Raw genomic sequence first — 72,089 nt, forward strand, 5'->3', positions numbered from 1 at the left:
AAATTTTCTGCAAATTATTGAACGTCTGTTATCACAAAACCTTGCGCGTACACTTGAAAATGACATAATGTAACAAACAGCAACTGTCTTCTATTCTACCAAGGCAATTTTTTTCCTCATTTGGGCTCCCCGTTCGTCGTATTTCCCCTGTATTTTTCTTCCGTGCAGAGGTTGTTATTACACCGATAGCCCAGTTTCCTGAATGATATTTTCTTCAAAATAAAAGAGACCGTATTTTTTCAAAACCAAACTGGCTTTGCCGACGTGAAGTTTCAGTGAGATATTCGTTGTTATTCGTAGGAATTTCCATAACATTACCGCCAGTTGTGAACGGGTCGCAATGTAAGACTTCCGAACGGGAACTACAAAAAAACGTGGTTTTAAACAAACGCAGGAGCGTCTCTCACCGAAGTGGCGATTGACCTTTCCATACCCAGAGATTAATGAGAAATCAGGAGACGGCAAAGCCGTTTTATAAAACATCCCGACGAAAAGGCTATGAGTAACCTAATGTTCTTGAAGCAACTTTGAGAATTAACATAATACGAGCTTAAATGTTTTGTAGTACTACTTTACTTACGCTTGTTGCTTTTGTTTTGTTTGAATGCCTCTTTTCCCTAGTCGCAGTTATACAAGTAATATCTGTATCGTCTTCTGTGATTGTAACGAAAGTCTTATTTAAAAGAAACGCTTTTCACTTTATTTTAAAGTATCTCCAATGCTCAGATTTCTTTTGTTTCCTGGTGTCTTCTAGAATAGGTGTTCAACTTTTAGTACCCTGCACTTCACTGACACTGAATATATTTTCATTTCCGTGTTGCGTAGATCCATTTACAATTCCTGTCTTGAAGCAAAGTGAAAAGCGAATGGCCTAAATAAGACTTTTATTACAGTAGCAAAAGACGGTGTGTACTGGTGTGGACGGTGTGTACTGGTAATGTACTTGTGATTAACAATAGAATGAAACGAAACGCACTGAAGTTGGTGTTACATCACCGAAACATGTTTGGGCAAACTGAGCAAAAAATGGATTATATTTCCTTCAGGCAGTATCTTCGGTGTATGGTTAATGCGAATAAATTTAGCGATAAAGTGGAGAAAAATATTTACCCATGTTGCTAAGTAAATCATCCTTTCCTGTCGATCGTATTGTGAGATGCCAGTGAGTTGCCAACGTTCTTAAAACATAGGACACTCGTATCAGAAGCAGAGCGCTCGTATTCAAACATGTGCATCCCCTCGTTCTAATTTTATTTTTAACACCTGCGGAATACTATATGTAAGGTGTGGGAAGTGTGGAGCAGTAAGACTGAAGGAAGAAAACCCTACTGTGCTGTGCAACAGTGCTCTTGAAAACTGGCTGAGCATCTGTCAGATTAAGAAGGACTTGGAGAGGAGTGTCTACCAGAAAATGCAGTCTAACTGACAGAAAGAGAAGAGGAAAGAAAATTATTTATTCTGGTAAGAAAAAGGCCATCAGCGGTCCAGCCGAACGGTGCAGCCCAGCGCCCCAGCATGCATGGATCTGCTGAAGGTAAAATATCTTGTCTCTTTCGGACTTGGGGACCACTTTATCTGATCTTTTCCAAGTTGACCAACAATTACCGTCGGATCTGAACCGTGATATAGATTAGCATTTTCCGAATGCGCGAAGCTTTGCCAGAGGTGAAAATTCCATTAAAGTTAAATTAATTAGATCTGAATTTGTTAATCTTTTACTCAGTAAGGTAAACGCAGGTTAGCATGTTTAGAACAAATGTTATTTACAAAACATTAGCGCCTACTTCTAAGCGTCAACTATCCAGAAAATACTATTTCTCGTGTTTAAGTTCTTGATATGATTCGGTAGTTGGTGTGCAGAAAGCTAGCTAATGATTGCACACTTCTGTGTCCATGTTGAGCGCGCAACTGGTGTTGTGATATCTATCGCACAATGTGTTTTGGGCCGAGAGTCTCATCTCGGATCGAATTAGCTGTTAAATTCTGATACTGATATTTATGATTAAACAGAGTTCCATTTTGTGTTATTATATTACCTCATCAAAGTAACGGCTATGGCTGATCTTACACTTGGTATTGTACTAACCTCCACCAAGGTGGAATATTTTCGAAACTCTAGTTAATCTAACGATTAACTATTTTTTGAAGACAGATCCACTTGGGTACAATGCACAAAACAAATTATTCTGAATCTTCCGGATATTTACTCTGTCGATTTGTAATAATATAACTTGTAAAACCATATTTTTTTTAAAATTATTAATGTTACGGTTTTCCTTTGTATCAGAAATTATATTTTTAATGAAAAATACTAACTACAGAAATATTCAGGAAGAGAAGTTATAGTGATGAATCATTTTGTCTGATTTGAAATGTGATTTTGTGCAGGTGTAAATTTTTATTGTACTATTAGTGCAAAATATCTCTGTGTGTATTCTGATTAATGGAAGACTAACTGTATACGGAACTTGGTGTGATGGCATTCAGACACTACGCCATCATGCAAACATAATCGATCGTCATTTTTAAATGTTAAAGTGTAATTGTTGCACGAAATTGTGAGCTACGATCACTACGTTTATTTGCAACGCAAATTGCAATGGGACGAATGTGAAATTCGGAAAACGGTACTTGCTGTTCCAGTTTATATGTGAGGCCAGAACTGATTTTGATAGTTCGATCGAATAGTGGTTTTCCGTGAATACGTTGTTTTGCGCGAACGGTGTTTGTAAATCAGCTGCAACGATTTCCTTAACACGATAAAGTGAAGTTATAAGAACTTCCGTAATCTGTTTTGTTTGATAAAGAGAGATAATGAATTCCATAGGGGAACTTGTATAAGAATATTGAAGGAAAGATGTTTACAATAATCTTATCCACGCCAGTTAATGCGCGCGGAACTGCTTTACTACACTCACCTCTATCACTGACGGCACTGAAGATGTATTAACCGATAACGGTGGAACATTATTATACGCTGAAGTTCTGGAAACTTGGAATGTCTAGACAACTTAATAAAGATAAAAAACACTTTCCTTACCCTGTGCAAAGAACTGGCGATTATTTTATCATCAGATAATCATTCACTAAAAGTGAGTGTGCGTATAGCAATTTATAATAAAATTGCAATTTGGAATGTTTAGAAAACTTGATGACGAGAAAAGACACTTTCTAACCCTGCACATAGAATTAGAGATTATTTTGTCAACAGCTATTGATTCTGTGGCGTGTTTTTGCCACTGAATGCGAGAGTGGGTACAGTAGTTTAGCAATTAGCCGGCTACTCAGAATATAGGTTGTTGCCAAGCAGTTGATCATCATCATATCATCGATCTCTAACACAAAGAAAAAAATACGCTTCTCGCCAACGAGTAACTTACTCGTCAATTCAGTACTTCTTTTTCTTTACTTCACATGAAATCGCTTCGCCCACAGTAACCAACATTTTAACAATCCGACAACGTAAGCACGGCTCAAATACTGTGGAGGGTTTATATGAAACCGAAAACGGATTGTGAGAGCTGGAGGCCAGAAATACATTTCCAGAATAGGCAACCGAAAGGGGAACTGAGAAATCGGCTTAAGAATACCGGTTCCGGAACCCATGCAAGTGTAGTGAAAGAGAGATTTCATTACTGAGTTTACAATGACGTTACTTTCTGAAACATTGTACTGTGTGTTAGGATTGCTGAGCCTTCTGGTCTGGCCCGTGTTACGGGGAACGCGACCCCACGAAGACGTCTGTGCGCGGCTGCGTGTTCTTCCATACACCCGCAGACTGCTTAAACAGCGGCGCAGGGAAGGCGAGCTACTGGGGCAGTAGGCGTAATTGTCCGGGACCAGTGCGGACGGCGTTACGTGCAAACCGGCTGCCGGGGAGACGGGGAGCCTTCATTAAGGAGGCGCTGTCACCGTCACTAACAACACGGGCCGGGGAAAAGGAGAGGCCGAGTAATTAGCTTCGTTAACCAGTCCTGAATCACAAAGCCGGACGAGAGCGGCAGAAGCGAGGCTCGGGGAATTAACACCGCCGCGAGTCGTTACGCAATAGAATATTCCAGTGTGTCACGCAGACCAGAATTTTATTCTGTTCGCGATTCAGATTCATTACACAGTAGGCTAGAGGCAACACTTTGGAGATGGATGAGACTCGAGCTACAGGTGAACAAAATCAACAACATATATAGCATTACATTACAGAGACTTTTGAGGTGGAGTTAGGATTTGTACTGTAAATGGAATTCTGCTATCTTAAATTCAGAGGGAACACAAAGACAGAAATTTGCTGAGAGCGACAGCAGAGGAAGCTGTGGCAAAAAAGGACTGTACTGAGATACTCACTGGCGCCATGTAGTATTCAAATCATTGAAATGGATATCGAAGAGGTATGTCAGAACATACCAGGCAAGCAATAGGCACTTTACCTACTTCTCAAAATACCGTGCTAGTAGTAACAATATGAAAGGCTGAAGAATATGTCACCAACGACTAACATGATAAATTAAAGTTCTGCTGAGTTTTAAGGAAGAACAAGACAGAATATTGAAAGAAACGAATTCAGTTACACTTTCTCTTAACCGCTGTGTTTGTATCTGGATGAAATTTTCCTTTTCCTCCAAAGAAAATTATCGTGTACACACGTCATATCTTTACATATTTCTATTGGTAGTTTTAGTAAAAAACATTTTTCAAGATAAGTTTTTTGTGAGGTGCCAAAGCCACAATGCGGTTAAAAGGCAATTAATTAGCACTGAAACCAATTAATGTCTAAATGGTAAGTATTTAAACAATTTCTGGACCTCTCACTGGAAGAACACCGACCGCCAGGAGAGATCAACGGCTTCGTTTCCGTCCTTGGGGCCTTCAAGTTCATAATAGTAAAAGATGCAGAACTGCTACGATCATGAACACGATGTGAAAGAAACATCAAGTGTCGGATGTAATGTTGTTGAATGATTGCAAGATTCACAGCAAAAGATCTGTCAGCATAACGATACTGTAACGTAGATATTCACTATTACTTTATCCTTCTCGCTTCACGTAAATAATGAAGTAATTTACGGTAGTGTTCATCATTGCTTAATTATTATTGGGAAGTTATCACTAAAGTAGCATCTTATTATTTTATCCAAAGTGTAGTATTATATGAAAGTTAATCATGGACAGCCAAAATGAAAGAGAAAACATACTTTTTGATACTTCTGGAATGAGGTTGTGGGAAAAGATGGTTGAAGTGAAATGGATTAATGAAATAAATAATGAAGCAATACTTCTTAGAAAAAAAGGGGGAGGAAAACATGAGACTGGAGGAAGCATCAGTGTTGCGACATGTATTGTGAATTAAGTTGTCTGTAAGGAAGAGTCGCCGAAGGGAAGATTGCAGGGAGGAGAGAAAGGTAAATGCTTGGAATGCTGGACGACAGTTAAAACAGAAGTTAGCAGAAGATTAGCGGAGAGGTACAGGGAAGCGGAATGTGGTTAACGTCCAGGCGGTAATGGAAGGAGTGAGCCCGAAATGATGGTTTTACGTGGAGAATGAGGAACCGATCACGATTTAAGGCGTTTGAACGGCGTGATTGCTCGATGGTGCGTTTGTCGGTGTCGAAACGGGATGCCGATTTTTGCACGGACAGGTTGGAGACCAGGCAAAGAACGCATTTATATCTGACGCAGAGGAAGTAGTTGACACGTTATGCGTAAAACTGGCTCCGAAAACCGGGCTGCACTTCTGAAGATACAGCTGCTTCTAACTCACATTTTTCTTGTTAACTTGGTAACGGTTATACGTCCTGCCGAACGAGTCTGCTGTCAATGAAATCCGTAAGTGTAATCGCGGGACCTGGACATCAGAATTAGAAGAGGGTGTGCAGGAAGCTGGTGAGTTGGGCGTTGTTCAGATGTGCACGGCGTTTAGGAGGCCGGAGAGTGTGTCCTCCTGTGTCCTGCTTCAGTGGCGGGGTCAAGCAGGGACCCGGCGCTGCCCCCCGTCACCCGACACCAAACACCCGAGACGGCCACGCAGCGCCTCACACCTGTTGCTGTCAGCCACGCCGTCCCAACACTCGCCAGCGGAGGCGACAACAAAGAGGGCTGTACCGAGCGAAGCTGGCCAGCTTCCTCTGCAAGGCCGAAAGCGAAACGGAAGCGTTGGAAAACAAGGCGAAAGCTATAGTCTAACAGGGAGATTCCAAAAAACTGTTCCCAGAGACGACACAAAATGCATGTTCCTGTCTTAACATACGCTTCTCCGCGAAAGACTCGTGAAGGGTACAGGGGTGTGGCTAAAATGAGCTGGTGTCGCTAACCCTTTGTCGCGCACAGAGAGTAGATTTGCAAGATTAAGTTAGGGGAAGAGCTTAAAAAATTAAAGGAAAATACTGCATCTGCATCTTAGAGAGATGGTAAACCACAGGGAGCAAGTTGGGACGCATCAACGCAATTAAAAGGAAACACAGGTAGTCCTACAGAGAAACAGAAGTGCGTCGCGGATCGCTCGCGAATGACTGGCAAAGTATCCTGAATCTTGGGAAGGAAGATTTGAGTCGAATCGCATTTCAAGCCTTTGCACAGTGTTGCGTTGGCAAATGAATCGAGCTGCCATCGTGAAAATTTACTGGACAGTCGGTGTGGATATGACACTCAGGAGATCCTTGAAAACTATGATAATGCGTATCTGCTAACCCATGGGTAATAAGTACGGCCTATTACGTGAAAAGCCCCAAATGGTAGATCATTCTGAAGGGAACTGACTGCCTAATTTTGTGGACCAACGACATTAAAGGAATTTTTCAGTAGGTGATGCTGCACGGGCTGTAAACATAGGTGATATATGTTTTTCGTAGTTGATGATCTGCTACGATTGGAATTGGATGCAGAAATAGAGCCATATTAGCGGAGAGTGACTCTCAACTGAAACAAATACTCGTGTTTGCTGTACATCTGATTACACAAGGCAACGATAATAGTTTACCTATAACACGTCTTATTCACAACGAAACAAGTAGAACACTGATTTTGTAAATCCATGTAAGTTAATTTTTATTTTTCCTCTGACTGGCTTTGTTCAAATAACTACCGTTTTGACCACTGTCTTATTCTCTTTCGCTACCGTAGGTCTCGTGCTAGTGCGATGCTTGAAATGATGATCTACTGAGCACTGTTTTACTTCTTTAACAGAATGGGGACTCTCCGTTACCATATAACAATATCGTATATGTCGTTTATACAACAGCTCGCTTCTAGAAAGATCAGTAACCAAAGACAGGAACGCTGCACCAGTCACACCAATACCTAAGAAAGGAAACAGGAGTAATCCGCTGAATTACAGACCCATTTATTAACGTCGATTTGCAGTAGGATTTTGGAACATATACTACTCTCAATCTTCATGAATCACCTCGAAGAAAACGATTGGCAAATAGGCACCACGGATTATAGAGTTATCGTTCTTGTGAAACGCAACTAGCTCTTCATTCTCACAAAGTAATGAGTGCTATCGACAGTGGACGTAAAATTGATTCCACATTTTTAGATTTCCAGAAGGCTTTTGACACTTGTCGCCACAAGCGACTGTAGTTAAACTGGGCGCTTATGCAGTATGGTCTCAGTTGTGTGACAGGATTCGTGATTTCCAGTCAAAAAGGTCACAGTTCGTAATAACTGAGAGAAAGTCATCGAGTAAAACAGGAGTAATATCTGGCGTTCGCCAAGGAAGTTTTACAGGCCCTCTGTTGCTCTTGATCTACATAAACGATTTGTGAGACAATCTGAGAAGTCCTCTTAGATTGTTTGCGAATGATGCTGTCATCTACGGACATGTTAAGTCGTCAGATAATCAAAATGAACTTCAAAACGAATTAGACGAGCTATCTGTTTGGTGCAAAATTTGGCAACTGAATCTAAATCATGAAAAGTGTTAAGTCTTCCAGCTGAGCAGTAAAAAGAAACCGATAAATTTGAGATACACGATAAATCACACAAATTTAAAGGCTGTTAATTCAACTAAATTCTTAGGGATTACAATGACAAATAACGTAAATTAGAATGATCATTAGCTAATGTTGTAGCGACAGCAAACCAAAGGCTGCGTTTTATTGGCAGAATACTTAGAAAATTTAACAGGTCTACTAAAGAGACTGCATAATACCCTTGTCCACCGTCTTCTGGAGTACTGCTGTGCCGTGTAAGTTCCACATCAGATAGAATTGACGGAAGATATCGAAAAAGTTCAAAGAAGGGCAGCTCGTTTTATATTATCGTGAAATAGGAGAGAGAAAGAGTGCCACGGATATGATACAAGAATTAGGGTGGGAGTCTTTAAAATAAAGGTGTTTTTAGTTGTGAGAGGACCTTCTGATGAAAGTTTGATCGCAAAATTTGTCTTCAGAATATGTAAATATTTTGTTGGCGGCCATCTACTTAAAATGGTTCAAATGACTGTGAGCACTATGGAACTTAACTGCTGTGGTCATCAGTGCCTTAGAACTTAAAAACTACTTTAACCTAAGTAACCTAACGACATCACACACATCCATGTCCGAGGCAGGATTCGAACCTACAACCGTGGCGGTCGCGCTGTTGCGGACTGTAGCGCCTAGAACCGCTCGGCCACTCCGGCCGGCCCCACCTACTTAGAGAGAAATGATAAAATAAGAGAAGTCAGAGCTCGCACGGGAATGTTTAAGAGTTCGTTTTTCTCGCGCCATATTCCAAAGTGGAACGCTAGAGAAGTAGCGTTAAGGTGGTTCGATGAACCCTCTGCCAGGCACTTAATTGTGAGTTGCAGAGTAATCATGCAGACATAGATGTAGATGCTCGTAAATCATATAAAATTTGTTCTGTGTGCTTGTGCTCTTTTAATTGACTTCGTCACAGTTCCGAGGTAAGGATCGGGAACAAACATAGTGTCCTCTACGTTGGCAACACATGCGGTTGCCAATATAAACCGCGGAATCTGCTACAGTTTCCAGTATTTCCCCCCGAATCTTTTGCAGAGCCCCAAAACCAGATGGCAACTGTGGGGAGCAGCTACACATTCAGACGAATAACGAGCCGTGTAAAGTGGAAAACTGGTAGGACCATATGGAAACAACGGTTCCAATGCCGCCACACTGGTGACATTTAGCAGAAGCTGTTCTGCGAGTCAGACAGACCTCGTTTGCAGTGGGAAGACGAGGGAGTGGCAGACGCAGCAGGTGGGACCGGCGCCACGTGCGTCTACACGTTGCGGGGTGTCGGCGTTCGGACGGTCCCGCCTTAAGCCGCGGCAGGTAGGCACACGGTGCGGTGAGCCCGGCGGCCGGTGGAGCCAGCCGGCGGCCGGCCATTGTCCGCAGGGTCTGGCAGCGGCGGCGCGGCCGGCCGCCGCTTTGCATACCGCGGAGGCTCCGCTGTCATAATAAGCGCTGTTTACAGGAGCCCGGCGCTCCGCGGAATGAAAGAACAGCTCCCGGCTGATACCCATCGCCTCGCAGCTAAGTTATTCTCTCAGCTCGCCAAAGGCGCGGCACAGAAATCCTAAAGCCATAGAATAACTGTAAGTGTGATGCAGTCGTCACTAATAAAATGAGAACTGTTGCAAAGTGACCAGTCTTATTCGTAATGCACGAGGTGACGTACACGAGGAAAAATAATTTTTTTTAAAGTGGCCCACACTGAGCCACAAGTAAAAGATAATTTCCGCCAAGTTCCCGCGGCAACAAATGGCAGTGGAACTAAACATAAAATCGAGAAATGTGGATGAACTTTATTGTGATCCTATGGGCCTGTATAAACCAGGAGGAAAGAGTACCTAGAAAGAAAATGTGGACACGTTGCAGTAGTAGGAGCTGTCGGTCGCTATTTCCGCTAAGAGCGCAGCACATGAAATTGTACACTCTGTCATTGTCGGCATGGTGTGGCTCACAAGTTGTCATACCATTTCTCTGAGCTTTTACTGCATATATTTCTAGCGCTGCTGGTCCCGGCGGAGGTTCGAGTCCTCCCTCGGGCATGCGTGTGTGTGTTTGTCCTTAGGATAACTTAGGTTAAGTAGTGTGTAAGCTTATCGTCTGATGACCTTAGCAGTTAAGTCCCATAAGATTTCACACACATTTGAACAATCTAGCGCTCGCTCCTGTCAATAAGGATTTAGATATGTCATGTTAGGCGTCCGTGGGAGAATAAACATATCTATCTCGAGGTTCTTCAATGTCTCGCTAAATTGTCCGTCTTTTTTGTTTGTTTTGAAACCGAATAAGTCTAGCACAAGAAAAATAACAGCTGTTCTTTATTTATTATGCACAGCAGCAAGCGGTCATTGCCAAATGTTTCTGATTTAGGCTCAACGTGTGTTTATAAATCAGTGATTTGCCTCACTAACTTATCTGTAATATGATATTGTTTTACATACGTCGCTGTTATCTATTTGCAAGAAGTATTCGATAAGAACTGCGGCTATGTCCAGTTAAATTAGCCTCCAGTGAACATTGGCACCTAGCTCTTAATGTTCAGAAATTTTTGGTTCAAATGGCTCTGAGCACTATGGGATTTAACATCTGTGGTCATAAGTCCCCTAGAACTTAGAACTACTTAAACCTAACTAACCTAAGGACATCACACACATGCATGCCCGAGGCAGGATTCGAACCTGCGAACGTAGCGGTCACGTGGTTCCAGACTAAAGCGCCTAGAACCGTCAGCAATTTTTACTTAACGCTTTATAGAGTATAAAATCATTGACTTCGCTTTAGAAATTTGACCAAAAATCTTTCCACAGCCACTTAGTACTATGAGACGTTACTCACTGGGGAAATACATTGACTGCAAATATTCCTGTTGACGTACCACGTAAGTTACACTGTGACACGTATTTGTAACCCAAGCTCTATTTCCGACAACACTGTCTCTCTTTTAAGATCGTTCATTTTTGTGTATCCTAATGCAGAAACTACGTGTGAGTAGTAGAGCAGCTGATTTCGACTCATGTGTTTTGAAGGCAGAAGCATGTAAAGCTGTCTGAGGATGAATTTTGAAAATTCGAAATTAGTACAGACGTATTTTTAGTTTGTATTTTATAAAAAAAGCAACATGGAATGAAACTGAATTTAGTCTGGTTGCTGCCTTATATTCTACAAAAATGTTGATTTTTGACAAAATAGCCATTTGAGCTCTTTATTATATAGCTGGTTTTGAGCTATCAGTGTCACAGTTTGAAATGGTTCATAAACCAGTCATCTTGTAGCAGAAAACGTCACAGTCGAACAACTATGTAATACACTCAAAAAATCTCTGTACACGCTTTTCTTAGAGGTAAATATCCATTTTAGCTATGAGGTAAGTAGTTTACGATGCAATTGAAAATAGGGCATCAGGGTCTTATAACCGGTAATATAATAAGTGCAAAGTGGTGAGAAGAGATGTTTGATCAAAGCCGTGTAATATACCAGACACAGACTAGCAAACTGCCTCTCCAAAGTAAACTAATTGTTGTTTTCACAACACCATTAATGAGGCAGATCTGTTATCGGGACGTCAGCTGGACTCAGTTATCTGTGACGTTATGAAGGTGATCGACGTCACAGACTCAGTCATTCGTAAAGACAGCACCGAGTTTCGAATCTCGTGTAGGAGACTGGGAAACAACAATACTTCTTTGAAAGGGGTCGCTTACGAAACGGTTGTACGAACTGTACTAAAATACTATTCAGATACGTGGGCGGCATATCGGATCCGAATACAAACCAGCAAATGTCGAGCTCATACCCAGAATACTCCCGGACGTGTTTGAATCGAAGGGTAGTGTGACTGACAGTAGATTATGAATTGGTAGGTATTCGACTAAACACACGCTAATTTTGGAAAAAATGTACTCAGAAAATGGCAAGAAGTGGTTTCCAAGCCTGCTATGAATATTTTCCAGGTCTCTGTTTACGGTGCCTGTAGTGGCTGTGAAGTTGGAAGCACAGTAATAGCCGCTCGCAGAGAGGCATCTAAGTGATTGTTCACCCAACGTCCTAGCTATGAACTCAAGGGAAAAAAATACCTTACGAGTTTCATGTGGCACACTAAACAGTAACATCTGACTTTACTGTAGTCATTTGCAGCATTTGATGTAGATATAGGGACAACAATGTGATACATGTGGAAACAAGCCTTAGTTTCTGCTTTGTTGGAAGAAGTGAGGAGAATTATAACGCGAGTTTTGGTAAATACTGACAGAATAAAATCTTTTGGAGAGACAAAAAAGTCCACGAAAGATTAACAGACAATTTTTAAGGAATTTTGTAGCATTTGATTAAGCTCATGCCTTGTGAAGACATCATGTTTCTGCTGACAGAATAAAAAAGAACATTTCTCCGCTACTATACCAAAATAAAGATGCAGTCATACAATTTGGTTTCAGAACTTCCGTACAATAAGCCCTGGGATAAGCAACTTTAGGTATGCTTAACATTTTAAATGGATTTTTTTACAATCTGCACCTCCAAGAAAACTTGTTTCATATTTGTAACGTATAGAGGTAATACTGAGCTCGGTTTTTACTCCCACACACAGTGCCCATCTACTTAGACGAACCATTCACCTACAACGAATTGCAGTGGGATGTTCTGATAGGTGCATGTTATGAACAGAGGCGACAGATGTCCACCGTCGGTACATCTGAAAGTGATTCTGTAACACGTACGACGAAGTGCACAAATTTTTCATTTTGTGAATAAAATGGAAGTGCGGGAAAGGAATAGCAGCAATAGACCAGGTGTCCCTGACAGCAATATTGACGAATTTGACATGGGGTTGAAGGTAACAATATTTTTCCGATAAGTAGCCGGTAGGACATTAATGCTTACGGAAAGAGAAACACAAACTCTTTCGGTTAATGACCTCTTCCAGCGATATCGGAAGGACGAAATTTACTCTGTTTACAAAATATTGGCGTCACATATTTTTCTTGTTTGTACACTTACAATATAAAAGTTTATCGATGGACGGTGTTATTTGATCACATATTTAGGTGTCATTCATATGTTTTCAATGATGTCATTCCTAATGTACATCTCGAAAGTTTGCTACTGCTGAGGCATCATAATTCTGTACATTTTGCGCTGCAGTGCATTTCCCGATCTGTCCCAAAAGAGTATAGACATCTTTTTCTGAAGCCATGAGGTTATGAAGCCAATAATAAAAAATGAAATTAATTTTCACTCTAAATATTTCAGTTTGAGACACGTCTACGCAGCTAGCCACTGCGAGAGATCACACTATCTTTTGCAAACTGCAGCACAGTATTCGGAAAAAGAGCGAACACGATAACCGATAACAAGTCACTGGGTAATTTCACACTAATCGACCAGAGCTTTCGAAAACAGTTTGGTTCTCAGCGTTTCTATAGCGCGCTCCCAGAACTCTTGGAATGGAGCTGCTACAGCCACAGTGACCAGACCGTAAAAAAAATTCCCCTTTGTCCCTCTAGCGTCATTACTTAAGAAAGTATTTTTGCCAGGACGTGGAGCAAGCGTAGGGAAATCTAAAAAGCAGTGGGCGGCAGTTCAGTGACACGGGTTTGTTGCCTTGTCACGCATCGCAGGCTCCAGCTAGAAAGTCAGCCCGTGACTCACCGCCGCTAAGTACGGACCTGTGATTTCTACGCGCAACTAGCTAACCCCAAACAGACTAAGTTTTCAAGTGGACTCTGCGGCTGAGATGGCGAAGCGTTTCACTGTTAACTGCATACTATCGGTATCATATAACACTGGCTAGGTTTCAGTCCAGCACATCAAAACACAAGCATAGAAGGTAAATTAGTATTGTTATTCGTCTTCCTTGACAACCTACCGCTAGACCACATAAATACTTTCAACGACAGCAATAACTGTCAAGGAAGATAATTCTATGCTGTTGTTATATAAAAACAAATATCGCTTCCGGTTTTGAACAAAAGATATGAGCTTCATTATAACTTGACACGAGCTATCCCGAATCATCCTGTTAAGCGTATGATCACCACAACGGTTTCGTAAATAATCACTTTTTGTAGCGCACACGTGTGGTATCGGTTTTTATAACAGCAATTATACTAGCCGTTGACAGTAATTGCCCGGAACCTCTGCTCCTGTCAGGGCTGGAGTGGCACGCTGCGGTTACGCTTTCTAGCCGGCGTGGGGCCCGGGCGGAGACCGCAAGCGCTGCCCTGGGCCACCGCTATTTTTAGCCTGCACCATTCTGGCGGCGGCTAACCTTCGCGCCTCGGAGAGCGGGGCAAACCGGTGTTCTGTCAAGTGCATCTCGGCGTGGTCTTCAGTGGAGCACGCAATGCGATACTCTGCGCGGTCTCGCCTAGGGTCGGCCAGGCGGATAAGATAATGGGCGGGCAGCGCTGATGCGCTAAGTGTTGCTGTTCCGACCGCGCGTCGGAGTCTCCACTGCGGAGCGGCGACCACCTGTAGCTACGAGTTCGGCTCTAAGAGGGTCTGCACCGACGCTTGCTAAAGATGGGTCACATGGTTGGAAACACGTATTATGTACATATACCGCGGATGATTTCTCAGTACAATTATGAGCGAAGCCTCTTGCGTTTGACAAATATTTGCACAGTGAGAAAGTCAGACGAAATTCGACTCGACAAGGTCTGCAAAGACAGGTAGTACATTAATTGGAAAATCTCACTCGTAGGTCAAGGTTGGCGTCGGCACTCAGGTTCATAAGATACATGTAATGTGAAAAAAAAAATGAATCACCTGTGTGACAAATCCAGATCAAAGATCGCACAAAACTGACGGCTTTAGGCACAACAAACGCTCCACTTAGCAGGATGCATCACTGAGAAGAACGCTCCAGCCAGAGCTACGAACCACTGGGAAGACACACAGACGCAGATCGCGGTGACCACCCGCAACAGCACGATCCACACACAACACTCGAAGAGCGTGCGTCTCCGCAAACACTGTCAAAGAACTTACCTTTTCGGAAAAGCGCCGAGCCGCCGTGGATGAGGCACTGGGTCGGCGGTTTGGTCGTCACGGTGGTTATCACTGAGAGCTGGGCGCGGCGAGACGCTCCGAGTCACATGAGGTGCGACGCGACGCGAGCGAGTAGTTTTTCCGGTTGCCCGAGCGCGCGCGCGCGCACTGTACAGAACTACACACGCGACTGCTGGAGCGTAGTGGCGCGGCGTGGCGCACCTGGGCCGCACCGCCGCCCCCACCGCCTCGCGCGCCTCCCTTCCCCCGCGGCCCTCGGCCTCCCATTGGCCGACACCTGCCACTGGCCCCGCCCCCCCGCGGCCGCCGCCGCCCACACACCCACACAGCCGCCGCCGAGCCGCCGGGAGGACGCGCCGCGGCAATACGCAAAAACCTCCGGCCCGGACACCTGTTGCACCGCGGCGCCGCGGCGGCAGGCGTCGGTTCCGTCGGCGACGCCGGCCGAGCTCGCGAGTGCGGTCCTGCGTAGGCAGCCGGTGCCGGCCGTCCGAGGGCGCTCCGCGGGCAGAGGTCGCCGGGCTTCCAACTGCCACCTCGCGCCGTCCGTTTTCCGCCGTCCCGCTATCGGTAGCTCTGCATAGTTACCCCAGTTGTAAGCGACGCGGTTGAGAACAATCTGCAAACCACGCACTGTGATACGTAGCGCGCTATCGGTAACTGTGTGATTTCTTAAACTAATTATCAGTTATGTTTATTTCTAAAAAAAATTGTGTCTTGCACTGTTTCCAAGCTACAGTACGGACTGTGTATGTGACTGTGAACTGATAACTGATGTGGGTCATCTGGACGAAAGAACTGTGACAACTTGTAGCAATGAAAGAGGAGAAAAAACAGGAACGATTGATCGTTTCTTTCTTTTTTTCTTCTTAGTTTTAATTTTATATAGTTATCACATATCGTTTCGAACTCTGTGTACCATTATCAGGTGATGTACAAGGCTCCCTACTTCCGATCCAACACTGTTAACTTGTAGATGTACACAGAACTCTGCCCTCTTTTGTTTCCGAATACGTCTACAAACGAAGCTGGAAAGACTTGACACTATTAGCAACGCCTTTTTAGTCAATGAAAGGGATGGGAGTTTGACTCATTCAGAACAATGTAAATGTTATGGTGGCGGGAAGTGAAGCTGCGCGACTTGGGTATCACTTCATGATGAAGCGTAGACACCAGAATGTATGGTGATGCACTGAACTAGTGAGGAATAGTGATCGGTTATAGTTCTTCTTCTCCTTCGCTATCAGTTGAAATAGACACAGCAACGTAGTTACTTTCAGAATGACAGACAGGACTCGTACAAATTCACAGTAATCATTAGCAGGTGCGAAACGTTTAGAAGGGAGGTTCTGTAAGATGTCTGCGGGGAGCCTTGGTCATTACGGAGGCTAGCTGTTGTACGCAGCGCGTGCAGCAAACAAAACTCAGATGATTATCTCGGCTAGGTCACAAAGGAAATTTCTACAAAGCCTACATTTAAAACGAAGGACATCCAGTTAACGATCTCAACAGACGGGGTACAAATGTACGACGTAAGTGATGACTGCGTCAGAATCGACTTGTTGACTAGAATGAAGACTCGCATGAATCCTTAGTCCAAGAAGCAAATTGTAGAATAATTTTAATAACACAACGTTCCCTTGCCAAATAATGCGCGTACCTTGTAAAACACACATGTCGGTCATTATGAGACACACAATTTGAGTGAACGCAAAATATAGAGCGGATTGGTACTAAACAGCTTCTTGAGAGTTACTGCTCTTTGTCCGTTGGAATGAAGTGTAACTTACTTTTCATTTTCCGATCTGTGGAAGAGGAGCAGACTTCTATTACCGGAAAAGGTTTGTTCTAAGATGACAACGACGTGCTCTTCTGATCAATTTACTGCTTTCAATTTCGGCGTTGGAGTTCGAATACCAATGATCTGATGACAGTCTGAAAATGGTCTGCGCCGGAACGTAACACGTTTATTGTGTCCTCTATAATAAAACATCTTTCACGACTCTCTACCTATTTGTAGCGTGTTATGGAATAATTACTATTAGTTAGGGCAACTAAGAAGTTTAAAACGTCTGAGAACGGAAGAAGGCTAGTGTTAACGATGACAGAATTATCACAACACTGGAAGAGACTCTTATTCCTTGGACGAAAGCTCCATTTATTTTGTAGCGAATGACAATTTTAATTATGTGCAAACATTCATCCTATTTGCTAACTAAATCTATAGGAACTTAACGTTAGAGGCCCATATGTAACGCGCTGTTGGCAATTAATCTCCATTTTCTGACGTGTATCCATTGTGTCCTTTGGAATAGATGATGAACATGTTATGATTAACATGTTTACCTGTATAAAGGACTGTCTTGCATCAAATATTACTGAATAGCTTCAGTGTGTCTTCTGCAACGCTGCAGTGCAGTTCGAGGCGGGTAACTTTCTCGTACAAAATATCTGATAATAACGGATCTGGTAAGAGAGCCGTCTAGGTGCCATAAAGCCTATCGTGTTTCTAGATTTTTTAGAATGTTTTCCCGTTTATGGATAACAAATTTCGGAGTGAGGTGTTTTTGTGGAATATGGTTGAATTCCTGCTTTTTTTAAAGTTGGAAGACAGTCAGTCATCCCCTCGCGAAATGTATCACAGAAAAAGTTATCGAATTCTCCGACGGCAGAGAGAACCGTAAAGCAAGTGCAGACAGTGAGAACAGCGGCGGCGCTTCTGCTATGAGTTTTAACGAGGGCCCTGCCGCCCGACTTCCAAGGCCATGTATCGGTAACTTCCTTCCACGAAGACGACGCTAGGCAGACTAATTAGCCACCCTACTGTCCGCCAGTCCTTACGATAATCGTTGCAAAGGGTGGAGAGGAAAGAGGAGAAACGACTGAAAGTTAAGAATAATATCCACTAAAAACGAGACTTTTACCTAAAGTAGTCGGATTGTAAATAGTCATGTACATAATCTAAATTAACATCGGATACAGATCGCAGTTGGTTTGCTGTCCGTGACTATCCACTCGATCTGTAGCACAAGACAAGTGACGTTAAATTCAATTGTTTAAACACTCACCGCCAGCTCACAGGCGAATCTCTTGTTAGTACACTGAGTTTCGATCTACAAAATGATTATACTACAAAATTTTGATTTAGTGTATGTATAATCTATCGTAATTTTTATAATGCGCGTTCTGTCTCAAGTTTAAAATATGTGAGGTTTCATTTGATCGTAAATTCCTGGCTTCGAAATGTCATATATATCAATAAAATCAGAAGCTGAACATGTGCAGTGTACGTCACAGCTTCATTTAGAAAGCCGATACCTTCTCAAGCACTTCTCTGTTGGCGTCAAATGCCAGAAACTGTGGAAGAGCAAGATGTGCATAGCTTGAACTGGCTGGCGTTCAGATCTGGACATCATCGTTGCGGCGTCCAGCGTTACATGTTATCACATCACCTTTCAAACTAGAAACAGAATGGTCGTCATCGAAATCACGATGTACTATACGTACACATGGTAATGCCTTATTTTGTGATCTAATGATTTCCTTGTAGACTGCTCGCACAATAAAGAGATTCACTTAGCAGCTGTCAGAGTGTTTTCCAATGCGACTTATACACAATGAAATACTTCATGGCTGTGGAGCACTGTCTATCGAAAATATTCCATACGATATGCAGTTTCAGTACTTTGCTTTGCTGTTTTCTGATACAGTCTAAATGCTTTACAGTCAGTCACAAGGACGATCAGTACTCAGATCTATGCACTTGCTGGTTTCCGGTAGTATCTCTAAAATTAGGACGTCTTTAAGAAGTGCCATTCGTGTCAAAAACAGTTGATTGTGTTCATCCACCTTATGCTCCCTAGCAGGTGTCGAAAGAGAAAAGCTACACCGCGTATTCCTGGATTTCAGCTATACTTTCGACACGTTGCCGACTAACATTCATACAGTCATATTAACTGTCGATTCTTAACTACTTTCAACACTTTGTCGACTGACATTCATACAGTCGTATTACCTATCTATTCTTAACAAAGGCCAAGGGAGGTGTCTGCGGTAGTAGTAAGACAGACAATGGACTGCTATTCGGAAGGACGATGGTTCAGATCTACTCCCTGTAATCCAGATTTAGGTTTCCTGAGATTTTCCTGAATCGGTTAAGACAAATACCGGGATGATTTCTTTGAAATGGGACGGTCCATTTACTTCCGAACCTTTCCCTATACCGGATTGTGCTCTTTCTCTAATCAAGACGTCGTTGACGGAACAATGGACGCTGACTTCCTTTCTTATTCTTAACGGACAAAACGAGTGATGCTGGGATGCCCGGTGTTCATCAGATATAGAGAAAGACTTGCGTGTGGTCCAAGAAAGAATGAGGCTATTAATCAAGCTTAGAACGAGTGAACCGTCTGCTACGCAGTGTGAGAAATACCTACGTGTAAAGCTACCAAGTCGTATGAGGTTCAATACGAGAAATTAATTGTAGCAAGGTCCACAAGAGAGGGGAGAATGTTACGAAAGTGTAGCGTATATACGAAAGTGTTCGCCTCTACTATGACTTTTTCTAAAGTTTTGGTGCAGCATTTGAGATGTAGTGAGATCGATCTAAACGGAAAAGTGGGAAAACGACAGTCACCCAGATGGGATCGAATCACTGACTGGAAAACTGTGGATTCACGGAGAAAAAGTGGGGTTATTGAGAAGTAGGAAGACATTAATATTGTGAAGTCGTTGGGTAAATTTTGTGAATGCATATTTACTTCTCAGACTAAAACGATTGTACTGTGTCCATCTAAATGTATACCCAACCGCACAAGATAAGTGTATGGCTGAAAGTATGTCTGGTACCACAGTTATTTCGTCCCTTCCTTGTTGCATTCGCGAGAAAAGAACGACTGTTAGTAAATCATATGAGCTGTAATTTCACTGGTACTGTCATCATGATCGTTTCTTGGGACGAATACGGAACGAAGTAATACGTTGTCCGACCTTTTTTTGGAATCTACACTAGCGGAATTTCAACGACTCTGCGCAATACCTAACGCTTCTTTTGTCCGCCTGATGATTTCTATTTACACTGATTTTGTCGTCGCAGTCATTTCGCGAGACGTATTTGGTAGAAAGTAATACAATGCCAAACTCTTTTTGGAACGTACGCTGTCGGTATTTCAAGGTGTCTCTCCGTGATACAGAATACCTCTCTTGTAGCTCCTGCCATTGGAGTTCGTTGGGCATCTCCGCGCCGCTACCACGCTTACTAAATGATCCCATGACGAAAGGCGCCGCTTTCCGTTGGATCTTCGCTACCTCTGTGTTAATAAAACTTCGGGAAGGTCCCAGTCTGACAAGCAAGAGTCAAGAAACGCTCGAGCGGCGGTTCCGTGAACCACCTTCTTCGTGGATGAGCTACGTTTCCGTAGGATTTTTACAATGAGTCTTAAACTGGTATCTCCCTTTCTGCTACTAGGTTTATGTGATCATTCCATGTTTTATCGCTTTGGAGATGTAGTCCCAGGTAATTTACGATTTTTTCCTCTTTACAATGCTTTATCGCCTATGGTTTAATCGAACAGTAATAAATGTCTTTGGCGTTTTATGTGCTGTACTTACGCCGTATTTATTTACAAGCGGGGTCAGTTACCGGCCCTGCACCAATCACCAACCTTCGAACCTCTGCGAGTCTTCTCGTACTTCACTGCAGTCGTTATCGCTATCCTCCTACAGACTGCAGCATCGTTTGCGAACAGCCTCACAGAACTTCCGACTCACCACTAAATTATTTACGTATAATGTAAACAGTATGGCCTTATGATACTTTCTTTTGGTACCCCCGTTATTATATTGTTTTCCTTAGCCTAGAGTAAGCCTCGCGTGAGTGCTACGAATGCACAATTGATCTACGTTATATTCTTTTTTTTCATTCTACGTTAGAGAATAGAAAACACGCTATACATACGGTGGCTTGAAGAATTCAGTGTTTCTAGATGTTGACCATTCAGCTGCTACCAGCACATTAAAGTTAGTGGTGTAGAGTAAGCTTTTGCAATTACCTGGCACGGCATGCAAGCATGTTTGTAGATACTGGCCATTCAGCTGGTAACGGCGTGTAAATGTCAGTGGTATGGTGTAAGCTTTTCTAATTACCTGACATGGCATGGAGGCACGTTTGTAGTACTTGACCGTTCAGCTGTTAATAGCATGTAGAAGTTAGTGGTATGGAGTAAGCTTTTCTAATTATCTGATATGGTATGGAGACAGGGGTCTGTAAACTTGAAAACTGTAGATTTTTTACTAAAACCTTCAACGTCAGTGAAACTTCCTGGCAGATTAAAACTGTGTGCCCGACCGAGACTCGAACTCGAGACCTTTGCCTTTCGCGGGCAAGTGCTCTACCAACTGAGCTACCCAAGCACGACTCACGCCCGGTACTCACAGCTTTACTTCTGCCAGTATCCGTCTCCTACCTTCCAAACTTTACAGAAGCTCTCCTGCGAACCTGCTACGTCAGTGATTGCAATATAGAAAAGAGTGGTTACTGTTTTCTAGATTGCAATCGTGGCGAATAATGTTTTAATAAAAAAATAAATCTGCCGCATTCGAGAAAAGTGTTTGCACGTGAGACCTCACACTGACAGACAGTTCTTCTCACAGACTTATTAACGAACCCAGTAGTCTTAAGAGCTTCAGTACTGCGATTAAACTCCTTAAAGGACGTAGCTTAATCTTGCGGACACGGTGTTATGGTAACGTTTCAAACTTAAAGAATTTGAAAATCATAAGACTCATAGGTATCTCCTAAATATTTTTCGTGTTCTCCATAAAACAGATGTTCGGTCCTTAGTGAAAAATATTTCGTCATTTACTATTCTTTAAAATAACGTTTCGTAAAAGAAATAACGGTAGTGGTTTTGCTTTTGGGAATTCTCTGTGCTGAAACTGCGATGTATGAAGGTGTTTTGTGAGCGTTCCTTAAAACCACGCATCAGAAAGTCGCGACATCGTTAAACGCGGAACGAAGAGCGTTTAGTGCGGCGCAGCGCCACGAAAGCGCGTTGTTCGACTAGAACACAGATAATCCGGTAACTGCACTTTCCTGCGGAAGACCGCCGCATGAGTCAGCCGGGCTTTCTAGAAGCCACAGACATTGCACTCTACGCTCTGCAGGGGTTGGCCGGGTGTGTTCGGAGATAGACGCTCTCAAGTGACTTGCTGTCTTGGAAGAAGCTCCGCTTTGATATCGTTCTCGAAACAAATAAAGTGTTGCGACCTCTTTAGATTCCTTGGAAATCGCAAAGCCATTCCACGGGATATTATCATCACAAATACTTGTATCGACCGTGGGCGTTGTCTTCAACATCACGTTCTTAGCATTCACAGTCATGAGGTGACGACACGCATTTCTGTATTTTACAGCAAGAGCTCAAAATCGGGAGCACCAATCTCAACGGATCGAGACCATGGACAGACGACGTTCTGCTGTACCCTCTTCAATTAATTTATCAAATAAAGCTGTTATCATCTACACATATGTGGTATCAAACGCAGCTACCGGGTAACCGCGTCGCTTCACCCCACACGCTTGAATCCTCCTTGGTACGACGCCTAAGAGGTGGTCTGGACGTCGATGCTCTGCGCCTCCTACTCCTCCCCCCTGCCACCCCCCACCCCTCGCGAGTTCATCCAGTGGGAGAAGGAGGGTTGCTGCGAGGCGGCACTGCTAGTTCCAGCAGGTTCCAGGCATAGTGAATGGGCTTAATGTCAGAAGGTGGAGCAGACCTTTCCATTCGGCTAGTTCCTCCCTCCAGCAAGACGGTGATCACTTCGCGGACGTGTAGTCGTCTTGGAAGGCGTACCCATTGCCAAAAGTTGGCTTTAGAAATCGGACACTAGCTTGCACGATTCCGCCCCTAGTGTGCAGCACAGCCCTCAAATTATCATCCACAGTGAGGAGAGGCGTCTGAAATTCCTACGTGATGCCGCCACAAAACGTAACCGGCTTATCTCCCTGTAAACTGGAGGGACTGCTTACCTGAGCTGTGCTTTGGTACTTCGGCCGCCTCCACGCCCTTTTACGACGCTCATCAGGTCTCATACAGATCCTTTCGTTGAAGAGAACACGAAGCTACCGATCAGTGTTTCATCCCAGGTGTTCTCCTGTACACTTCCTCGCGCACCTTGGTGCTGCGGTTTCTACAGTTGGGCTTAATGGAGGCCTACTGGTTTGGAGACGGTTGCATACTGTCTGCGTCGACACAGCCCCACAAGTTGCCTCCCAGAAGGCAGTGCATAGACCCATTCTGCTGATCTTACCTACGTTCCGTATTTTGTAGGTAGTGGCCATCACCTGTTGTTGTTGACAGCGGGCGTCCACCAAGAGACAGATCTTCAGTGTTTTGCGTATCACGTTAGCGGATGGATGCTCTGTGTCTGTGCCACAAGGCAGCAGATGGAGTCCATATTTCTAGATATCCGGAAAGTGCTTGACACCGTGGCTCACTGCAGACTATTAACGAAGGTACGAGCATACGGATTAGGTTCCCAGATATGTAAATGGCGCCAAGACTTCTTCAGTAATAGCACACTCGTCAGCGAGTGTTCATCAGAGACAAGGGTATCATCAGCAGCGGCTGTTATTCTGTGACTGGAGGACAGGCTGAGCAACAATCTGCAGGAGTTTCTGATGACACTGTGGGTTTGGGGCGGTGGAGGATGGTACAAGACAAGTGAGGCAAAATTTCTGTTTGCTGTCATGAATGGCACTTGTCCTAAATACAGAAAAATAAAAGTTGATGCGGATCAACACGAAAAATGATCCCTTATTGTTAGAATACGGCTTTACACAACCATCTCGATTAAATATCCGGGCAAAACACTGGAAAGCGACATGAAATGGTACGAGGACGTAAGGACCGCAATAGGGAAGGCGTATGGTCCACTTCGGTTTATTGGGACAAATTTAGGAAACTGTAGCTCATCTGTAATGAAGTCCGCGTAAAGAACGTTAGTACTACCCACTCTTGAGTACTGCTCGATTGTTTTGGATTCCCACTAGGTCGGACTAAAGGAACTCATAGAAGCAGTTCAGAGGTGTGCTGCTAGATTTGTTAACGGCAGGTTCGATAAATGGGCGAGAACGCAGATGGGAATCCGTGTAGGGACGATGATGTCCTTTTCGCGAAACACTCCCAGTATTGAGAAAGTTAAAAATACCGGAATTTGGAGCTGTCTGCACAGCGATATTGGTACCGCCCACGTATATTTCGTGAAGAGCCACAAAGATAAGAGAAATAAGGGCTGTTACGGAGGTTACTCTTAGACGAAAAGGCTGACACACGAGAGGAATTCGTGACTGGCTGTATCAAACCAGTCATAAGACCGATGACACAAACACACAAAAAAACCAGAGGCATTATAGGCTTTTTTTGCCTCGCTCTCTTGCGAGGTATGTACCTACATAAGTGTAGAAGCACAACCATGCATAATAACTCTCACAATTTAATTATGTGACCTGTGCATTTACAAAAGTCGACTGGCATTTACGAAATTCTATTAGCTGGCTGCGTGACACAGATTTCGAAGCAAAACGTAAGAAGAAAATAGGAGGAAGGGCGTGCCTACTGCTTTGGTAAGGTCTGAACAGTGCCACTACGTACATTATACAGTAAAAAACAATAACTGGCTACATTTTAATTTTCGTTCTTCGAACTGATTTTATGCCTCGTTCTACAGCCGCAGTAAATTTCAGGAAAGAAGAAATTTTCCTGAATCAGAATGATTTCTTATTTAAAACTAACCCTTTATTTCTTTGGTGATTGGCTAATTCTGAGCACTTGAGCTTTATGAACCAACATCAATCAATACATTTTTGATAACAGAGTTTTTTTCCCTTTATGTTAACTGATTTAGAAACGTTCACTACGGCCTGTGTATTTTTATTTTAAGACATATCCTTCCCCATTTTATCACAATATGTTGGCTGTGATGGGTGGCACTTTGCTGCGCTTGAAATAGAACCTGATGTGTGATTGCTAGACATTACGCCATTAGACGAGAATGTGGGGCAATGTTACATATTTAACTATTCAAAATCGAAGAATTAACTGTAATTTTATCGTGATTTGTTTGATAGTGCCCAAGGGAGCGAAAAAAGTTTCATTTAGAAATAACTTGATGCACGTAAATGACTTCTTTCAAGAAACTAATTTTATTTACGTTGATTTTTTTCTCTTATTCCGTAGAATGTAATCTCACGTTGTATAAGATTATGAATGCTGATGAGGTAGGATCTGTTGAAAACCAAACCTTTCTGATAAGCTGACTAGTTCATTATGTGACTTACAGGCATGAGTGAAGCACTTCAACATCTCGACCAACAAGATACCACTTTAAAGGTCAGTAAACGTGCTTTCTTTATTTGGTCAAATTTTATTATTGTGCAGTTACCATTTCTGTTACGTGGAAAGGAAAAAGGGAAAATATTCATATTTGTAAAAAACACGTTGTGTTGTAAACATCAATTATTCCATCGTCAGTGTGGTACGATGGTACAAGTTCAAACACCACCTTTCGAATGAACGGAGGGAAGTCATAAGAGACGGAACACTGATCTGGACATCCGTGACTATGCATTCATTCCGACGTCCGCCTCAAGTGGTATGCGTAAACCGGATATCTCTCGGCTACACACGCTATAGTTCGAATACCTTTTGGTAACAACAGAAATCCTCCATGAGACGGGGCGGTTTCCCGTCTTCACTATATCCTCCCTATCTGTGCTTCGTTGTTTGAGGACAATATCCGACAACACTTTTTCTTCGAGTGGATATTTGCATACTGAACAACATATCTGCAAACAATTGGGTTCCATATACTTACTAATGGAGCCGCGTCCTTTGTATGAAAATACATTGACGCCGCACAAAAGTCTAATCTAAAACGGAGTAGCTATTCTTCCGCCCTGAGTATTGATATTCTCTTGTCATACGCGCCTGTTGGAATAATGAATATTTACTGTGCTCCGATGTTCCTTAAGTTACCCAATAGCTCCTGGTATATTTTAAAACGACTTTAAAAGCCAATTTTTGAACTCATTACTACGAAAACTAGGTATCACGACTGGTAAAACGTCACACGTCTGCTATGATGAACATTTAAACGCCTTTTAAGTGTGTTTAAGTTCTCGGAACATTTGTAAACCACCTGCCGAATACTGGACACCCTTTTTGCCTTAGAAGTGGATTCTGACTTCCGAGAAAATGCGACAGATTGTTTGGCGAATCAGAGTACTTTGCTACAGTGCTATTTGCTTTGTATTTCCACGTTCCCTGGTTCTAAATTATTGCTATAGTCACGTCACTAGCACGCTTTACGTTCTTAACACAATAAAAATGTAACAAAGTACTCACACTTTCCAGATGGAAGGGCAGAGGGAAGCGACTGTAACAGGGAGCTGGCGAGTGCCACGGTTCCAGCACAGTGTCTACGCGTTCGCGCACGCCGTATAAATTGAACTACAGCTATACACGTTTTACACTCTTTACGCAGGTGTGCGGTTTCGTTAGTCCGCTTGTCATTGCAGACGGTCTATGTAAACAAGAGTTATGTGACTGTTCCATTGTACATACACAGCTCAAGTGGAAGATGCACTGAAATGCCGTCCGTTTCTAAATCTGTCGTTACAAAAACTGACTGCTAGCTGTTACTGTAGATAACTGCAAAGTTGTGCGCTTTACAAAATGTAAAAAAGTGGTGTGTTATGGCTACAGTATTAATGAGTTACAGTCACGCGTTGCATACAAATATTGAGGAGTAACACTGTGTATAAATACGACGTGGAACGAGCGTAGGATCAACTGTAGGTAAAGCAAACGGGATAGGGGAGTGGCGTATTACAATGTTTCTGCGAAAGACGTTGCATACAAATTACATGACCGCCCATACTCGAATACTTCTCACTTGTACAGAAACCAAAGAGACTATCTCATCAAAAGTATACAGACACCAATTAGTGGACATTAACATGTGTTGCGTCACTAGCTCCAGCTCTTATAAGTGTTGCTGACTCTGGAACAGGGGGCCGTGCGGGGTCGGTGATTTTCTCCACGCGGGACGGTGTATGTATTGTCCACAACACCATTTCATCACAACTGGCGCGCAAGTCACCGAAGTGACGTCAAATAAAAAGACTGGTCGAACATCCCAGATGGGATCTCCCAGCCAATATTACCATATGCAAATTTCAGTATGAGGCGTGCCCAGCCTTCTCATTTATAGCAGCTGCATCTCTCCTGGGGACTCTTTCAATGGGGACTCTGAGTATCTGGGATTGAAGGTGAGCCCACTCTTCCTGGAGACCCGAAACCAGAGATTTTTGTCATATTAGCTTCGGGCTTTGGAGCGAATTCAAAGTCCGTACTCATCCCGAAGGTGTTCACTGGATTCAGGTAGGAACAATGGGCAAGTCGGTCCATTTCAGGGACGTCATTGTCCACAAAACATTGTCTCATAGACGCCGCCCTATGGCTGGGTGCTGTCAGCTCGATACAAACGCTCGTCGTCTCCCAAGTTCCTCAGTCTACAGTTCTGTAAAATGTAATCATATACCTCCACATTTAACGTTCCCTTAAGCGCAATAAGGAGAGCAAATTTTAACGTCACTCATCCACACTTCACTGCTGCCGTTACGCATGATAGCAGGTACTTTGTACAGGCATTCTCCAAACGCAAACTCTTCCATCGGACTGCTACAAGTTATAGCACGATTCATCACTCCAGATCACGGTCTCTAATGACCTCGATTACGACGGGACGTTACATCCAAATCTTCATCCGTACCTTCCTTCACGTCACTCGTTGTTTATCGTCCACTGTCCAGTGGCGTCGTTCTTGGTTCCACCTCAAGCGTAGCTTGAAAAATTTGTGGCTCATTAGGAACTACTCGACAATTTTACCTTTTTATTTTTAACTCCTTCCGCTCATTCATAGAGCTAGACGGACTGTTGCTAGCACTTTGAAACTCACAAGGGATTCCTTCCTCTGATTTCATAGGATAATTCACAACCCCCTCCCGCAGAACTCGAAGACCTCTATCCGTCAGTAGATGAGGTCTGCCTGTCCTAAGTGAAGCTGGTGTTGCTGCTTCACGTTTGCCCTTCACAATCACATCACCTACAGTCGACCTGGATTGCGTTTGAAGAGTTGAAATCTTCCTGGTGGATTTGTTACTCAGGTAGCGTCCAGTGACGAAGCCCTGTTCTAAAATCAATGATCTCTCGCGACTGACCCATACTGTCGTTCCTGCTTCCCCACTGAAAACGCGGTCCTGGTGGGTCTACTCTCACCGCATCTAGTGGGCATTTCTGCATTACGCGGCGGTATCCAGATACGTTTGATCAGAGAGTCTAAGGCTTACGTCTCACGATGTGTGATACGATGCGTGGTTCGGCCCGTGGTACGACCCAGGAGCAACCCGCGGACAACTGAACGAAAATGGTTCACAGCAGAACGAAGGCAATGCAACACCGATTCGATGTTCTGTCGCATTGCCCAGCACAACAAAGGGCGGCGGCTGAGAGCAGTTTTATCGGGCGATACACTGGCATTGAAATTTCAAGTCATCCGGCGTCCCTATAAAGAAGAGTTTTATCTAGATGAAGCAATGCAACAATGAAGCTCTGCCTACGTCATCCTTTATCGTCCTACAGTCAGACAGCCTCGACACTTTCCCATACGCTACAGCAGCGTCAGCAAACAGCTGCAGACAGCTGCTCACCCTGTCCGACAGATCTTTCATTTACATGGAGAACAAGGTCACTCCTGTAAGACCTCCCTGGGGCACTCAGAAGATACCCTGGTCTCTGATGAACACTCACCGTCCAGGACAACGGTCTGGGTCCTCTTAATGAAGAATGGGCGTAACATTGCAGAGCGATATGAAGTGGGACGAGCAGGTAATGGCAGTTGTGCGGAAGGCGGATAGTCGTCTTCGGTTCATTGGTAGAATTTTGGGAAGATGTGGTTCATCTGTAAAGGAGACCGCTTATAAAACACTAATACGACCTATTCTTGAGTACTGTCGAGCGTTTGGGATCCCTATCAGGTCGGATTGAGGGGGGACATAGAAGCAATTCAGAGGCGGACTGCTAGATTTGTTACTGGTAGGTTTGATCAACACGTGAGTGTTACGGAAATGCTTCAGGAACTCGGGTGGGAGTCTCTTAGAGGAAAGGAGGCGTTCTTTTCATGAATCGACACTGAGGAAATTTAGAGAACCAGCATTTGAGGCTGGGCCGGCCGGAGTAGCCGAGCGGTTCTAGGCGCTTCAGTCTGGAACCGTGCGACCGCTACGGTCACAGGTTCGAATCCTTCCTCGGGCATGGATGTGTGTGATGTCTTTAGATTAGCTAGTTTTAAGTAGTTCTAAGTTCTAGGGGACTGATGACCTCAGAAGTTAAGTCACATAGTGCTCAGAGCCATTTGAACCATTTTTTGGCTGACTGCAGTGCAATTTTACTGCCGCTATCTTTTATATGGCGGCAAGACCACAAAGATAAGATGAGAGAGATTAGGGCTCGTACAGAGGCATATAGGCAGTCATTTTTCCCTCGTTCTGTTTGGGAGTGGAACAGGGAGAGAAGATACTAGTTGTGGTACGAGGTACCCTCCGCCACGCACCGTATGGTGGATTGCGGAGTATGCATGTAGATGTAGATGTAGATGAAGTCTTCGGGCCATTCCCGTTTCTGGGAACCTAATCATGTACTTCCTTTGTCTTCGTCATAAGCGTTATGTGGACTTATCCACATTTAGAGAGAGGTCCTTACAACATGCGAAGATTAGAAGTCTTTCTACGAGGGCTAGCTGAAAAGTAATGCCTCTGAACATTTTATGAGAAAACTCTTAAAGCTTTTAAATAAAACAAACGTTATTAACATTCTTCATCTTTATTCTTCAAGTATACGAATTTATTTCTTGACATAATCACACTGACGAAGAACACATTTCTCCCAACAGGCCTCCTGTTTGTTGATAGCGTCACTGTAGAGTGTTTGAATTTGTTGACGGAGCCACAACCTCATCTCTGCTTGGAACGCTTCGTCACTGTCAAAGTGATGCCCTCGAAGGTTTTCTTTATGTTTTGGAACGAGATGGAAATCGTCTGGGGTCAAGTCGGGACTCTATGGGGAATGATCGATAACAGCGAACCCAAAGCATCGGATTGTTGCAGATGTCGCAGCGGCCACTTGTCTGTGGTCTGGCATTGTTATCCTGAGGGAGGGGGTGTGTGGAGGAACTCTTCGGGTTCGATCCAGTGACCACTCACAGAAGGCAGGCGGTAGCAATAGCAGCGGAGGGTATATAAAGCGTGTCGGCTGGAGGGGGGGGGGGGGGGGGGGACGTCGTTGTTATAATGCGAAACGTAGCGATTCATGTGACGTCCAGAAGAGCATGATCATGAACTTTTCTTCCAAGGGGGAAAGTATTTCCGAAACGACTGTTGTTGTTGTGGTCTTCAGTCCTGAGACTGGTTTGATGGAGCTCTCCATGCTACTCTATCATGGGAAAGCCTCTTCATCTCCCAGTACCTACTGCAACCTACATCCTTCTGAATCTGCTTAGTGTATTCATCTCTTGGTCTCCCTCTACGATTTTTACCCTCCACGCTGCCCTCCAATACTAAATTGGTGATCCCTTGATGCCTCAGAACATGTCCTACCAACCGATCCCTTCTTCTGGTCAAGTTGTGCCACAAACTTCTCTTCTTCCCAATCCTATTCAATACTTCCTCATTAGTTATATGATCTACCCATCTAATCTTCAGCATTCTTCAGTAGCACCACATTTCGAAAGCTTCTATTCTCTTCTTGTCCAAACTATTTATTGTCCATGTTTCACTTCCATACATGGCTACACTACATACTTTCAGAAATGTCTTCCTGACACTTAAATCAATACTCGATGTTAACAAATTTCTCTTCTTCAGAAACGCTTTCCTTTCCATTGCCAGTCTACATTTTATATCCTCTCTACTTCGATCATCATCAGTTATTTTGCTTCCCCAATAGCAAAACTCCTTTACTTCTTTAAGTGTCTCATTTCCTAATCTAATACCCTCAACATCACCCGACTTAATTCGACTACATTCCATTACTCTAGTTTTGCTTTTGTTGATGTTCATCTTATATCCTCCTTTCAAGACACTATCCATTCCGTTCAACTGCTCTTCCAAGTCCTTTGCTGTCTCTGACAGAATTACAATGTCATTGGCGAACCTCAAAGTTTTTATTTCTTCTCCATGGATTTTAATACCTACTCCGAATTTTTCTTTTGTTTCCTTCACTGCTTGCTCAATATACAGATTGAATAGCATCGGGGAGAGACTACAGCCCTGTCTCACTCCCTTCCCAAGCACTACTTCCCTTTCATGTCCCTCGACTCTTATAACTGCCATCTGGTATCTGTACAAATTGTAAATAGCCTTTCGCTCCCTGTATTTTACCCCTGCCACCTTCAGAATTGGATAGAGAGTATTCCAGTCAACATTGTCAAAAGCTTTCTCTAAGTCTACAAATGCTAGAAACGTAGGTTTGCCCTTCCTTAATCTAGCTTCTAAGATAAGTCGTAGGGTCAGTATTGCCTCACGTGTTCCAACATTTCTACGGAATCCAAACTGATCTTCCCCGAGGTCGGATTCTACTAGTTTTTCCATCCGTCTGTGAAGAATTAGTATTTTGCAGCTGTGTGTTATTAAACTGATAGTTCGGCAATTTTCACATCTGTCAACACCTACTTTCTTTGGAATTGGAATTATTATATTCTTCTTGATGTCTGAGTGTATTTCGCCTGTCTCATACATCATGTCAGGACTGGCTCTCCCGAGGTCGTCAGTAGCTCCAATGGAATGTTGTCTACTCCGGGGGCCTTGTTTCGACTCAGGCCTTTCAGTGCTCTGTCAAACTCTTCACGCAGTATCATATCTCCCATTTCATCTTCATCTACATCCTCTTCCATTTCCATAATATTGTCCTCAAGTACATCGCCCTTGTATAGACCCTCTATATACTCCTTCCACCTTTCTGCTTTCCCTTCTTTGCTTAGAACTGGGTTTCCATCTGAGCTCTTGATGTTCATACAAGTGGTTCTCTTATCTCCAAAGGTCTCTTTAATTTTCCTGTAGGCAGTATCTATCTTACCCCTAGTGAGATAAGCCTCTACATCCTTACATTTGTGCTCTAGCCATTCCCGCTTAGCCATTTTGCACTTCTTGTCGATCTCATTTTTGAGACGTCTGTATTCCTTTTTGCCTGCTTTATTTACTGCATTTTTATATTTTCTCCTTTCATCAATTAAATTCAATATTTCTTCTGTTACCCAAGGATTTCTACTAGCCCTCGTCTTTTTACCTACTTGATCCTCTGCTGCCTTCACTACTTCATCCCTCAAAGCTACCCATTCTTCTTCTACTGTATTTTTTCCCCCATTCCTGTCAATTGCTCCCTTATGCTCTCCCTGAAACTCTGTACAACCTCTGGTTCTTTTAGTTTATCCATGTCCCATCTCCTTAAATTCCCACCTTTTTGTTTTTTCAGTTTTAATCTACAGGTCATAACCAATAGATTGTGGTCAGAGTCCACATCTGCCCCTGGAAATGTCTTACAATTTAAACCTGGTTCCTAAATCTCTGTCTTACCATTATATAATCTATCTGAAACCTGTCAGTATCTCCAGGCTTCTTCCATGTATACAGCCTTCTTTTATGATTCTTGAACCCAGTGTTACCTATGATTATGTTGTGCTCTGTGCAAAATTCTACCAGGCGGCTTCCTGTTTCATTTTTTTTGCCCCAGTCCATATTCACCTACTATGTTTCCTTCTCTCCCTTTTCCTACTACCGAATTCCAGTCACCCATGACTATTAAATTTTCGTCTGCCTTCACTATCTGAATAATTTCTTTTATTTGATCATACATATCATCAGTTTCTTCGTCACCTGCAGTTCTAGTTGGCATATAAACTTGTACTACTGTAGGTGTGGGCTTCGTATCTATCTTGGCCACAATAATGCGTTCACTATGCTGTTTGTAGTAGCTTACCCGCATTCCTATTTTCCTATTCATTATTAAACCTACTCTAGCATTACCCCTATTTGATTTTTTGTTTATAACCCTTTAGTCACCTGACCAGAAGTCTTGTTCCTCCTGCCACCGAACTTCACTAATTCCCACTATATCTAACTTTAACCTACCCATTCCCCTTTTTAAATTTTCTAACCTACCTGCTCGATTAAGGGATCTGACATTCCACGCTCCGATCCGTAGAACGCCAGTTTTCTTTCTCCTGATAACGACATCCTCCTGAGTAGTCCCCGCCCGGAGATCCGAATGGGGGACTATTTTACCTCCGGAATATTTTACCCAAGAGGATACCATCATCATTTAATCATACAGTAAAGCTGCATGCCCTCAGGAAAAATTACAGCTGTAGTTTCCCCTTGCTTTCAGCCGTTCGCAGTAGCAGCACAGCAAGGCCGTTTTGGTTAGTGTTACAAGGCCAGATCAGTCAATCATCCAGACTGTTGCCCCTGCAACTACTGAAACGGCTGCTGCCCCTCTTCAGGAACCACACGTTCGTCTGGCCCCTCAACAGATACGCCTCCGTTTTTGTTGCACCTACGGTACGGCCATCTGTATCACTGAGGCACGCAAGCCTCCCCACCAAGGTCCATGGTTCATGGGGGGAGATCCGAAACGACTAAGTCTATAAATTGTTCGCGGTCCTATCAGCTAAATTGTGTAAGTATACTGACAACATTACAGAGACGTCTTATTACGCTCCCTTGGCGCATACCGGCCTTTTCTTTTACCCGTATCCAAAGTAGCTCCAGATTTCAGAGACGGAATTTTTACCGAAAAACACATTATTCCCATGAATAGTACCGACACGTTCGTTCTGCCGAAGCTACAACTTTTGTCGCGTTAAATGCTGCAGCTATTCTGATCTGAAGATGTTTGCTTCACGCTGCGAAAGAAATCACAACATTCCTATTCTTGACGCGGCGTAAGTTCGTAAGGCCATCGACAGATAACAGTTTTGTTATTGGCAAATAAGTAGCATATGCTGTTGTCCTGTGGACAGACTGAGAGTGGGGATGGAAACACAAGTTTCCACGTGCCTCGCCTCGCGGGCTGAGAATTTCTGCTGCGTGTACGACGGAGAACATTCTCCCTTCTGCGTGCCGAGATGTCGACACGGCAGCCGGTAGAGTCCACTGATGGAGTGGATCAAAATGTAAAGTACTAATTACTCTCGCATGTAGCAGCACATCTCGTCACTGATTATTACTTGTCAGCTCCAATTTCCGAATTGCGACAGTTGTCACTAGACCGCGTCTCAGTTTCTAGACATGTGCGGCTCGGTGGCCGACTTCTAAATTATCAGAATACGGATGCAAAGTTCTGTACTTGAATCCCCTGTCTGTCTTACCGTTCCTCTCACCCCTACAATGTTTATTAATGCAAAAGGCCGAGCTGCACTGTGCTTCGGAGTCCACGTTGAACTGTAATTGCCATGAGGAGCCAGTGCAAAGACCGGAGTGCCACTTCCAGTAGGATCCTGGCTTGTGGGGTACTGTGGTGTTCTAACCAGCATTCGGCTTGATGACAGCTTTCCTTATGTACGTTGACAGCAAAACCTTCGGTCACTGTTTGTACAAAATTCGTTCATTGAAACCTTATCGTTCCATTATTATTCCGCTTCGCGTGGCTCACGGGAGTCGTAAGTTTATATTTGTCGTTTGTCACTCTCCATGAGCAAAAACAATCATCTATGATATTGCATGTACAGCCTGCAAATCAATCTGATGTATTACGTGGGTAGAGGGCGTACCGTATTTATATTGTATACTATTAAACGGACTGTCATTTTTTACTAAAAATACCCAATAACTTCCCGTAGCAAATGGTTTCTTGTGACAAATAAATGTTAAGACAATTTAATCTTTTACTAACAACAGATGTTCTCCACCGTCTCTGTTTATCCACTACGGACGAAAATAAAAACTGCGGAATTTCTGCAGTAATTTGTTGACTGACTGTATCCTACTAAGTCGAAAAATATTTTGGAAAAGGAGATTAACACGACAGAAGATTCACTGTTCACGTGTTTCAATGGTAAAGATGAATTTCTTCTATTAAATAGTGGTGAAATAATCCATTAATGCACAATGTATTCATTCAAACAGTCTCTTTTTCTTAAATTTTTTTTTGAATACGTTACCGGGTCGTCATGTCGCTGTAAAGCCAAACGTTTCGGTTACTGTTGCAAGTGCCCTTAACCAGTGTGATACATTTTGGTGAATGTTCTAACGGTATAATGAGAAATCCAGTGATGTGAATAGTAGGTTAGTATTTATTTCTATTGGCAGGAGGATTTGTCTTTACGAATTCATTATCAGGGATAAGTTAAATACAGTCATCAAATATGTTTATGTTCGGGAAGCATTCAGAGGAATTTGTAGTAATACACTACAACTAAAATTATATCACTCAGGTTGTGGTTCAAAAATGTCTCTGAGGTCATGCATTTTGGTGAATGTTCTAACGGTATAATGAGAAATCCAGTGATGTGAATAGTAGGTTAGTATTTATTTCTATTGGCAGGAGGATTTGTCTTTACGAATTCATTATCAGGGATAAGTTAAATACAGTCATCAAATATGTTTATGTTCGGGAAGCATTCAGAGGAATTTGTAGTAATACACTACAACTAAAATTATATCACTCAGGTTGTGGTTCAAAAATGTCTCTGAGGTCATCAGTCCCCTAGAACTTAGATCTACTTAAACCTAACTAACCTAAGGACATCACACACATCCATGCCTGAGGCAGGATTCGAACCTGCGAACGTAGCGGTCGCGCGGTTCCAGACTGTAGCGCCTAGAACCGCTCGGCTTCACATTGTGGAATTTCATACAAATACCGCAATTTTACAATAATTTAGAACCGTACTTTGGGTATAAATACTGGCAGAATGTAACTGGCTCTGAACAAATATATGTCCAGTTATTATTTTCTACATTTCAAAGTTCTTCAGCAATTATATGTTCAATTAATGGAAAGCCGCTTCATTAATAAGTATACTCTTTTCCTAGAATGCAACAATTTGGGTAAATAATGAGTAAGGCCCACCTCTCCCAAGGTCCTTTTTCCGATTTCTTATTTATATAACGGGAACTAGTTACGATACACGAAGATAATATTCAAGACAGCACCTCTTATTTCCTCTTCGCGTGCTTATTTACGATGATATACTCACCACAGCCGTATGTCTCAACTGAAACACTCGTCGTATGGCAGCGTGGTTTAATTTCGTTCCCAAGTGTCATAGAAAAATGTGTCTATGCATTCTCTTGCTGTGTGCATGCCAGGGAAGCAAGGGGAGTTATGTGGTGAATTCTAATAGCCACATGACGCAATATGTACGGAGACAGTTATAGAGAACATTGAAAACAACATCCCAGTTTATTTGCTGTTTCTTTGCTAGGTAACTACTGCAACCTCAAGAAAGTTTAATGAGTGAACTCTCTAAACCTCTGAATGTATGCGGTAACTCTACAACTACACGTACTCTTAATTAACGCCCACTCGCAGAAACTATTAAAAAATTAAGAACAAGACTGCAGAGAAATTATCAGCGCAGTACTACAATATTCCGTTCCAATGTTAGGCTATAACTGAAAGTAGTACAGATAACAAATAATTATATGATGCAATAATGCATGAAACGAAGTCGTAAAAAGTCTTATCTTCAGTCTGAGGTAGTCAGATAAATTTCATTGCTGGATGAACAGTGCACAATAAAACTCTAGACAATAACAAAATTTCATTTTCCGTTATGAGCGGTCAGCCTTTTTTATTTTATTTTTATCGGCTTCAGGCAAACCCCATTTCACCAATTACGATTATGTGACGTAAAAATACAAATACAATATTTGTCCAACTAACTACAAAAATTAAACAATGTATTATTTGGAAACAAAATAAGCAAACAATTATGTGAGATGATTAGTCTAAAAGAGTTTTAGTTTTACTGAACAATTACAGTAAAAACACACGTTTTATAATGTTACATCTATGATACTTCCGTCAGCATAGAAAAACGCGGGAGCAGGGTGATCCTACATACGCGAAACTATTTACATCAGTGTTCGACATGGCTATGTCCAAAATTATTTGGAAAGAAAGGGGTCTCGAACTAATGACGAAACAGTCAATAACGTGCGACCCGTAGATGATATAGTAGTCCTGGGGAACAATATGATAGAACTGCAAGCCTCTATAAAGGATTTGTCCGATTTGTGAAAAACTGGACCTTAAGATAAATCTGTCCAAAACAAATACTTTGCACAACAACTGGATAACTGCAAAACAAATAATATTGAACAAGAAATGTCTAAAAATTTTAAGGAATGCATTCATATGGGGATAATTAATTGATATCCAAGGAGACTTAAAACAGAAAATTTTCGTCAAATCAACCTAGGTTGAAAGGCTTGTGGACGAAATGCACTAAAAAGTTTGTTTTTGAAAAGAGTGTTCTTCCTGTGCTAACGTAGATCCTTTGGCTATGAAACTTGGACTTAAAACGGGGTTTTTAAACGAAAACTAAGAACAGTTCAGAGAGCTATGGAAAGGTCACTCCTAGGTGACATGAACAAAGATGAGAAAAAAAGTCAAGATATAAGATCAATAACAGGAATTCAGGATGTTATGGATGTTCTAAATTGGAAGGAGTGACGGAAGAAGGACAGAAGCAATACTAGAGTAGTGTCCCAGACAAATAAGAGGGCCGCCTGGCAGATCCCCGACATCTGGGATGAAAAGCTGAAGAGAGTCCCAGGCTTCAACTGGCAAAATATGGAAATAGACAGGGAGGCGTGGAAACAGCTATTGAAATTATGCTTGTCGGTTTAAGATTAAAGAGACTTGTAAAGGTTGAATTAGCTGAGCTATGAACAAAGTTTTCTTTTACAAAGACAAATGAAATGGAAAATAGATTTAGCAACGGACTTTTCATAGAACTAAGGAAAATAATCCTTAATTTTTAAAATATGGTACAGTGTATTTGCACCTCGATGTCTGTTGTTATCACATTCTGTTTGCTATATACAGTTGGTGGGCATTTTATTTCTTCTCTTTTTTTAAAAAAATTTCTGTAATGAGTCGTAAAAATTCTATAAGCGTTACATATTGGTTTACAAAAAAATCCATCAACAGGCATTCCACATCACGTACTGAATAAACGGCGTCTCTAAATAGTTGCATGCACGACTGTCAAAGTTAAACACGTTGTGTTCCTTTACATTTTCTAATGCCATCTAACATCCTCCTTTAGTTCATCGTATCCATCTACAGTTTTGTAATGTCTTGGACTCCAGCAAAGAACTTTCGTGCTACAGCTATCATCCCTTCACTTGGATATCCGTCCCATCTATTTCCATTACATTTCTATAGTCATCATAACTAAGTCTTCGACTCCAGTCTGCTCCCTGACCCATTTTTATTGTTTTACTGCCTCTCCTAGTTATTCCCAAGGCACATCTTTTCATTGGTCGCTCAGCACTCTAAATTTTGGAATGATTCTCGCAGTAACATTGGCGCAAGAGAAAACTAGTGAGGTACACCTGTAAGCCGCGCGGGATTAGCCGAACCGTCTACCGCGCTGCAGTCACGGGCTATGCGGCTGGTCTCGGCGGAGGTTCGAGTCCTCCCTCGGGCATGTGTGTGTGTGTTTGTCCTTAGGATAATTTAGGTTAAGTAGTGTGTAAGCTTAGCGACTGATGACCTTCGGAGCTAAGTCCCATAAGGTTTCGCACACATTTGAACATTTCGTACACCTGGTCTCAAGCGTTGTCCTGGTTTGGCGCCCACTAGCGCGCAGCAGGTGTTGTGCAGAAAACGAGTCACTGTGTGGACGCCAGTCCAAAGGGCCGCGGAGTTTACTGAAAAGCAGTGTAGGGCTGTCTACACAGTAGTGGCACGCAGTCCTCAAATAAATTAATAACTGTCTTAAGGGATGCTCTGTGGAACTGATAAATTAAACATGGTCTTTGTTTTATATTTGATAACTTACGTGTTAACTGGTAACCGTCGTAGACCTCTCCTCAGCTGGGCTGTACAGGATATTACCAACAATGTTTGTAAGATTCCTCCCTTTGCAGCCTGCACATGATGATGAGGACCAATCAAATACCCAGGATAACTGGGGTAGAAATGTACACAATGATTACTAACGTTCCTATTCAGATACATCAGAAGCTGATTTATGAAAACTATATTTTATTTACAGAAAGCACTCTGTGCTCTTCCATTTATTTATTTCCTCGTCCATCCATTCATTATTGTCAACTTCTGTAAATGCAAAATCTCATCCACTGCCTCTATGATTTCATTGTTGATTTTCTTTTCTATATGTTGGTATACATTATTTTAGTCTTAATGTAATTGATTTTCAAGTACACTTTCTGTCTTATTCAATTGACCTCTTACATTTTATGTTCAAAATTTATCTGAACTGGAGGCAACAGTACAATGTCTCCAGAAGTAGATTGGTGGTACAAAATTTCTATTGAAAACTGTGTAAAAAAATCTGTGGAACAATTGTAAGGTCTCCAACGTGAACGACACACTAAGAGCTGCACAACAAGACCTGACCGCTTTGTTAGTCGGCTGCCCATCAACGCCTTGCGTGATTGTTAAGTTTGGACGTCGTGCTGTCAAGTCTCAGTTTTTGTGAGATGGTTTCCTGGCAGGGTCACCAGTTTTCTCATGCTCCGCATTGCCTCCGCAAGACGGCGGCGCCTAGCTGTGTGCTGCTCGCCACGTAGGCCCGGCTAGGTCTGTATCTGGGCCGTTTCGTCTCGTCTCGCTCCTGTCGTGTCGTGCTCAGACGGCGGCGGCCTTCACGACACGCTCCACCCGCCCTACGGTTTCTTTTCTGCGGAAATCTATCCGATTGTTTCGCTACCGCTCTGCATAAGTGGCGCGGCTAGTCTTGGGAAATTACTCCCCTTTTTATGACGAAGAACTCCAGAGCGAAACAAACTACAAATCACGGCATCGTGCCATTCTTGATGTTGATTAAGATTTTGCTTAGGCAACAAAACACGGCATCGTTACTGTTTTCGGGTTCAGTGGCAGGACGTTCTGAGATCACTGTACCGCACGAATGAGTGCGCACACTTGAGATATGAGCGGAAAGAGTTGCCGACAGCTGTTAGTTTGGGTGAGGCTAATTGCAATAACCTGAGAACTGCTAGTGATTTGTTGTAAACAGACGACGCTTTTCAGAATTTCACTTTTTGTAATTGTTTGCTTCTGCCGGAAGCTGCCGAAACAAAGTGGACTCACTAGCAGAGCACACAAAACGTTGAACGTCAGCTTCTCTTACGAACGTATGTAGGAGTTTAGCACGCTTTGCATGGCAGGGTCGGAGCTGATCAGAGACAATGAAGTACACAACTGCATATGGCATAATTTTATCATGATGCACTATTCATCTTAAATTGTTGCAGATGGGCTTTCCATTACAAAGGTCCGCAGGTCGTGGTCTCGCGGTCGCGTTCTCGCTTCCCGAGCACTGGGTCCTTGGTTCGATTCCCGGCGGGGTCAGGGATTTCACCTGCCTCGAGATGACTGGGTGTTTGTAGTGTCCTCATCAGTTCATCATCATTCATGAAAGTGGCGAGATTGGACTGAGCAAAGGTTGGGAATTTGTACAGGCGTTGATAACACAAACGAAACATTCTCCTCACATCATCGATTACAAGGAAGGAAAGAAGAATTTAACGTCGCATCGACGATGAGATCAGTAGCGACTGGGCGAAATCTTGCACTGTGGAAGGAACCAGCCTGTGATTTACCTTAAAAGATTCTGTGGATCTAAGTGAAACCTACTTATGGACGGTAGGGCGGGCATTTTAACGCCAACCTCCCGGATGTTCACCCTGTGTGTTTAAGCCCGCGCCACCTGAGAATGTTTTAAACACCGTGCCGCCTCTCCGCGTTTTAAGTTTCAACATCGCACCTTCTCGCTCCATTGGCAGCAGAGGATCCGTCCATTTGACGTTGTTGACTGGATGACACTGTCAGTTCAGAATGTAATGGAAGAGAGTGGATTGGTAGCTAACAGAGCGTCAGGATAAGAGCCAAAACTCCATGATTCAGTGCTCTGTGCGTCCTATGAATTATTTTTCTGACAATATGTCTATATACAGACTCCATTCGCAGACTTATATCTCACATTATTGCTCCCCTGCCGATGGACTGTTTCTATCGCAATCAGTAAGCGTGAAAGGAAGCTACCGTACAGACAGAGTGATCTATATTTATACTTGGCGTCACAGGATTCCATATTACCTTGGCAGAACTAATTACGTACTGACATAATCGTCGGTATTGCTTTCGTTTCCCAAAAAGTTATAAATATTTCTATTTCGGAAAAGAAGCCCTGTATTTCGCCAAGATGTCGAAGAAGAAGCTCCCTTACGTATTGGTTGTATCGAGTAAGATGTGGAGACGGCGGTTTGAAAGCGGACAGAAGAAGTACGAGGAAGGGCGTCCCTTACCTGAGAGATCGCTACTCAAGCTACCTGGCGAAGGGGCAAGTATGGCAAATGTCCGGCGTGGCAAATGTCCGGCATTCGTTGCTTCAATGTCGTACCTATCCCGTGTCTCTAATGACTTAGCCACGGAAGTCATAAAACACCACTAGAAGGAAGAACATGGTCATTAGGACGTCTTCCGGGAAAGAAGTGGTGGGTTTAGCCACAGTGTGGAGCCTTTATGATTCTGGGTTACAGGAGCAGTACGGAGTGATTCGAACACGATGTAAAAATGTGCGTCCCATCACAGTTCACCAGAAGAACCAGTTGTTAGGTATAAGGAAGGTGAGGACAGGGCATTGAAAGTGGAGCCAAAGGTTGTGAAGCAGTGCGTTTTGATAACTGCTTCATTTTACTCAAGGGACCACGGAACTGAGATCTGAGCTGTCAGATGTGCAGGGTGAGTCAGGAGGGAAAGTACATGCATTGAGGAAATGATAGCATTACTGATTCTGAATAAAAAAAACTCCACATGAGCAAATGCAATGTTCCGAATGGTTTCCGAGATAAAACACTTGTAATATCAAATATTTACCGTTAAAACAATCTTGATCACAATTTATTTAGTACGGTGACCGGTTTCGGCCACTACTGTTGTCATCTTCAGACCCATGAGTAAGAACCTCCTTCTGCTAGAGAATCACTACACTACCACAGTAGTGGTCGAAACCGGTCACCGTACTAAATAAATTGTGATCAAGACTGTTTTTAATAATAAATATTTGTATCCTATTGATCACTTCAAATGTAGCACGTAATTTCACTTTTCTATGTTTCCTTGAATCACTCGAAAGCCGCACCCTCCTTGGAAAACATGTCGCAGTACAAAATTACATTCAGCTTCCTGCAAAAAAAGGACCGATTCATGTTTCTCTAGGACTTACAGTTGGCCCAACCACTGCGCGAGGATATTGAAAATATGGCGCGATGAGCATGCGCTGTGGCTTAGGTACTCTTTGTAGCCCAATTTGAAGTAGTTTCCCGACTTGATGGAACACAAGTGTCCTGTATCAAACTGTTCGTCTCAGCTTCCCATACACTGCCGTCGTACGTTGTGAACAATGACGATGTTTGAATAACACAGAAAATAAGGAACGAAGTATTATTATATACGTTCTATCTCGGAAGCCATTCGAAACTGGACATATGTCCATACGAAGTTTTTTGTTCAGAATCGATTACACTATCACCCCTCAAACACTGTACCATTCCTCCTGACTCACCCTGTATGGTAGGGGTCGTGGTGATGGAACACTCCGTCTTTCAGGTGACAACTATACACAGTTTTCAAGGTATGAAGTACAAGGTTGTCTGGGGCAGTGTTGTTCTGTAGGATGGGTGGCTGTCATACGCACATCGCTGACCCCTGCAGCTGCGGCGTGAGGCGCCACGCTTAAGCAGTTGCCCAAAACTTGAACAACGCTGTCATCCATATAACAGGACCAGGTCGTGCCTCAATAGTTCGATGAGCGTGGTGGCGATTTTCAGGTACACAGCACATCTGGGAGCAGTGCTTATGGATCACGATATCGTAATTACAGGAACAACGTGACCTGTGAACAGGCATCTGTTGCCACGTACTTGTTTTCATTTCAGCTACGTCTACGTTGGTTGACAGAAGTGAACCGTTCACTACAGGTAATGAAGCTAGTCTGCCGTAATTTCCTCTCTGTCCTCTGGTAATCTAACAGCACCTTTGAAAGGAAGGCAGTACCCAGTTTTTATCGCAATTATTTAAGAACATAGACATCTGCGTACTGATTGACTGTGAACGAGTCACAACTTCAATTACTTTACATTCCTTGTTCCCTATTCTTTTTCTCAAAGCTGCTTCATTTTCTCTCCACGTCAGATTTTTTTTCTTCCATCCATTGTTTCTGTTTTCCTTGTTCAAATTTTATTTTTCCTGTCTTGGTGGCCTTCTAAATCGAGGATCTTAGTGCTAAAACAATTTCTTTTGTGTTATTTCTTTCCAGTTCTTTCCTAATTAATTTGATCCAAGTTACCTTCGCTTTCTTTTTTTTTTGTCACAGTGTGTCATCCTTGTGGCTATAGGTCCCTCTCGTCCGTTAGAAACTAGAAATTTGCTGAGGATGATTTCATCTCAGTTCGGTGAACAATCAACTTCAAAACTCCAGTTTATTAACAAAGCGTATTGTCACGCTAACTAACATAGACTCGAAACTCTCGCACTGAAACGCACTCACAGGTCGAAACAGCCATCGCAAACGACCTTGTTGCTAGTTGGCTGAGCATTGTGTTTGCGTTTCCTTGCGGACCGGCTGCCGCAGCGTCACAGGGAACCGGCGGCCGGCCTGTGAATCATTTCTGGCAGTGTCTCCGCCTTATCATTAATTGCCTACATTCTGTAGTCTCACAAGAGATGTTTCTCTCTTTGATGCAAACGAAAGTGGCCATACGCTATCACTCATAAGAAACAGCTTCTTTTAGGTCACAAAGGAACAAAATGCACAAAGAAAAGATATTCGCACAGGTTAGGAGTATTTAATGTGATCTAATGGAATGTTCAAATAAGAAAATTGCGTTATATCTGTCATAAAATCTGAGGTGAATGTTTTGAGATGCAACAAAGTGTCTCACGGAGTGGACGTCTCGAGTGTGGCTAGAGACGACATTTATAAGTTTCGACACCTGAATCTGCGATTAGGTTTTTTCTGTGCTCTACTTTGTCCTCTGTAAATACGAAACTTTACTACAGCGTCTTCAAATCTGTCATTCCTACAGTTATCTTATTTCTGATAACTGGAGTACTGTCTTCCACTGTTGGGGCACAGTTCGTCTTTGTTTCGTACTCCGTCACTTAATTTATTATAGTCTTCTGTAGCACAATATAATTTTTATAAGATGTACATTTTCGAGCGTACAATTTCGGAAACTGACGCTATACTTACTTTTTGAGGAAATCCATTCTGCTAATTTGCATGTTTCTTGCATCGATATTTTACAGTTTCTAAAACTTTTTCAAAAGCCATAGTTTGGCACAACAGCTTCTTTATTGAAACACAGCTAGCTCCGCTCCGGTCAAACAACAGACCGTCCACCGGCATTAAGAACGACGTTATTGCAGGGTGTGCGTCCAACATGACCATTTGAATCTAAATCTCCGATATCCATTTGCTGAGTTTATAAAATGTGAGGAGGCAATAGAGTCACATCAAGGCAGCATGTCAAAAGGCCGAATCACAAGGCCATACTGAAACGGCACATTCTGTCGTACCATAATTGTTAGTTCTAAAAATTACATTATCTCGTCCCTAGTATTTAGAATTCTTAATTTGTTGTACTGAAATTATTCTTTCTTTGTGTGCACCTGAAATTATTATTATTTCTGTAACTCTTCGTAGCTTTTTTCATTATTTCGTTTATTCTTAAATTATACTTCAAATAATGCGTGCACTCAGTACACTGCTTTTTCTAACTTGATAAAATACCAATATTAACTGGCGAAAGAATACTGAAACTCCTCAAATAGTCATGAAAGTTGTCCGTGAATAAATGGCTTGTAAAGCGAATGCTGGATGCTGGTAAAGTGTCACTGTTAAAGTGTAAACTAATATAGTTTGTGTGAAAGTGTTCTGGACATCAAAATGGAGGCAGACAGATCCGAAAAAAGCCGCCTATACTGTCGCAAACCAGTAATGATGTAACTTCCCGGATCCTCCAGAAACCATCTGAAGATGAACCTGAAAAAGTTCGAAAACCGGTTCATGTAATAAAGCATTATTATTCAAAAATAGTGACTGGTTGCAGTTGTGTATAACTTATTTACAATCATTAAATGTCGCGTAGTTGTAAAATCCATGAAAGTGACTTGGCTTTTTTAAAACTGGTTCACACTTTCGCTTACAAGGGAAAGCAGTCCAGTTAGGACGGCTGAAATGGGATAAACTGATTTTAAAATACGTACATATGTCTGTTCTGCTAACCATGAGAGATATTTACTTGTAAACGCTACCGTGTAGCAGACAGTAATGACCAGAAGATTGACAATAGTCGGAAAAGAGGTATTACGTGACAAGAAGCTAAGCATTTGCTTGAAACAATGTTTGTTAACAAATATTATTTGCGGGCTCAGATTTCCCAAAACAAAATCTCTGTGTTGTTATACTTATTTGTCATCGAAGTTCAAATGTGGATTTTCAAAGTAGTTACTAAAAAACGGCTGAACAGAAGATTACGCACACTTGATAAAGGCGATGTAAATGACCATTATCTTTTCAGGTGTTCTCCCACTGCGGTAGTCCAAATTCAGTAGCCACATTGCTCACATTATCAGAGCATCAAGCAGGAGTATCAACATCGGATCTTTTCCATGCGTTTGTCAACATTGCTTTGTATATCGGTGAACACGAATGATGAAATATCGACCATACAGGATCATACAACTGCACGTACCGATGTAGTTCTATGCAATCCGAAATGTTACATCTGGTCTTCATAAACCACGTGCGAGGTTTTCATATTCTCTCGCTCGCTACGCGCAAACTATTAGTCTTACAGAAAAAACGAACAGGACATTTAACGTAGTTAAATTGTGTACTGGCATACGTTTTCGCTCCTACGACTGTACAAATATTTGCGACTGCACGAAATATTTCCCACATTCGATTTTTTTCCTTCGTTGACCCCTTATTACGCCAGCGGTTTAGTCGAGCACTTGCAAATTGTAGAACTGACGTTTGTGTCAATTTTACCTACAATTTTTACGAATTTTAACGGAATAAAATAAGCAATTACATCGTTGTTCAGTAGCTCGGTACGGGCTTTTGTTGAAGTTTCGAGAACATACCTTCACCGAGGCGTCAAGCAGCATATTGCTCCATCCTAAGTATATCTCGCGAAGAGACCATGAGGATAAAATCAGAGAGATTAGAGCCCACACAGAGGCATACCGACAATCCTTCTTTCCACGAACAATACGAGACTGGAATTGAAGGGAGAACCGATAGAGGTACTCAAGGTACCCGCCACCACACACCGTCAGGTGGCTTGCGGAGTATGGATGTAGATGTAGATGTAGATGTTGTTTTCGTAAGGTCTTCTGACTTCTGACCTACTGTGGTTGTAAGGGCTAAGTTTGGATCGAACTGTCACAGTAATTCGTTTAGTTTTAGTGTAACGTTTACGAAAGTCTTTTGTCTTTCGTTAGTGAGGGGGTGGAGGTGTGTTTGAAGGTCACTTTGGTACATTTTTCTTGAATAACTCAAAACTGTGGCCTCCAGCGAAAACGTATCCCGACACAAAATTTAATTACATTAAATTTCCTAGAAAAAGGTCACATTCTTTTTTTCTGTAGGATTACTATTTTGCGCGCATTCATGCGAGAGAAAGGGAAAATCTCGCGCTTGGTTTATGAAGTCCAAATTTAACATTGCGGACAGCATAAAACGACCACTGTAGGGGCAGCTAAATATCTCCCAATAGTTTTAAGCAAACGTTGAGCTTTTGCCAATTAACCATTTATGAATCTGCAGGTCATAAGTGTCTGTATTATTTCCTCAGCGGTTCCTTCTTCTACAGGCTTTAAATTTGTCCATCTTCGAACATCGATTGTCCACACATGCAGAGTTCGAAAGATAAATTACCTTGATGGGTGGTAGAACTTGTTTGAAAGTCACTTTTATTCAGTTTGAGTCGTTCGAGTGGGCCGCTGCCGCACTCAGGCGCCTCCCAGCTGTTGACGCCAACTGCGGCAAGAACGCGGGCACTGCGCCTCGTGGTCGGCGGACGAGGCTATCCGAAGTGATGTGCTGTGTTGTGCAGAGCAGGGAAACGCCGGCTGGCGCGTCATAGCGCACCGTGGGCTCCGGCGCGGCTTTCTCCAGCCGGCGCGGCGCGGCGCGGCGCGGCGCGGAGCAGAGCAGATGTAATCAGGGCCGGTGAAGGCTCGCTCTCTCCCCCTAATATGTGCCTCTCCTCTCCTCTGCTCTGCCCGGGTCCCGCCGCGTTTCCTGCCGGGTGCAGCCGACTATGACCGGCCATACATTTCCTCATCTCCATCTGCGCGTTCCTCTGTACTCCTCCTGTAACACAGAATCATAAAGGCTCCACACTGTGGCTAAACCCACCACTGTGTTCCCGGAAGACGACCTAATGTCCACGTTCTTTCTTCTAGTGGTGTTTTATGACTTCCATGCCTACGTTATTAGAGACACGGGACTCAAGCGCAATCTAACATAGGTACGACATTGAAGCAACGAATGCCGGACATTTTCCACGCCGGACATTTGCCACACTTGCCCCTTCGCCAGATAGCTTGAGTAGCGATCCCTCAGGTAAGGGACGCCCTTCCTCGTACTTCTTCTGTCCGCTTTCAAACCTCCGTCTCCACATCTTACTCGATACAACCAGCACGTAAGGGACCTTCTTTTTCGACATCTTGGCGAAATACAGGGCTTCTTTTCCGAAATAGTAAATATTTATAACTTTTTGGGAAACGAAAGCAATACCGACGATTATGTCAGTATGTAATTAGTTGTGCCAAGTATAAATATAGATCACTCTGTCTGTACGGCAGCTTCCTTTCACGCTTACTTATTGCGATAGAAACAGTCCATCGGCAGGTGAGCAACAAGAAAAGAGAATGCGAATGTACTCTAATCATTTCTTTTTCATCACTACATTTGTGCCTACTTTAATTACTACAACTGCATGCCCAAAGGCAAGAATAAATGGAAATGTGAATGTTTGAAAAGAAGAACGACATACTCTACATTAATTTACTCTCTAAAATCCGATATCCCTTACGGCGAAACATTAGTTAATAAAGTGCAGAGGGGAAAATGTTCAAAATATGAATGAAAGTACGTTCACTAAATAGAGATAAGAAAATCTTTGGTTGACATGTCTTCTAAAGTCGATGTGCAATTTTAAAATGTTAGAAATAAGGAAATGAAGTGAAACTGAATGCTGTTCTTGAAACGTACGTTGTTGTTCTAGATTGTTTAACTCTGGTATTTACAGGGTCACAGAGAAAGCATCCTAGGTTTTGGAGGGAAAAGTCGTAATTGTAATGATCTGCACTACAACACAAACAACAAGCACAACTTAAGGAAAAATAATCTAATGTGTGTTTCAGCTCACAAGCGTCATTGAAGCAGATAGTTCCTGTGACTTAGTATGGGCAGACAACCGGAATAAATTAATAACTGGCTCCTTTTACCGACCCCCGGTCTCACTTGAGTCTCATCACAAAATGGTACGCTACTCATACAATTATAGTTGGCAGTGACTTCAATCAACCTTCCGTAAGTTGTCAAAAATACATTTTCAGACCCTACTCTAGACAGGAAACAACTTGTTTTAAATGATTTTTTTAAAAATTATTTTGAACAGTTAGTTCACGAGGCCATGCAAATTGTAAATGGTTGCGAAAACACACTTGATGTCTTCGCCACAAATGATCCTGAGCATCACGACGGATTAGTGAACACACAGTCGAGCGAGGCTCAATTCCGTAACAAAGAAACTCACCAAAATTAAACGTGAAATATATCTATTTATAAAAACAGCTAAAAATTCGGTTGACGTTTTTCTAAGAGACAGTCTCCAATCCTTCCAAACAATGTAAGTGATGACCATGTGTGGCTTAAGTTCAAAGAAATAGTATCAACATTACTCTAGAGATTCATACCAAATAAATTAATAAGAGACGGAACTAGTCCCCCATGATGCACAAAACACGACAGAAAGCTCCTGCAGGAGCACCGAAAAAGGCCTCTATAATTTAGACGAACGCAAAATCTCCAAGACTGGTGAAGTTTTACTGAGGCTCGAAATTTGGTGCGGATCTCAATGCGAGATGTATTTAATACTTTCCACAACACAACGAAAGTCTATCTAGAAATGTGGCGGAAAATCCAAAGAGATTCTGGTCCTGTGTTAAGTAAACCAGCGGAAAGGCTCAGTAAGTACCTTTACCGAGGGTCGGGCAGCGTGTGAGGAGGACGGGGAGGGGGTGGGGTAGCCAACCCTTCGGAGCAGGTAACATCGTGGCAAATGTCCGGCGTGGTAAATATCCGGCGTGGCAAATGTCCGCACACAGAAGCAACAGTCGCGTCCAAATCTTACAGTAGATTAAGTGCACTGTTCGTTCGGTAGGCCCAGAACTCAGTCAGCATCGACATAAAGAGTTTGCAAATACCTGTGAAGTGTATGACAGGGCATTTCCTTTTGTACAGCATATTATTCCTCTTTCCCCTTCCATTCACACATACAGTGCTGCAAAAACGACTCCCTAAATGCCACTCTGAGCGTTTCAATTAGTCTAATGCTTTCTTCCAGTCCACAGGGGAGTGGAACATGGGAGATTGTAGTACATCTGCTAATGCAGGTTTTTCAGCATTTCCGTGAAACTCGCCGGTCAGTCAAACAAACCTGTGACTTTTCATGCCATTCTTCTTTATATACGTTGGACGTGTCCTGGTTGTCCTCTGTGCATTGTGTTCCATAACATTCGAGGATCGGTCGCACGACAATCTGTTGTGAACTAATTACAGTTTCCCAGGAACCTAGCAGTGAAGTCAGTCACGTCTTTTATCTAAGCCGAAGAGTTGACTGATACCAATTGTCTGTCATTCATACTGTGGCCATACCATTATACGTTTTCTGAAATTAACAATTTAATATCTAGATACATTTAAAACAAGCTTCCTTCCACTACATTGCGAACTTGAGCAGATCGTTGAGAATGTGAAACGTGTCAGTCAATGTTTGCAAGGGAACTGATGTGAAAATGTTCCTTTCTATAGATCCTAACTGAGATAGTTTTCAAAGATGTGGACAAAAATATTCTTTTCCACATCAATTAAGAAACATTTTATGTTTATATCCTACAATGCTTAAGATGATTCCAAGGTTATTGCACCCAAAAATCATAACAAAGTTACAGCACTCTCCTATAATAATACACTGAAGCTATGGCACATTCAGACATTAGAAGGCTTTAATTTAATGTGAGGTAGTCAGTAATAACTAAATCAGTTGTTTCTGCTGAGTGGAATAGCACCAGTTGCCCACCAATAAATCTTTTAAAATTCAGTCTTTTGGTGCACTTTATCAACAGATAAACGTCTTATGACTGCTGGAAAGCTACCGAAAATCTGTGTTCCTTAATGACGAAAAGCTTTCTGGCGCAAACTGAGCGACTATTCCTTCATGAAAAATAGTCTTCTTATTGTTAGGATTTCCGTGATGGAACTGTCGCTCTGTAAGACTGTATTACTATAATAAATTTCATAAATGAATGAATGTACTAAGAAGCTGTCTTTAGGATATCCAGTTATTTCAACAGGATTCTGCAAGACGTCCTTGAATTTACACCATAAATAATCTGTATTAGGCGCTTTTAAATTTATATAAAGTTATCTTTCATTAATGAGTTAACCAAAAATATGATACCGCGTGACAATACATAATCAAAGTAAGGGAGATTTTTTACTTTTACATTACCTATAAAAAGGCATAATTTAGGAACTGATTTGAAGCAGTTTATTGAATCGATTGATCATCAGAGTCGGGATGTTTGGAATAAGATATCATTCTTATTGATTGTTTTATTTATGAAGTGTTAATCTTTTGGTGCAGTCTTTCTCTTCTTGATATGCTGAAATTATTCGTCGGATAAACACAACGCGACGGACTGCAACTTATTCATGCACGTTACCATTCGCAGGCAATGCTATGACAACCAGCGACGTTCGATATGCCGACGGAATTTCATTTTCAATATGTCTGGAGGCAGCCCTTCCATTCAGACTAAGAGTGTATCATTTGTTATTTTCTTATGAGAATCAGCTTGACAATTTCGTTAAATTTAATGTATTCGATTCGGGAAATCACGCTTCCCTTGGTTGAAATAGAATTCCAAGTATCGTCACACCCAACGTATTTTCCTGACTTGGCTCTTTCTGACTACCACCTCTCCCGAGCTACGAAGTTACCACTGCACAGACATCATTTTGCAGATTTTCAGTAGTTGTTGTCTTTCGGTGATTACGACGGGCTCCAAAACAGGAGGACCTACAGAAGTTAAAGGGACCGAGTCAGGAGAATTTCAACGGTGGAAACCGTGGATTTCCGACTCGCATGCGGACGAGGGTTATCATGTTCGAAGAGCACATTTCGAGACAGTGTACACTTTCCGTACAATGCTACCAATCGCCTATGAATATCCGTATTGTTTACGCCCTCCTTCCACAGAATCTCCGTCGTCGAGCACTTTGATGTGATCATACTCCATATCGTCCGCTGACCTACTGACTACAGTTGGGAAAATGGGCTGTAGCGGGCAAGGATTACACTTTCAGTGATTGTCCTACCACCTACGCTTAGACAAAAGTACTACATTCGTGTGTCAAATGGCGCACCATGAATGAAGGAAAAAGATCAATACGGAAAGCCGCTTGAAGATGAAAAGAGAGGCATCAGAGAGTGAGTACTGAGTTCTACATCTACATCTACATCTACATCTACATTCTATTTGGGAATCGTATAAGTGATCTCGTACTTCGTAAGAATGTGTTTTGTTTATAAGGCAGCAATGTGCAAACCTATTGTAAAATTTCTGGAAGTCGAGAAGCGCAGCCAATTTTTGGGCTTGCTCGTCGTCTACAGTCTTCCGAATCTCAGCAACAGAAAGAGTGAATCGTATTTTCCACGACCTGTCCTTGCAGAATCTGTGTCGATTTTGACAGAGAAACTGTTCAGGCGCCTAGACATTATGAGTGATCATAACACTTTCCGTAATTCTACCACGAAGTTGCGCGAAGATTGTGGATCTCTAGCCATGGGCGTCTGTCCTGCTACGAACCTGGAGAAGAATTAACAAACTGGAAAGAAGAGAATGAGAGAGAGAGAGAGAGGGAGAGAGAGAGAGGAGAAGATAAGAGGGAAGGCTGTTTTACGAACGGAGCCCAGCTGCCCGCTGTGACCTGGGGCGTGCGCCGTGAGCTGGCTGGTGGCTACACGGCGCACACACGGAGGCAGGCAGCCCGCACAACGCGCCACCGGCCACATCACGCATGAGGCCCACACAACACACGGCCCCGGGATGTAGGCGCGCCCGCCACGCACGCCGCCGGACAAGCCCAGAAACTCGACAGTAACTTGACACTGAGGTGACAAGTCATGGGATACCGATGTGCACATTCGTGAGTCAAATGGCTCTCCATGAATGATGGGGGTGGTATTGCTAAATAAGGTGTAAGAGGGCAGTGCTTTGGGGAGCTGTAGTTCGCATTCAGGTGATTCATATGAAATGAGTTTGGACTTGATCATGGCCGCACGAGGAGAATTAACTGACTTTCAACGCGGAACGGTATTTGGATATAGACGCATGGGATATTCCATTTCGGAAATGTTCCCAGATCTACAGTGTCAAGAGTTTGCCGAGAATACAAAATTTCAGGCATTACCTCTCACCACGGCCAACGGGCTTCACTTAGGCTCGGATTACCCTATCAAATTTCTTTGTCAAAATTTGGTCAAAGATGTGATCCAATAATCCGTCAAATATATTTGACAAAGATCTTTGACGTAGCGCTAGAAGGGGTATTACACTGTCATCATATTTTTCGTCAAAGTTCAAGATGGCTGACAACAACGACTTGTTGTTAACCGCAGCAGTTGCATGAACCACAAGTGCACTGAGTGCACAAGAGGACAGAAGCGCAGGATGAAGCCGTGGGTTTTACGACGACACGATAAAAGCATTCAACAAAACTTGTTACGTGAGCTTATAGTGGAGGACGTAAGTTGCACATCAAATACTTAAGAATGAATGAGCATACATTTCTGTATGTGCTTAATGAAGTGTATCCTCATATCACAAAGCACAATATTCACTTAAGAACTGCTACATCTGCAGAAGACAGGCTCACTGTAACACTCCGATTCCTTGCTACAGGATAGGGTTAGGTTAGGTTAGGTCAGGTCAGGTTTCCAATCTTCTTAATCTATTTTTGTATTCAACGTGCCTCACGTTCTAAAGCTCCTCATCAGCTTCATACATCTCTATTAAGTTTGTAGTTGTCGGCACACACCAATTGTATTTACCGGCAATGTTTATTAAAACACTACAGACGACAGAATGCTGCAGCGAAGCTAGAGCTCCGTGTGGTAACATGTCACATTGCAGTGAACAGAAGATAAGCGACTTCTTTGATCAAATCTACAGCGAGGCCCTAGATTTGATCAAATATTGGACGACATTTGACAAAGTTCCCTGTTACACCATCAAATATATTTGACAAAGGTATTGGACAAAGATATTTGACAAAGAAATTTTATAGTGTAATACCGGTCTTAACGACTGAGAGCAGCAGCGTTTGCATAGAGTTGTCACTGCTAGTAGACTAGCAAACTGCATGAAACAACCACAGACATCATTGTGGGACGCACCGCGAACGTATCCGTTAGGCGTTTGGCGTTAATCAGCTGTGGCAGCAGACGATCGCCGCGAGTTCCTCTGCCATCAGCGTGTCATTCCCTGCAACGTTCCGTACAGGCTCCATTTTACGAGATACACTAATGCAGAAAGGGAAAGTGTAAACAATGGCTCCTCAAAAATTAAAGATTATAAATTGTGACAGCTACCCCGCCTCGTCTGCTGGCTTCATCTCTACTGTGTCAGACAGACTCATTCGTTGATCGGGAAGTGTGGGGTTAAAGCCTTACTTACACTATGTGAATGGTAACAGTCTTTCACGCTGTCTACCACTGGATGAAGAAAAACTTCCCTTCATTTTGTTTCAATTACTGTACACTTTCAGCCATTTCCAGATGTATGTACAGTGCCTGAGAATCATGGATGTAACTGTACATTCATAAGCAGTACTCTGTTCTACATAGGCTTGTTGTTGTGCCTTTTACTGTAAAATATGACCTACTTCTCTCGAGTACACTGTTACACATATGAATAAAGTACTCACACGCTAACCTTAGAACGTAGTTACGCACAGACTTGAAAATCACTTGAAGACACACACTGTATAGTAACGCAAACAAAATATAGGCAAGTTTTGGTTCTTCCAGTGACAGCAAGTGCTGTGAAATGGCGTCACTGTGATAATTTTCTTTGCACATTTTCAGTACGTTCTTCGATTCAGACGCACAGGCATCGGTCTGGTACTGATTGATGCATAGCGTGTCATCTGTTGCACAGTTCGATTCGTTTTCAATGCATTTAACTTGCCGAGTTATCGTCGTAATTGTTAACATTCCTTGAATGAGTCGTTGCTGGTAATGAATTTTTGTTACTGCGTGGGTAGTATTGCGTGACAAAATTCGCTGATGATCTCCTCACACTAGGGAGTACAAGTGAAGCGCTTATCGGAGTATATTTGTAATTTTTATAATAAGACAATCTAATTCTATTTGTAACTGACGCTTGTTTTATTCTTTTTCTGTTTCATATGAAGGCGTGTGGGCGACGCAGTGGAACACAGTCGAACCAGTGACTGGGTGCCCGTCTCAAGCTGAGCCCGTCGTCGGGACAGCCACTCCAGAAGACTGTAAACATCACGTCACTGAGTACTTCGAATACTACGTGAAATATAGCAGTATAAAAATGTAGACAAAGGAGGTGTAGCAGTACGAAAATGTAGACAAAGAAGGTGGGGGGGGGGGGGGGGGGGGCAGGCGACGCAGCGGCAGACAGAGAGTAGAGTATTCAAAATGCTATAGAGGATGATGAGTGTAACAGCTACGAATGGATGAAAAGATGGAGGATTGCAGGAAACCAGTAGAAATACTGAAGAATAAGAAAAAATAGTAACAGTTGAGTTAGGTTCTCAACATATTTTGTTCCTGTGTTCCTTGTGTATGAGTCAAGTATGATATGAATTAGTAGTATTTACTGCACAATGTACCAGTTAATGATTATTATGTCTTTTATTTATATCGAGAACACATGATTCCTTTACAAGAAGCCGCTAAGAACGTGTCCTATGAGATGCATACTGTAATATGTTCCACAAAAATAAAATAAATAAAATAATGATGATTTTTGAATGTTCATTTTTGAATGTTCTCCCCTGCATCATGTAGTTTCTTCCTCCATGTCTTGAAAGTTTGTAACACATGCAGAAAAACGCAAAACACACGCAGTAAATTTCAATTTTTAATGTGAAAATTACTTCAAGTCTAATTAAAAAATAAAATATTATTTATATAATATTTACTGTACAACAATATGTATGATATGCAAAGGTAGTAATTCCAAAAATATGTAGAGAAACATTGAATGTTCATTGGTTCTTGTACCGGGATGCAGTAATTATTAGCTTTGTAATGTAAAAATAAAGTATCAGTTAAGATTAAAAACCCAAGTTAGGGTAAGCATATTAAGGAAGCGCTGAACTGGGCTTGAGAAAGTGGCAGGAGTCTGCTAGGAGCAGAGCTGAGCTGTCTAAGCTAGCGGACGTCGGCTGCAGACCGTCGAGTGCTGTGGGTGCTTCCAGAACGACTTTAGTTCATACTGGAGATGGGTCTGGCCACCATCGACACCGGCTCAAAGTATCAACAGGAGAACAGAACGATCGATGCAAGCCAGCCTGGGAAGAAGTCATCTTGCGTTTAGGAGCGATACGGGGTGAAGAAAAATTCGCACACTCGGACTTCGCAGCGCGATTCCTCCTGAATCCTCACTCAAAACGCTACCTGCTGCACCAACAGAACAGCACTGCTGTATTTGCTTACAGAGGTAGCTACCGTGCATCTACTTCCACACCTTACCCCAGAGAATAGGTCGATGAACACATATTGACACATATTCAAAGGTTTTGTAGAATAAGAAAAGAATTTTGACAGTGTTGACCGTATCCTTTGCAATTATGAAGCTACCACGGATAAACAAAGGAAACGAAAGTTTATCAACAACTTGTTCTGTAGCAAGGCTGCAGTTACAGGAGTTCAGGAACATGAAAGGGCGGCAGTATTTGAGAACAGAGCGAGATGAAGTCATACTATATCCCTCATCCAAATCAATCTGCATATGGAGCAAGTAGTTAACAGGCACTCCATCTTCAGGCCAACATAAATTTAAAAATGGAATTAAAGTTAGGATGTCAAATAAAAAAGTTTTAGGTTTGACAGTAAAGTTGTAATTTCGTCAGAGATGACAAACGAATCGGAAGATCTGTTGAACAGAACTGAAAGTGTCTAGAAAATAGGTTTTCATGTGATAATCAAAAAAGGTAAAACAAGGATAATCGAATGTAATCGAGTTAAATTAGCTTATGCTGCAGGTAATTAGATTAGGAAATGAAACACTTCATGTCATAGACTAGTTTCGGTATTTGGGCATCAGAATGGTGACAGAAATGAAGCAGATACAAAAAACTGAATGGTAACAGCTAGACAAACTTTTCTGAGGAAGATGAATATAAGTATGTTTACATCGACATAAACAGGATTGAAAATGTAGACTGGCAATATCACGCAAAAACTTAAATGAAAAAAAGACGTTTGTTAACATCGAATATGAATTTAAATGTTAGGGAATCTTTTCTGAAAGTATTTGTCTGAAGTTGATAGGAATTGTAGATGGTGCCAAGAGTTGAGTGCAGACATTAAAGTTCGAACACATCTACTTACTCAGATATGAAGAGACTTGTACAAGTTACGTTAGAGTGCAGAACTGCATCATGCCACTTTTCAGTCTGATGGCAACAAAACAGGAACAAAGACACTAACAAGTTCAGTCTCACTAGATTGTTTCCCTACGGAAAACTGGGTCACTGTTTCAATCCTACGTTTTATTGTCAGTATATACTGAATAGCTGCACGTCGACTAAAAACTGATTATCTTGTATCTGAAAGTAATCATTATGTCTGAAAATAACTGATGTCTGACACACAATCTTGCACAAATGGTGCATAACAACTTCACACTACAAATTAGAAGGTACTAGAATTGACAAGAGTGATGTTTGAGTGCTCCAAAGAGTCATTTCTGCATGAATCTAGGTTTTTGGAATATGAGTGTGATTTGAAGCTGCTGGCTTGTTCCACTTTTTAACCACATCCTGTTTACGATTGACGCTGTTGCTGCGCTGTTGTAACCTGCAATGTAATGATTCTACTTCTGCCATGGATTTTCTGTTGTTCTAAAACATACCTTTGATTAGAGAGCAGAGGGAGAACGTTTAGGGATTTATATTTTTAGGATGTTGATATTCCAGAACAGGGTTACTATAACTGAACTTCCGCAAATTGAGCCAGAGTAAACAGAAAACTATTTATCGTAAGGATACTCAACTCTTTAAGAGCGATGTTCAGATTGTACGCTGCAGCATTTGCGTTATAAATAAAGCCAGTGTAATGACTTGCCGTTAGACATCGGTACGTATAGTTGAAACACAAGTAGTGGCGTGCATTTGAGTTGCAGACAGTAACATGGCTCTGGACAAAGTGAGCAGGGCTTTAATCGTAAAGCTGTTGTATCAAAACAACAGAAAAATGCTGCTACTCTTCGCGGATATCGACGAATTAAAGGAATACGGAGAGGTCCTCTTTCCGCCCTGGGGCTGAAGAACATACTTCGGAAGTTCGAATTAACTGGCGAATTGGGAAATTGCTTCTTTGCACCAAAATAGTTTGTAACCGTTTAATACAGATGTATGTAGTTAAATTTTTTCCTTTGTATACTACAAATACTGTATTTCGAGTTTCTCCTAAGCCTTAAAAGATTTTTGTAAATGTGAAGAATGTTTATTGATCTGTGTAAATAATACTGTGAATAAGCGTAATCTATAACGGGTCAGTGGCGATAGGGAGATGTTAAGGAGACGTATGAAAGAGTTAAGGCGCACTGTGCAGCGTCGTCTCTGGACGCGACAGGAGAGATGTCAGCACTGCACCGGCACCTGGCTGCGGACTCTGATGTGATCGGACGAGCGAGTTGTGTGCGAAGTCAGTTTTCATTAGCGGCAAGGTAGCAGTTGGCGAGCGTGGGCGGATGAAAAGGTAGCTCCATTCATATCAAGATCCTGCCCCTCCAGTGGTCACTGCTAAATAAATCTGTGCTCGCAAATTTTGTCTGGAACTACTGCAGCATTGTCGACGACGGCCGCGGCTTCTTCTCTTCAACTTTAAGACTGTTCCACTTTGATCATGTTTTTTAACGACTATATAACTGCATTACCCAGTGATATTGATGAAGATTTAGTTTTAATAATAATTACGACAAAATTTTATAAACTTTAACCTAGTAATTATCCCAAGTCATTATTAACAAGTAGGTTCCATGTTCATTCCTGGTACTGAAATAATCCAAGCGTCGTTATTTGAAAGGAAATAAATATATCAAATTTAATTTCAGAGCCAGCTTATTTCTATATTTTTTAATAATTTTGAAAACCGAAGTAAAAGTATTTTTTAATCCTTCTCAGTAACTTTACTGTTGAGGTAAATATTGATTAGAGGCAAAGTTATTCTTGCACATCAAGTAAATTAAAAAAATCTGAAAGTAAGTTGTATTACGACTAGTGTTTCTTACATTTAGCTTAATTTCCTAAACGCTGAAGCAAATCATTTAGAAAGTCTTGATAAAATAGAGAATTTTTGTTAGTACTTAGGAATGCTGTACAGTGGAAAAGATGAAACTGTGGGCTATTTTGGTAAACAGCTCGTGTTAGGGCAGTAATTTTTTTTCGTGCTGACAAGCTGAGACATCAATAAACCGAACGTAAAGTATTTTTGGGACACTATACAATTTCCGAGAGTTCGACTTGGTTCTTATTTTTACATAGCGATGTGTCTTTAGTATAACATTGAGAACCTTGTTAGATGCGGTGATGCGTCATCTAGACGTCACGCATGTCATGTTAGAATTGGGAGCGGTGGAGCAGATTTCTATTGCACGATCTGTGACGTCAGTATGCGTGGGTGGGCTAGACGCTGTAACATCAGTGTGCACACACGCAAGCTAGACATATCACGCATGTTCCGTTAGAATCGTGAGCGGTGGAGCAGATATATAGAGCACGAAATGTGATTTCACTATTCGCACTTGCGGGTTAGACACACCACGCGGGTCCCGTTAGAATAGCGAGCAGTGGAACAGATGAGAGGGATGGTAGTGCTCTCTAGTGGCAGTGCTGTGTGCTGCGCCTGGATCTCATGGCGAACACACTGTTTCCATCCATTTCCCCCGCCATCTTGGATTATGTCATGGAACAGAATGGATGACAGCACACTCTGGTGGTGGTTCTGTGTACTGGGTCAGCCGGACGCTGGACCTCGTGGCAAACACACTCCATGGTGGTAGTGCCTCAAAGTACTTAGATAAAGACTGGGGCATGATTTCAGCAGTTAACAATGCTCAAACATGTTTGCAGAGTATTTTAGATGGATTATTATTTTGACGATTTACGAGTTGTTCGGCTCTCTGGACATAATATACTGCATTATTTACCAGTGGTTTGCAGCTCTGTAGGCTGTGGAATGCATTATTTTGCCAGTTTACAATTAGCAAGGGCGTCTGCAGAGCATTATACATGGGTTATTTCGGTAATTTAGGAGTGGTTTACAGGTCTGTAGGCTGTGTGGCGTTACCTCAAGCACGTCAGAGCGTGTGCTTTGTATCAGTGTAATAAATATCCATCCCTAAATAATGTGCACCAAAATAAATGAAGTACACTCCTTCCTGTGTCCAGCAGCCGAGTACAGGTTGAGTCATTTCCCGCCAATTCCTAGGAAGAGTGTGCGGTCAGATGACTTAGGTTAGTAGAGGTAGTCAAAGGGACCTATTTTCTCGCCATTTTCTGAAGTAAGTAGAGGTGTGTTGCATTGTTCTGATGGAATGAACTTCCCACCACTTTCTGGGGGAGGGGGATTAGGTTGGTGGAAGTAGCTCAATTGACCCATCTTCCCATCAAAATCCGTCATCTTGGATGACGTCCCAACCGCCATCTCGGTGTTACCAAGTCTACAGGCCGCCATATTGGATGGCGTAATCGTCGCCATCTTGGATACATCTGGCAACAATGGAGAGTGGGGCTGTACGAACCTAGTCCAACTACTACGGTATACTACGCCTTCCACATCGCTGGCAATGGATTCTACACAAGCTGGTGACTACTTTGAAGGACAGTAACAGGTCCAAACATGTAAATCTTCTCTATCGGGTGTGAATAAGTAGTTGCCGCTGTTTAAGCTCCAACCTACGTATATGGAAGAATGGAAAAGAAAATTGAGGGTGTGCTGGGTGATGATCAATTTGCATTTAGGAAAGGTAAAGGCACCAGAGCGGCAATTCTGACGTTGCGGTTGATAATGGAAGCGGGACTAAAGAAAAATCAAGACACGTTCATAGACTCTGTCGACCTGTAAAAAGCGTTCAACAATGTAAAATGGTGCAAGGGGTTTGAAATTATGAGAAAAAAACGGTAAGCTCTAGGGAGCGACGGGTATTATAGAACTGTACAAGAGCCAAGAGTGGACGGACGAGGACGAAGTGCTCAGGTTACAAAGCGTGTAAGAGCAGGATGTACTCTTTCGCCCCTACTGTTCAATCGGTACATCGAAGAAGCAATGATTGAAATAAACGAAATGTCCTGGAGTGGGATTAAAATTTAAGGTGAAAGGATATCAGTGATACGATTCGCTGATGACATTGCTATCCTGAGTGAAAGTGGAGGAGAATTATATGATCTGCTGAATGGAATGAACTGTGTAATGAGTACAAAATATGGATTGAGAGTACATGGAATAAAGACGAAAGGAATGAGACGTATGAGAAATGAGAACAGCGAGAAACTTAAGATCAGGATGGATGGTCACGAAGTAGATGAAGTTAAGAAATTCCGCTACCTAGGTAGCAAAGTAACAAATGACGGATGGAGCAACGACATTAAAAGAAGGCTAGCACTGTGGAAAAGGGGTATTCCTGGGCAAGAGAAGTATACTAGCATCAAACATAGGACTTAATTTGAGGAAGAAATTTCTGAGAACGCATGTTTGAAGCAGAACATTGTATGGTAGCGAAACATGGACTGTGGGGAAACCAGGACAGAACTGAATCTACGCTTTTGAGGTGTGATGCTACAGACGTATCTTGAAAATATATGGACTGATGAGGTAAGGGATCAGAAGGCTCTGCGCAGAATCAGAGAGGAAAGGAATTTGTGGGAAACACTAACAAGGCGAAGGGACAGGATTATAGGACATATGCTAAGATGACTTCAATGGCACTAGAGGGAGCTGTAGAGGGCAAAAACTGTAGAGGAAGGCAGAGACTGGAATACATCCAGCAAATAATTGTGTTCGTAGGTTGCAGGTGCTACTCTGAGATGAGGAGGTTAGCACAGGAGAGGAATTCGTGGTGGGCCGCATCAAACCAATCAGACGACTGATAACCCAAAAAAGAAAGGCATTGTACAGCATTTAATTACGCAGGGATGGCGTCGTTCTTGATCTACTTCCATAGCCGATTGATCAGCGCATCCGACTGTCATGTGGAAGACACACGTTGAGCTCCCGGTAGGACTCCAACAGGATGCACACGACCTCAAGACACACCAACTAGGGGATTACTTGTGCGAGAAGGACTGGAATGTGGAGAACGACCGGGAGAATAGCGAACTGACGCCACGGCCCTCACGCAGGACACCACAAGGCAGAGGGTGACAGCGGAAGCCACACGACTTCCTGTCATCTTCTACCATTTACTTTGTAGACGTCATTTTTAAGATTTGACTTCATTTTTTACATGTTTGCATTTAAAGCCCTTTTATGACGCAGCTTCAACAATTAAATCTTTTAATGTTGGTAAGAACGAAGAGTGTACATGCCTCCAGAAAAAAACACAACAATGATGCACAAGAACGTAATTTTTGATGCAAAAAAGTAAACTGATGATTCATCTGTGTACTGTCATTATTGTATCATTGTTGTTAAGTTGTATCGGGTAATGGGCAGTGAACGAAAAATATCCCTATTGTACCAAACGTATCGTCCATTTGTGTAATATCGATATTAATGTGTCGTTTTTTTTATCCGTTTGTGAAGATACAGGAAAAATTAATGTGCACGTACCAACTATTTCAGCAAATGTTGGAAAATATTTTCGAACTACAAGCACATCTTGTGATATCTAAGATTTTCTCGAAGTGATTGATGAAGGGTATACTTCTGGGTACCTGCAGTTTGTGCACAAAAGTCTGGCTGGAGGCGAGGCAGCGAGTACACATAACAGCAAATATTGCAGCACCCGAAGAAGAAACTGGATCGAACGTCGAAATATTCTGCATAAAATGTAAGCAATAACTTGGCAGAACTTTTGGAAGCCCACCATTAATGAAGCACTTGTTATGCGACAACAGATGTTCCCTCACTCTCGAGACCGTCTGCCCGCTTACAGTCACACACTGCAATAGCTCTTAGATGGTCACACAACAATTTTCGTATATCTTCACACAAAGCAATTTCTTAAAGGATATGAATTTGGCCTCATCTTTTTTTAAATTTCAATCCAGTCTCCTATATGGTTCTTTTTTACTCTAGTTCATTATAAAAATATTTACATATGTTTCATATAATTTTTAAGTATTTTATCGATATTTACAGGTCTTTTAGTGATAATTTTCTAGGTATTTTAGGTCATAAAGTTTTTACACAGTCATATAGATGTTATGTGCTTTGTACCGAAGTAGAGCACCTAAAATATTAAAATCATCACCTAAACTTTTCCCTATTTTTTATTGACCAGTCTCGAAACTTCTTTCACTGATGGGATGTGTTTGATCAGAATGTGACGTGTTAAATCACTTCAGGTGAATAAGAGACTGGCGTGTAACCACCAGCATCCGTAGCGGAGAGAGGACGTGTTCCAGTTTTACTGGATTCCGCCACAAAACGGACCGCAGTGAGAGCAGCCCAGGCGCTCTTTGATCGCCCCTGGGGACACCAGTCATCGCGGAGCTAATTAGCATGGCCGGCTGCAGCTCATCAGTAGCCCCTGGTACGGATGCTGGAACCAGTTGCCTCCAGCGGCCGGAAGCTGGAACCAGAGGCAGAGAGGGCGTTCTCCCGCGCGGCCCGTTTTCCACAAATTATTACTGGCGGCCAGCACGCAGGCCACTTAGCAACGAAAACCTCTGACGGGTGGAAGAGCCGCCGGCAAGCCGACAGGCAAAGTCATAGCGGCGAGGCTGTGTTTTTCAAAAGTTAAGACCACACTGCTAAACCGAAAAGCAACAAGCAGTTACATTCATTTAATTGCGTCTCTGCAACGTGGGGGTGTTTTTTGGTTCTTTTCTTTTAATTCGGACAATGATACATGAAACAAAATTCAGAATTAAGAAAACACGAGACAAGATTAAATTGAAGTAATCGTACCCAGCACATGAACCAACTCATTTTTTTAAGACGTTTATCGCTATATACTTTTCCTTTCAAGAATTTAAAGACACTGGCGAATGAAGAAGTAACACGGTATGACGTAAAAGCCTAATTGAACGTTCAAGATGATTTTTACAAAATCCAAAGAGACCGCATCGGGAATGTACTTTCTCAGTGAGGAAAACGCAAAGCGTGTAATGTCGACAGGAAGACGCATTTCGGTGGTTATGTAACCAGCGAGACAGACGTTGGCAGGGCTTTATAGAAATCAATAAACCTACGCTTCACTGCGCACATTTGCTATGAGGAAAGCACAACACAGTGGTTAAAATTTTTTTCACATAATTAATCCCCTAGCCACACTGTAATTGTGTTGTAATTTCTGCCACATGACCTTTTATTATTTTATTGATTTTACCATAATTAAATGTCAAAGAATTAATTACAACGAAGTAATTAAAAACTGTAATTGTGATGTAAAAACGCAGATCTGGTCAGGGAAGTCTGCTACTGTAGGGAGTCGAAGAGCACTAAGGAGTGCTGTCGCTGGGCGGGCAAGCAGGGAGTCGGGCAGAAGTAGTCGGCGGAGGGACCTGTTAGCCACAAGCGGTCAAGTGCAGACGCGATGCGTGGGAATGTAACAAATAAACTGCAACATTTTTAATATATGTCCAGGCACATTACATGGTTGTAAATGGGAACAGTACATTGTCATGAAGAGGAATTAACATTCAAGAACTTGATGTATGGAGTGACGATAAATAATAGCCTGTTGCCGTACATTGTCAACCAATAGTGTCCTATACCGCACCAGCAGCAACTGAACAATGTAAGATCAGTGCAGTTTCGTCCTATGATCGTACATCGCTAGCCAACGTAGTAGTTTTTCTTAAACGAATACGGGAGAGCTTAGTGCAGCAACTGTTAGAGTGTACCTGAACTTTACCTCAGTTATTTACCTGAAAGGGTGGAATCCTGTCGCCTTTATTCACTTAGAGTCAAAGAAGAGCAAAATATTGAAAGGTATGAGCTTATTTAATTTTGGTAACTACGATAAGGAAGTGCAATTTAGAAAACTGAGAACTATTCAAAACTCATTTGAAGAGAGTGAATTTGGTTGCTTGGTTGAAGAACTAGTTAAAGATTAATAACTAACAGAAAAAGAGTTAAAACATAATTTAAGTGAATGTTGACAGAATATTACTTCATAATAATAAATTTCATGTTTTTTGTGTGCACTGCAAACTCTGCTCACATTTGCGAATTACGTAACAGTGTAGTGTAAAGTTACTTATTCTTCATTGAAAGGAACATTACGTACTTTCCAGAAATAACTTACTATATAATAAAATAAGTAGTTTTGAAAATTTACAATTCTAAAATCAGTAACATCATTACACTGAGTAATGCAAAGCTATTCACTAAGCGAACTGTTTTGCAAAGAATTAGCTTTTCTCTGCATGTTTTCAGTGCATATTATTCTGCTGCTCTTCTGATTAACTTTGATTCACGGCATTAACTGTCTTTAGATCTGAGCTCGAGTCTCTGCCTTTAGTTCCGTTCTCGCTTGATTCCAGTTCTGTGATTAATTCATAATTACAGTTTATAAACAATTAATAATCATATAGTAATTTTTGCTCACACAGTGAGCTGGCGACCGTTCTTAAGCAATTTCCTATCTGTAACTGTAACAGATTGAGTTTATATATTCCAAATTTAACTAACTATTTATTATTTTTACCTCTTTGTCAGCATCCCTTTCGATCGTTATCGTGCGAAACGATCCGGATGTAACTATATATGCATTTATCCGTATTTTCATTATTCTTCGGAACAGACGCCTTTCACAAACAACAGATAATATTAAGTGCACCTTTCATTTAAAAAAACTAATAAACCAAAGTGTAGGTCCATTATACGATGAATTTACGAACACATTTAAAAGCTTGATTCTTCAAAGAACTTTGAACTAATCGGTAAGGCCAGTGTTAAAGAAATTTGAGAACTTCGTGTAACGATTTTGCTCTTTGTCTGTTATAACTTGCATACTCCACTAAGAACTGAACGGTGTTCTTTCCTGTTATACAGTACTCTCAGTTATGGTCGGTATTAACTAGTGCAGCTCTTTCGTTTTGTTCGTTGCCATGTGTCCTACCCTGAACCTATTAATGACAGCAGTCTCCTTCTGCTTGAGACATGAGTCTTGACGTGGGTGAGAGTTTCCACACGTTTTAGGCAAGCTGGTCGATACGTCCGTTCCATTTATGCCGTCGTACCCTGATTAGCACTGGAAAATGATTTAAGGAATCTTTCTATCTAGGAAGAGGCTGCTGTGAAGCAAAGCTTTGTTGATGTGGAGCCGATGTTGGAGTAAAAGTATGACTCACTGTTTTTTGCTATCGTCCCATTTCAAAACTATGGGAGTAAATGCGTTAGTAGGTGGGTTAAACTACGGCGTATAAACTATAGAAGATGGGCTGAGTCTGGTTCTGAGATTAAGTCCGTTACATTGAGGTGGAAGACGGAGTAGGAATCTATGGACAAATGTTGGAGTGTGTTTTGTAGGACTGTAGTGGTAAATCGGAAAATATCCCCGATTGTTGGAGGGGGTGGGAGGAGGAGTTGTTAGGGAGAAATGGATTGTTGGCTGGTCGGTCAAAAATCAGGTGCGTTTCGTAGGCCCTACGGGTTTCCTCGTGTGCAAATAAACATTAGCGACACCGGTATGCCATATAAATATGAAATCTTGTATGATGTCTGTTATAAATTATAGTTGTATGTATCTATGTTCCTACTTTCATTTGTTGCTAATTTTCACACAATACTTCCTTTTTTTTAAAACAATGAATAATCCCCGAAAGAAAATGATATTAAGCAACCTGACTATTCCCAGGTATGGTTAGCCAAAGACACACACACTTAAATGCAACTCAAAATTCTTTAGCATCTGAAATGTATTAGTGTTAGCCACGAAGTAACTTTCTCTTTACTATACCCAAATCTGAATACCACAAATAACATTTCGTTTGGAACTGATCGAAACGATATGTACCCCAAGATCGTGGATCGTTCATTTACAAATTTATCATACTTCGCTGTTGTGATCTGATAATCCACGTTATGGCAATATATACAATTAGAATGGCGAAAGTGATTGCCTCCCCGAGATTCTCGACTAACTCACCTCTTGTTATCTTAAAATAATTTACGAATTCAACAGAATACTTGATATTCGGTTAAGTATTATAACCATAAGTGGTTATGATTGAACTATCATTTGAATTAAAGGCAGGAGATTTTATTTAATTACCTGTACATGAAACACTTGTGAAAAACCTCGTGCTAACGTCTTGCAACATGCGTACTTACTGTAATTTCACTGATGAAGAGAATGAATTTTGAAATAAATATTTGAGATACTTCCTCAGAACTTCATTATTTATTCACAAGGATAAAAATTTTTACAAAGGACAAGGGCATATTAGATGCAAAACATTTTTGGTGAATGAACTATTGTATTACTAAACAGGAACACCAATCAGATACTGTTTGTTCACAGAACAGAATCTTCCTCACTTAATCGTAACCACGAACGTCACTCTACACTCTGCACACAGTTTCAGAACCTAAGGAATCTCGCTAATCCAATAAGGCTCTCTAACATATCGATGCAGAAAAATATTGCCTGCAGTTCCACAATATTTGGTTGTTTGAAGCTTCATAATTTTATGTAGTGCTTCACTAATAAAAACCTACTGCTGGTTTTGTACATAATTTTCTCTGCCACCGTTCTCCCTTCCCTCCTCCCACCATCACCCCCTCTCTCCCTCACGCCTTCTGAGTGTACTTAAATGGAGTCACTTTGAACAGAACGATCTATTAGAGCAAAAAAAAAAGAAAATACAACTCTCTAGCACAGTTTCGACCGGGATGGAATGTAAACTTGCAAACCTAAAACCTATCGTCTGAGTACCTTCACTTCTCATTGGCTAAGGCTTCACTCGCCTCAAAGATCGTCGGCAGAGAAAAGCTACCGTAGCAGGCGCGGCAGCTGACGTACGGAATTCGACCAGTGGGTTCAGAGATAAGAGTAAAAGTGGCTCATGAGTAGCTGATCCGTAATAAACCGAATATATGGAAGTCGGCAAATACACAGATGGAAAAAATCGCTGCACATGGCTCTAAGCATTATGGGACTTAACCTCTTAGGTCATCATTTAGAACTACTTAAACCTAACTAACCAAAGGACAACACACACATCCATGCCTGAGGCAGGATTCGAACCTGCGACCGTACTGCAGCGCGGTTCCGGACTGAAACGCCTACAACCGATCGGCCACAACGGCGGGCAATGAAATTTCGGAAATACGTTTATCTATGTGACGTATTTAATATATCACAGATTAATGTAAGCGCGAGATTGTCATTGCAGATGTGAAATGTAGTACGTCAGTAGCCAGTGTAACCGCCAGAATGTTGAAAGCAAGCATGCAAAAGTGCATGCATTGTGCTGTGCAAGTGTAGGATGTCAGTTTATGGGCTACAGTTCTACGCGTGGTGCACTTAGTCGGTCAATAGAGGGACACTTAATGCTAATTATGCATGACGCTGGAGCGGTCGTCCGATGATGTACGGTATGTGCTCGATAGGAGACAGATCTGGTAAACGAGCAGGCCAAGGAAACATGTGGACACTTTGTTGAGCACGCGGGGTTAGAACAGCGGCATGTGAGAGAGCGTAACCAGTCGGAAAACGTTCCCTAATGCTGTTCGTGAATGGCAGCACATCGGGTCGAATCACCAGATTGACGTACAAATGTGCAGTCAGGATGCGTGGGCTAACCACGAGAGCACTCCTGCTGTCGCGCCCCAGACCATAACTCCAGTAATAGGTCTACAGCTACATCTACATCTACATCTAGATTTATACTGAGCAAGCCACCCAACGGTGTGTGGCGGAGGGCACTTTACGTGCCACTGTCATTACCTTTCCTGTTACAGACGCGTATGGTTCGCGGGAAGAACGACTGACGACTGCCGGAAAGCCTACGTGCGCGCTCGAATCTCCCTAATTTTATACTCGTGATCTCCTCGGGAGGTATAAGTAGGGGGAAGCAATATATTCATCCAGAAACGCACCCTCTCGAAACCTGGACAACAAGCTACACCTCGACGCAGAGCGCCTTTCTTGCAGAGTCTGCCACTCGAGTTTGCTAAACATCTCAGTAACGCTATCACGCTTACCAAATAACCCTGTGACGAAACGCGCCGCTCTTCTTTGGATCTTCTCTATCTCCTCCGTCAACCCGATCTGGTACGGATCCCACACTGATGAGCAAAACTCAAGTATAGATCGAAGGAGTGTTTTGTAAGTCACCTCCTTTGTTGATGGACTACATTTTCTAAGGACTCTCCCAATGAATCTCAACCTGGAACCCGCCTTACCAACAATTAATTTTATATGATCATTCCACTTCAAATCGATCCGCACACATACTCCCAGATATTTTACAGAAGTAACTGCTACCAGTGTTTGTTCCGCTATCATATAATCATACAATAAAGGATCCTTCTTTCTATGTATTGGAAATACATTACATTTGTCTATGTTAAGGTTCAGTTGCCACTCCCTGCACCAAGTGCCTATCCGCTGACGATCTTCCTGCATTTCGCTGCAATTTTCGAATGCTGCAATTTCTCTGTATACTACAGCATCATCCGCGAAAAGCTGCATGGAACACTATCCACTAGGTCATTTACATATATTGTGAAAAGCAATGGTCCCATAACTCTCCCCTGTGGCACGCCAAAGGTTATTTAAACGTCTGTAGACGTCTCTCCATTGATAACAACATGCTGTGTACTCTTTGCTAAAAACTCTTCAATGCAGCCACACAGCTGGTCTGATATTCCGTAGGCTCTTACTTTGTTTATCAGGCGACAGTGCGGAACTGTATCGAACGCCTTCCGGAAGTCAAGGAAAATGGCATCGACCTGGGAGCCTGTATCTAATATGATGTCTGGTACGCAGACAGGTGGGTTGCAGGCCCTCAACAGGACTCCTTCTAACCAGCACACGGCCATCACTGACACCGAGGCAGAACCATATTTCGTTATTAAACCTCCATTGAGGACCTCACGCCACAGAAGTCGCCAATGGCCGTGGTTTGGTGTTTGGGCAATGCAAACTACAGGGCATCTGGTCCAGAGTTGTCCTTGGAGTAACCGATTTGTACCAGTTCGTTGTGTCACTGTGGTGCCAACTGCTGCTCAGATTCCTGCTACAGATGCAGCAGAATGCTCCAGAGCCATACGCGACCTTGAGCGCCGGTGTCCGCTGCCAGCAATCGTGAACAGTGGATAGTGCTACATTCCTGTTTAGTCTTTCTGCAATACTGCAGAATGAACATCCAGCTTCTAGAGCCCTATTACATGATCTTGTTCAGAATCAGTGAGATGTTGATAATGGTGTCTTCGTCACGTTAAAGGCTTTCTTGACCAGCATCAACTCACCACGTCCGATCTCAAAGGTAAATAACGTTCAGGACCGTTACAGCGTGTATTCAAAGCAAACCTGATTTGAATCGTGATAGAGGTGCTACTGGCGTCAGTCTTATGCGACTGGCGAGAAATTTGAGTATACACCCTCTTCCACATGTAGAAACACGCCTACCAACTTATGTCGCTCAACTCCTTCTAGACGGCCGTTGTGGCCGAGCGGTTCTAGGTTCTTCAGTCTGTAACTGCGCGACCGCTATGGTCGCAGGGCCGAATCCTGCCTCGGACATGGATGTGTGTGATGTACTTTGGTTAGTTGGGTTCAAGTAATTCAAAGTTCTAGCGGAGTGATGACCTCGGATGTTAAGTCCCATAGTGCTCAGAGCCATTTGAACTCCTTCTAGGTGTTATGATTCTTTTTCCGTAAATGTATTTACCACTGATCTGCGTGTACACAGACACTTCACATAAAAAAAATGGTTCAATTGGCTCTGAGCACTATGGGACTTAACATCTGAGGTCATCAGTCCCCTAGAACATAGAACTACTTAAACCTAACTAACCTAAGGACATCACACACATCCATTCCCGAGGCTGTATTCGAACCTGCGATCGTAGCAGTTTCGCGGTCCCGGACTGAAGCACCTAGAACCGCTGGGCTAGCGCGGCCGGCACACTTCACATCACATGATGGATATATAAAGGGTGAACATATTCTGGGTGTTCAAATTCTCTACAACGTAAATTTACTTTGAAAGTTCGCTGTTACTTTGAAACTCTCATTTTTCTATTTTTACATTTCATTTATTTCGCATACCAGTCATTTCAGACCTACTGGAAAGATGCTATACTGCAGATACTGTCGATTGGTAACAGTCTGCTGAGCTTTGGGTAGCGTTTGATATATATGGGAATACATCTTTGGGTTCTGGTTTAGTGAGCAAACCAGACTGCTACCCACCACGCTAGGGATCGTGGGCTTGGATTCTGAATAGGCCCTCCTGTTTTCGTCAAGCAGAGACCGGACATGTCTGTGGTAGAATGACACATGTTGATGGTTGCTGACCTGTGGTATGGTGAGGTGTTGCTTAGTTGACTGCAAGAAATTCGTATTTGCTGCATGATTTTGTTAAACTGGCTTCGTGATTCGCGTTTTGAAACTGCTATGAGTAGCACAGACGTCTCAGAGTTGGTTGTCGGTTATTTGCTTCTTTGTGAGGCGAGTTCGCCTTGAGACTGAGTATAGATTCTGCTTGCCAACTGCTTGCTATTAATTCACTGGAATATATCAAAACGCATGCAGTCTGCTGAATGGTAAAGAGATTGCCTACTCTATAACGAGCAAGGGTTCGATTCCCGGCCGAGTTGGGGATTTTCTCCGCTCGTGGACTGGGTATTATTCTGTCCTTATCATCATTTCATCACCGCGTCACCTGAAATAAATGTGGCACCCGGCGGGTGACCTTTACCGGTTGGGACCGCCCGACCATCAATGCCCCACGATCATTGCGTTTACTTTTTCTTTTTTTTACTGTGAATATAGTCACACTGACTGCTAAAGAATCTTTGTAGTTCCTTTGCAAGTTGTATCGAAATTCATTTTCCTAATTACC

The 72,089-nt window shown here is 42.4% G+C and overlaps 1 long non-coding RNA gene across 1 annotated transcript; it reads left to right on the forward strand.

The window, feature by feature from the left end:
- Positions 1-15,298: 15,298 nt before the first annotated feature.
- LOC126317399 (uncharacterized) lies at positions 15,299-55,647 on the forward strand. The gene is made up of 2 exons (XR_007556684.1): positions 15,299-15,613; positions 55,056-55,647. It is a non-coding gene; the product is annotated as an uncharacterized LOC126317399 (long non-coding RNA).
- Positions 55,648-72,089: the final 16,442 nt, after the last annotated feature.

The sequence above is a fragment of the Schistocerca gregaria genome, chromosome 1 (genome assembly GCF_023897955.1).
Source record: "Schistocerca gregaria isolate iqSchGreg1 chromosome 1, iqSchGreg1.2, whole genome shotgun sequence".
NCBI lineage: Eukaryota > Metazoa > Arthropoda > Insecta > Orthoptera > Acrididae > Schistocerca > Schistocerca gregaria.